This window comes from Thunnus maccoyii, chromosome 2, assembly GCF_910596095.1.
Source record: "Thunnus maccoyii chromosome 2, fThuMac1.1, whole genome shotgun sequence".
Taxonomy (NCBI): Eukaryota; Metazoa; Chordata; class Actinopteri; order Scombriformes; family Scombridae; genus Thunnus; species Thunnus maccoyii.
The window spans coordinates 17,065,171-17,125,252 of NC_056534.1; the positions used below are offsets into that span (position 1 = coordinate 17,065,171).

General features: G+C 37.9%; 4 protein-coding genes across 8 annotated transcripts in view; 1 reads left to right on the forward strand and 3 right to left on the reverse strand.

The window, feature by feature from the left end:
• Positions 1–1,535: 1,535 nt before the first annotated feature.
• LOC121911960 (coiled-coil domain-containing protein 149-like) lies at positions 1,536–10,922 on the reverse strand. 2 transcript variants are annotated; one of them, XM_042433944.1, is made up of 13 exons: positions 10,710–10,922; positions 8,903–9,064; positions 8,740–8,778; positions 7,440–7,547; positions 7,097–7,213; positions 5,881–6,053; positions 5,483–5,555; positions 4,712–4,796; positions 4,455–4,602; positions 3,700–3,776; positions 3,157–3,192; positions 2,908–2,973; positions 1,536–2,816 (listed from the first exon to the last, which is right to left on the reverse strand). In XM_042433944.1, the coding sequence occupies exons 1-13, from the start codon at positions 10,758–10,760 to the stop codon at positions 2,263–2,265; spliced, it is 1,689 nt and encodes a 562-aa protein (XP_042289878.1). In that variant the 5' UTR covers positions 10,761–10,922; the 3' UTR covers positions 1,536–2,262. The 2 variants fall into 2 exon arrangements, with proteins under 2 accessions (XP_042289878.1, XP_042289888.1); XM_042433954.1 differs by lacking the exon at positions 3,157–3,192 and having other exon boundaries at positions 10,710–10,921.
• Positions 10,923–12,334: 1,412 nt separating this feature from the next.
• LOC121911970 (leucine-rich repeat LGI family member 2-like) lies at positions 12,335–28,912 on the reverse strand. Of its 2 annotated transcripts, XM_042433974.1 has the most exons (9): positions 28,873–28,912; positions 19,157–19,238; positions 18,885–18,956; positions 18,609–18,680; positions 18,224–18,295; positions 17,987–18,058; positions 16,933–17,102; positions 15,685–15,849; positions 12,335–14,841 (listed from the first exon to the last, which is right to left on the reverse strand). In XM_042433974.1, exons 3-9 carry the CDS (start codon positions 18,914–18,916, stop codon positions 14,006–14,008), a joined length of 1,419 nt encoding a protein of 472 aa, XP_042289908.1. In that variant the 5' UTR covers positions 18,917–18,956; positions 19,157–19,238; positions 28,873–28,912; the 3' UTR covers positions 12,335–14,005. The 2 variants fall into 2 exon arrangements, with proteins under 2 accessions (XP_042289908.1, XP_042289900.1); XM_042433966.1 differs by lacking the exon at positions 28,873–28,912 and having other exon boundaries at positions 19,157–19,479.
• On the forward strand, positions 28,764–40,597 carry LOC121911951 (uncharacterized protein C4orf54-like). Its single transcript, XM_042433934.1, has 2 exons — positions 28,764–33,249; positions 37,888–40,597. Exon 1 carries the CDS (start codon positions 28,843–28,845, stop codon positions 33,223–33,225), a length of 4,383 nt encoding a protein of 1,460 aa, XP_042289868.1. The 5' UTR covers positions 28,764–28,842; the 3' UTR covers positions 33,226–33,249; positions 37,888–40,597.
• Positions 40,598–49,892: 9,295 nt separating this feature from the next.
• The window catches only part of LOC121888456 (microsomal triglyceride transfer protein), a 16,719-nt gene continuing 6,529 nt past the window's right edge, over positions 49,893–60,082 (reverse strand). For all 3 annotated transcript variants that reach the window (XM_042399984.1, XM_042399974.1, XM_042399964.1), the window contains 13 exons: positions 59,862–60,001; positions 59,629–59,779; positions 58,632–58,789; positions 58,317–58,485; positions 57,491–57,598; positions 57,063–57,275; positions 56,752–56,963; positions 56,503–56,600; positions 56,061–56,182; positions 55,692–55,919; positions 54,245–54,369; positions 50,964–51,134; positions 49,893–50,875 (listed from right to left, as the gene is read on the reverse strand). In XM_042399984.1, coding sequence (XP_042255918.1) covers positions 50,728–50,875; positions 50,964–51,134; positions 54,245–54,369; positions 55,692–55,919; positions 56,061–56,182; positions 56,503–56,600; positions 56,752–56,963; positions 57,063–57,275; positions 57,491–57,598; positions 58,317–58,485; positions 58,632–58,789; positions 59,629–59,779; positions 59,862–60,001 — 2,043 coding nt within the window. In that variant the 3' untranslated portion in view covers positions 49,893–50,727. The remainder of the gene's footprint in view (positions 50,876–50,963; positions 51,135–54,244; positions 54,370–55,691; positions 55,920–56,060; positions 56,183–56,502; positions 56,601–56,751; positions 56,964–57,062; positions 57,276–57,490; positions 57,599–58,316; positions 58,486–58,631; positions 58,790–59,628; positions 59,780–59,861; positions 60,002–60,082) is intronic.

A 60,082-nucleotide genomic window follows, 5' to 3' on the forward strand; every position in this document is an offset into this window, starting at 1 on the left:
CTGTCACCCTTGGCCAACTTAAAATATTTTATATTATTATTATTTTCTCAAACTAAAACAAATTAAATGTCATAATTATGATATTACATATTATTTGACAATGTTAAATGCCAACGTCAGTATGCTAAACGCATCCATGACACTGACATGCTGATCCTAAGCAGGTGTAATATTAACCACAAACACCAAGTTTTGCATCTTAGCATGCTAACATAATTAGCATTAAACACAAAGGGATCCCCAAGGTGCTTACAATTCATTCTGTGGGGAATATAAATAATACTCAAATTTGGCAATATGGCAATCCATCTCATAGTTTCACTTAAAATCACAAATGTCATGCTGCTGTTGGCGCTAGAGGAAAAGTCAGGTGATCATCAAAGTCAGTAGGATACATCAAATCCTGATGGACATGGTCTATTTTATCTAACATCTTGTACTTAAAACAGTCACAGCAAACCAGTTCATGAAAATGTATTTATTTTGCACAAATAAATCAATTTTATACACATTCAACATAGACAGTTTACACATATGGCTTTATGGAATTTCTACATATCTGGTGAATTAATATTTTTCACCACAAAAACAAGATCAGGACATCAGTGCTGGTAATCTAGATATTGCGGCTTCATTGTGTTACAAACTAAGAAGTTCAGTAGATATATTCTTTAACAGGTGTGCTGAGATCTCTGTGGATGGATTTAAAAAGAAAACACAATTATCTTGAATTAATTAATAGTACAGCAATTGTGTGCAGCTTTTGTTTTCATGATTAATCTGTTAGCAAAAACGGTGGAGGAGTAAATGTCCTCCAATATATCTTATGACAATAATAAGAACTGAAACTGTTTGGTGTGTTTATATTGTTTTAAGAACAAAATAAATTTGCTCAATTAGTTCAAACACTGTTCACAATCGTGTGATGTCTCTTTGTTGATTTAATGATCAATAAGAAATAGTAGGTTTCCTTTAACACCAAGGTGGAAGTGTGGACAGAGGTAGAAAGGTGAAAGAGAAGTTCTGACAAGCAATTTCATTTCTAGGCAACACCAACACGTCTCTGTAGATAGTCAACTGACAGCAGAGCCAAATGAATTCGAGGTTTTAATTGTGCTTTATCCCTCTTAGTTTTTCATCCGTTTTCCATGTGAGACAAAATCTGAATCATAATCGTATCAGCCACATAGCTGAAGACTTTCCATAGCCCTTGTTTGCTACTTTTTATCACCATATATCACAGTTTCTCTTTCTAAACCTTCAATACCTCAACTACACACAACTTGTTTGGAAATGGTCCTCTTCAGTTTCAACATGGCAACATCCCTGTGCACAAAGCCAGGTATATAAAGAAATGGTTATCATAGTTTGACTACAGCTAAGCAATATATCGATATTATATTGATATTGTGATATAAGACTAGATACCGTCTTAGATTTTGGATATCGTAATATTGTGATATGGAATAAGTGTTTTCTTTTCCTGGTTTTAAAGGCTGCCTTACAGTACAGTGATGTAATTTTCTGAACTCTATTATTACATCCAAATTACTGATGATTATTTATTAAAAATCTCATTGTAAATATTTTGTGAAAGCACCAATAGTCAGTCCTACAGTACTGTTGCAATATCGATATCGATATCAAGGTATTTGGTCATAAATATCATGATATTTGATTTTGTCTGTATCACCCAGCCCTAAGTTTGGCTGGATGGTAGCGAGACAGGCCTTCTCGCCCAACATCTGTGCCTGAAACCCTGTGAAAAGCCATTATAGCAGCATATTAATGTCCATGGTTTTGGAATCAGATGTTCAACAATCACATATGGTTGTAATGTTGGTGGTGTCCAGATACTTTTGGCCATGTAGTGAAAATGGTCATTCAAAAAAGTGGGACCAAGTCAAATAATCAGTTAACAATGACCGGTAACACTAAGATGTCTTCAGGTTTGTTATCAACCTTACCAATTTCTCAGGCGTGTATTTATTAAAAAATTGCCAAATAATTGGCACAAAATTTTTAAATACTTTTTTGGGATTCTCAGTAAGAAGCAGACTGTGTGATCATATAATCATGTAGTGATCATTACAATACGATATCACGCCATTTCTCAATCGTAACAGATACATTTTGTGTCTCCTGATATTTCTTAATTATTCATAAAAATAAATAAAGTAGCATTATATTATATCTCAGTTTTTTAGATTTTCTCCTGATGCTCTGCAACGTGTGAGAGGCATCTGGAAGACTTCATATTTCCTAACTAACACAAACATCTGTCCCGTCAGAAAGCTCCGTCTCCTGGTTTGACTGGACGTCCTCCTGCTCCTCAGCAGTGGGAGCGGAAGCAGCGGTGGTGGAAGACATACTACTGATGTTTTCCTCAATTATAACACACTCAGTTTCAACAGTTTCCACTCCCTCAGTGCATGTATCATCCTCTCTTCCTCCCGTGGGGACAGATTTCTCTGAAGCTTGCTCTGAGTGGCTGGTATTTGATGGACAGAGTGTGTTCTCATCGATCACCGTGGGAAGGGAAACGCTCAGACACCCCTCGTCTGTTGACTGGTGACTTGTTAAAGCCGTTAATTCCATTGTGATCGGTGACTGGTTGCTGTCATGACACTCTTCACCGTTTGGCGTTTCTGTTTGAGGCTGGGATGTGGGGTTCTGTTGGTACGTGTCTTCGCTGGACGGTGACTCCTCGTTAAGTTCCTCTTGACAAGCCGACACAGCCGGTGTTTCACTCTCTTGGTTTACAACTCCTGGGGAGCTCTGCTGATCAACAGGTATACTTTCAAACCCCTCTTTACCTGTAAGAAGATTCAACAAACGTAAACAGAGCAGCATACAAAACAATAGATAACGCACTTTGACAGGAGTAGAGCCAAACTGAATATTCACCTTCCTGTGCATCAGAACCTGGTGAGTCAGCCTGCTGAGAGCTCAGAATGATGGTGTCTTTTCCTCCTATTATGACAAAATGTTAGTAAAAGTAAGCAGTTTATAAAAGTGGTAAAAGTTCAGTTACTGTATCTCTATGCCATTACTTAATACTGTTGGATTGGACAGAGAGGAATAAATGTAATGTGGGGAGATATTAGAAGTAGAAAATGATGAAGTTCAAAGTTTGAAAGCAGAAGAGAAACATACTTCCATATATTCCCAAAGACACATTATAAGTCAGGCCTCCAGGTAGCAAGAAGCAAAAGGACAGAAGAAAAGATAAGAGGGGTAAATTATTGTCAGCGGTATGTTGAATAAAGGTTACAATGATTACACTTAATAATACATTTTATTTATAGAGTGCTTTTCAAAATACTCAAAATCGCTTTACACAACAAGTTAAAAGGATCCTAAACTACAAAAACACACTAAAAGCATTTCTAAAAAGGTGAGTTTTATTTTCATTGATTAATCTACCGATCATTTTTTCAATTAATTGTTTCAGTCTGAGGTAACTTCTTCAAATGTCTTATATTTTCCAAACCCAAAGATATTCAAATTACAATGATATAAAACAGAGAAAAGCAGCAAATCCTCACATCTGAGAAGCTGGAACCAACACATTTTTGGCATTTTTGCTTGAAAAATGACTGAAATGATTAATCGATTCTCAAAATGCTAATTAATTTTCTTTCAATCAATCACTAATCAACTGATCATTGCCACTCTAATTAAGATAGTTATATCCACCTGGCAGGCTCCATAATCCAGACATTTCTAGTGTTTTTAGTTTCTTCTCCAGTTCTCCTACTCGATTTCCAAGAATCCTAAAGACAAAAGACACATGTTTTGTAAACAATGTAAAATAATTCATAGGTTCTGCCCAGCATTAATGTCATTTATCTGTACAAATCTTAATTTTGCTCTTAGATCAGTGTAATTCAAGTTAGACCATTTCACAAAAACAAAGACTTGCTTATTTTAAGCCTAAAAACTTAGCTACCTGCCCCCAGTCTGACTCCGTGGTAACAACCAGACACCAAATGACAGAAATAGAGCAAAACATGGCTTATAATTTGTGGTTATAACAATGTTGTGGAGAAAGTCGTGAGAGGGGAAAGAGTTTTTACAGACTGCAGTAACCTGTTGGAAATCATGAGTCATTTCTGTTTTTTTTACCAAGGAAATTATCCTTACTGTAGGAGTGAAGCCACAGCATCAAAGCTCTACCACCGGTCTGCACTGCAGATTTTATGTTATTGGAAGCTTTTAACTTCATACACTCTTCACTGAATTTTCACAGTAAAAAGTCTTTGAAACTTTTGAATTTTTCCTGAAAGCAAACATTTTCTGCTGGAGTGAATGGAGCTGGGGGAGGTGTGTGTGTCTTAATTTACCCAGCACTCATGGATAATTAGTCCTAGCGTAGATGTCTATCTGAAGTCTGACTATTAGTTTGATCTAACCCACAGTGTTAAGACAGTGTTAAGGATGAGATTCAGTACTTGTTGATTTGGCGTTGGTGCTGAATCACCATGTTCTTCTCATGGATGGTTTCCAGCAGAGCAGTGGCCAGAGACTTGAGGTCTGAGATGGACTGAGGAGTCACTGGCAAGCTGCAGCCATTTTCTTCAGACAATAACAGTTCCTTCACTGCACACACATATCACCATATCTTCAATGTAATGGTTTACAAAAACACACATGCCTTTTCTTCACCATCATCATCATATGAGGGTTTTAAAAATATGATCTCTCTAACCTTGTTTAGCAGAGAGCACGCCGGTGAGTGCACTGCTGTTGGGTTTCCCACTGATCTTGGAGTTCTTCCTGCACTCCAGTGCACTCTGAAATCAGTTAAAAGCATTAGTAATGGGTCTCTGTTTCAGAGGGAACAAGAAACTGTTGTCTTTTTTAATAAATACATATCCTTTAACATGGATCTGGGATCTTTAATTGGCCCTGATTTCATGGTGCTGAGAAAATAAACTATCAAAAAATAATTTTATCGAAGAAACAGACATTAAAAAGAGGCACCTGCTACAGCTATGGAACCAGTGTAATAATTTACTGGCTACTGACATGAAAGGAGATTTTGTGCCAGTAGTCCACAGGCTGTGGGTCCGGACTGGTTTTCCGCGCTGATAGTAGTTTTTTCCATTGGTACATACATTGTTTCCAGAATTTATTGCCGGACCTCTTTTAGACCACTAATTGTGCAATTTTTACCATCACATCAGGCATTTAAACGTTAAAACGGGATATTTTTACTGCATTTTACTGTTTTAACCCAAACCATGATCTTACCCTAACCAAATGGTTTTTGTGCCTAAACCTAACCATTTCAACCCAAACCATGGGAAGGACTGGAATATCACCTGCAAGCAAAAACGTCCCTCCATTGTGAAACAATCTGAATTTGATCACGTGATCTTGCGCAATCAATACCAATACACATGTGTAATAAAAATAGACGGACTATTGATATGGAGGAATCGGTACCAATGGGCACTTCTTTAAAAAATGTAGTTACCTTGTACTTCAACAGATTTGTTTTCAGCAAGTTGACCTCTTCTTGAAGTTGACTGAGCCGTTCATGCAAATACCTAAAAAAACATTTTTGATCAAAAGCCCTGATTCAGAAATCATCAATCTGTTTACATGGAAAAGAAGCCTTCAACTTATGACTAAGTCAAATCCAAAAGTCATTATGTTACAATCTCTAATTTTACAGCTAAGTACACATGAATACATTAAAATTATAACAAGACATTCTGTCATTGAACTAGTAAAGTAGGATAACAGTGTTTCAAACAGAATGCTAAACTTAGAGATTCTTCCTTTAACTTTGGAAATTTCTGATATTCTGATATTTCTAACAGTGAGGCACAGAAGCACCAATAAAAATCATTTTAATAAACACAAACAAACCTGTTCTCCATGCAGAGTGCATCTATGTCTAAAATCCGAATCTCATCATTCCCCACAATGTGGTTCATTTCCATGTTGAGACGATGAGCCTTCTGCTGAAACACGTCCCGCTCCGCTCGCACGTCCTGAAGCTCGTCTGTGAGAGATTTCACACTGTGCTCCAGCACCTCGTTCTACAGCAGCACAAATCACACAAAGTAAATATATGAACTGTGACTGTGTTTTGGTTGTTAACAGGAATAATATTTAATCTGTTCATACTTCTCTATAATTTTGACTATTTTAAGAAAACAGCGGTTCCAGACACACTATGTGCAGCCTGTTTTATTCCTTTATGCAGAAAACATATATCTTCAGGCCATATTTGACATATTTTTCTATTATTAAGACATCTTATGCTGAATTATCATGGCCACAAATCTGTCATAAATACATGACATGGCGCTCTTGTGTGTCTGAAATTAAAATAAGAGAAGACAGAGTTAATATCACTGCTTGTCTTGCTAATCAAAAAATACATTTTAATTGTCGTCTTTTAACTACATTAACATTAACATTGTTACTATATTTCTGCTTAGAAATGCTAATTAGGGCCACTTAATGTAAAGTGTTACCATACCACAGATATGTTAAAGTTGTGTTGCCAATCAGCTGTAACAATGGGAGGTTTAATTAATTAAAGTTCAGCTCATGACATGCAACAGTTATCATTTAGGAAAGAATAAAATGGATCTCTCATGTCTCAAACACTAACATAAAGATGCAGAGTACATGTGTTTGTCATAGTAGCTGTAATGATGTCACATCTTGTACATGTAGTCAAGTTTCCAGTATGAATATGCATTCATACAATATTTTTGTACTGGTTGCGTGATATCCAGTACCTCAAATAACCGCCTGTATGAGGCACATGTTATCTTGTATTGGGAGGAAGTGGAAGCTCTTACTGTAAAGACACAGGATGTGTTGTTGTTGTGCATGAAGCGTGTTGTGAAAATGGCCATCCCCAATAAAGAAGTTGTCACGTAACTTGAAAAAATTGTCTTCTTGTCGAGTAACAGTCTGAGTGCTCCTAATCTGATTTTTAGTTAACAAGATCTAAAACGTCATACTGTTGTCCACTGACTACGAGCCATTAACTGGATGTCACCTGAACAGCCTGAATTATTGCATTTAAAGACAAAAGACAGAAACCTGAACAGCGGCCAGTCCTCACCTGTTCTCTGGCTCTTTCTAACTGTTTGACCAGATCCTCTCGCTCGTGTGCTGGAAAGTGTCGAGCACCAACCTCCTCGTCTCCCAGCCTCTGTTTGGTGATGGTCATTCGTAGGAGCTGTGGAAACACAGATCCGCCAGTAGTAAGGTAACTTTTTGGATAATTTCTGTTTGTATGTGTTAAATATATTGTTTTGATCCTGGTTTATTTAATGTTATAATCTATGATTTATAACTGGCAAACATTTGATGTGCTGGAGATATATTCAAGATGTAAAAGACATAAAGTGAAATAAACATACATCATAACCATATTTGATATTAAAGGAAGAATGACCTGGTACCTTGTTATCGCCCTGAGCTTCCACCAGTCGTTGTTTCAGCTCCTTCACCTCTTCAGAAAGTTGGTTACTTTTTTCTCTGGAGTCTGTCAGTAGCTGAGCTAAATTCACCTGAATAAGACATGAACTTGATGAGCCAGATCACATTGATTTAAGTCACTTTAGGGCTGTAAAGAACAACAAGGGTTTTATATAACAAGAACATCAGCATACTAACATGCTCACAATTATGCTAACATCATGATATTCAGCAGTTACAATATTGACCATGTTCACCATTTTAGATTAGCGTTTTAGCATGCTAACATTTGCTAATTAGCACTAAACACAAAGGACAGCTAAGGCTGATGGGAATGTCATTAGTTCAGCAGGTATTTGGTCATAAACCAAAGTATTTGGCACGGATGATGGCGCAAGAGGAAAAGACAGAGGATCACCAAGTTATTATAATTCACCCTGAGGGGGGCGTGAATATCCGTAGAAAATTTTTAGGCAATCCATCTAATAGTTATTGAAACAATTCTCCCAAAAACAAAAACACAAATGCCAGCTTCATGGTGGTGATGTGTGTTGTTGAGATATTTCTGTCTGGACCAAAGTGGTGGACTGACTGACACTGCATGACAACAAATTCCCCATCTTTTAACCTAAAATCATAAATGGGGCTGCAGTCGTGAGGAGCGTCCCATCAGCCCTGGTGAATTGTTACTGTTTGCCTAAATGAAACACAGAGTTGTTACAGACACTGGCAGGAACTGTCTACTGTCCACAACAAACAACAAACAGTACCACCCAGACACAGCTGGACTCACTGGCATAAGTATGCTGAGTGAGTCTTGTTTCATGATTTCTGGGTATTAAAGTCGAGATGAAAAGAAAAATGCTTTTTAAACCCTCTCAGATCACATCCCCGGTCATATTTTGCACCTATTTAATAATACATGCCAAAAACAATACAAAAAAACAATGTCTTTTTATTCTTATATCAAAATCCAATCATGTGTTCTTCCTGTAAAACAAAATATGACGTGTGCTTACGTGGGCTTAAACCAACTAATTTCAACCAATAATATCATGAAATCCACACATCAATCAATCTTCAAGTTTTAGTGGCACAGAGCTGAGATTCATTATGTAACGCCCTCTTTTCAAGGTTCAAATCAAATTCCTCCCAACATTATGTCCCACGGGTCAAACCCGTTTCACTTGGAAATACGTCAAGATACGGAAGTAAAATACACTCAAAATGTCATTTCATCTGGACTTTAAAGTAAAAGAACATCAGCAAGTGAAAGTCACTTACTTGATTTCGTTTCTCTGGAGGCAGAGACAGATCTCCATCCTATTGATTATTGAATAAAAACAAAGGAAATCACCATTAAACACAATATCTACAATATTCTCCATTTTGATGTTTATGTTGTATTTTCAGATCTGTAGACGTTCAGCACACACAGAGGTCTTACAATGAGCTCCCTGTACTTCTTCTTGAGTCCTTGGTGCCGCTCGCGAAGCTGGTTGGCCATCAGTTTGTACTGATCTCTCTCCTGCTGGCAGGTGTCCAGCTCTTTAGACAGAATCAGAAGAGCTTCTTTCTTGCTCTCCAACTTCCGCTTACAAATCAGGAACTGCACGTAGTAAAAAAAAAAAAAAAAATGTTTTGAATGATTGATAAAAGAAGATTATGAATATGAAAATATGAAAAACAAAAAATATCACAATAAGCAGATGAGACCTCTTCTGATGTTAATATATGACATCTGTTAAGGTAGGAAAATCTACCCATCTATCACCACCTTTAAATCCCGGCTGAAGACCCACCTTCAATTGCCTTTGAGTCCCCTTAATTTTAGTATCATGATATAGCTAATTGTTTTAATTTTGTCTGTTACACTTACTTACTTACTATTTATTTTTGTTTTGTTTAAATTATGTAACTATTCGATTGTCCAAATTAAAGTCTCCAAAGAAGCTGTGATTAAAAAAAGAAAATTAGTTTTTGTCGTATATATGAAAGTCTTGGTCTCAGGTAAGGCACAACACATTTCATTAATTTAAACATTAGCTTCATACATGACTATCATGCTTTACTGTACACATCAGAAGATATCTTTATTAATATTGTGATAGTGATTTCAAACATACTGCCCAGCCTTACATGATATTATGGGAGCTGCAACGAATGATTATTTTCATCATCATTTAAAGGTGCAGTGTGCAGAATTTAGTGGCATCTAGCAGAACGGACTTGGCAGAAATGGAATATAATATTCATAAGTACGTTATAATTAGTGTATAATCACCTGAAAATAATAATCGTGTTTTCGTTACCTTAGAATGAGCCCTTTATATGTACATAGGGAGCAAGTCCTCTTCCACGGAGCCTGCCATGTTACACCGCCATGTTTCTACAGTACCCCAGAACAGACAAACCAAATACTGACAGTTTTGTGGCCACCATAGGTTCTCCTACATGCTTGGACTGGGAGGGTGAAGTGTATTCATTTGGTTGCAATCTGCAACCTCACCACTAGATGCCACTAAATCTTACACACTGGTGCTTTAATCTGTTGATTATTTTCTTGATTAATCAATTAGTTATTTGGTCCATAAAATGTAAGAAAATGTTGAAAAATGTCAATTAGTGTTTCCAAGAGCCAAAGGTGACGTTCTCAAATATTTTGTTTTTGTCCTCAACCCAAAGATATTAAGTTTACTGTCAAATATTCACATTTGAGAAGCTGGACTCAGAGAACTTCGACATTTTTTCTTAAAATAAAACAATAAATCAATCAAAATAGTTGCTGATTAATTTAAGAGCTGGCAACCAAATGATTAATCGACTAATTATTGCAGCTCTACATATTATACTGGATCTGTGTAATACATGAATATGGGGGTGATCATAGACCTTGAAGTGTCATCTACAGTTATTGATTGTGACTGATTATCTGTAATAACCTGTGAAAACTAAAACACCTGCAGTGTGCAGCTTGCTGTTTTACATGTCAGTAACTTTGTAAGATAATGGGCTCTGCAGGTACAAGGAAAAGGACAGAAAAAAATCCACTTCCTCATCTACTCTACAAGCCCTGCAGGCTCTGAGACAACGCAGCTGATTTAATCCTGTTTACTCTCTTTAATCTGAACTGTCCGTGAGTCAAAACAGGAGGCGACAAACTGAATTCACAGACACATTTTACTGTTGAGATTATAGTGCAGTAGTTACTCCAACATCAGTGCAGGTTGGTGGGCATTTCAAAGCTCTCTCACCTCGCTGATCATCCCTTGCCAGTCACTCTCGCTCCTCCTGCTCGGATCCATCTCTCTCTGAGCTGCAGACAAAAGCTACTGACGCCGGCTGAGGTTCAAACAAGCATCACCGAGCTGTGTTGGTCCTGTTGGACACATTCAGAGACATTTTGCATCATCAAGACGGATTAGATGATCCAGGAACGCGAACTACATCATTTCCGTTCGTCAGACGTCAGAGTAGCGTCACGACGCGTTTGCAGACCCTCGTAAAACTGGGAACAGAGTTTAAGTTCATGATATGAACATAAATTTTGTTTTAGAAATACTACAGCTGATGGCTCAGCTGTAAATACTTTTGACAATAGACTATTCTTCTTAGACATAAATGTTATTAAGGAGAAATGCCTACATAAATATATAAGGAATATACATGGATCAGGATTCTACTTGTTCCTGGCCACCCTTTTAGGAACAACTGAACTGGCATGAAATATGGTTGACTGATGATAAATATTGTGCTAATAACAATTTAAAAGAGATAGTTTTTTTTTTTTTATTATTATTTTTTTTTTTTTAGGATTTTTTAATATCCATAGATAGTGAACGGTCGCAACAAAACGAAAAAAAAAAGAAAAAATCAGAGAGCCATCAGGACTGTGATCATCGAAAATGTCTTGAAAACCTGTTTTAACTCAAATATCTGTACTGTGTGTGCGGCTGCTCTTTTTTTTCTGTTTTCTTGTTTATCTTTCATGGTTTTGTAGGACTTTGTACAAACCAAATAACGTTGGAAAAATGGAAATCTCCTGATATAATACTGAGCTGCCAGAGGTGCTTTATGCTTAAAAGTTTATACCGTAAAAATTAGCTCAGCCGCATTTTTATGCATGATGTAATTTAGCGTGGATCCTTAAAAACATACTGCGCAAAGGATGTGAAGGTTGGTGCATTAAGAATGACTGCATAGACTTAACACAGTGATGAAAAATGTCACATCAAAAGGAGCCACATACTGACACATTTGGTAATTTCATTCATTGTGTTGATTTTGGACAGGGTTTACAATTATCATGTTTGTGCATGAGATACTGTGACCAGATTGATCAGTACATAGGCTACTATTAATAGTAATGGACAGGAGGCATCTGTACTTGGCAGCAGAGTGTTGTGCAAAATAGCTCCAGAAATTCTGCGGAGCAGGTGAGGAGAAATTTGTGTCTACCCCAAGAGGCTTTTTCCATTAGAATCAAATCCTGTCCCCAATCAACACTGAATGACAGTAGTAACAAATGATAATGTCATCTGACTGATTAAATACATCCTCAAATAGGCCATGTGATTTTGAACATTAGCATCTTCCTTGAGAGACTAAATAACAAATAAATGTACTTAAACAAATTGTAATAATAGGCCAGTAAAACACTTTTTAATTCCACCGTTCTTGTTCTCTAAAATAAACCAAGTGATGACATCATTTGTCCTCTGCTGCAACTGCAACAAAATGCTGTCTCAGACACCAGATGCTGTCAGCACTATCAGTTTCAAACATGCTGTCTGAAGTACTTTGCCTTTGCTATACGGCCATATTTCACTGTTTGTACCTCTGCCACAAATAGAGCACTGAGTGAAAAACAAATTAAGACCATTCATATGGTTAAATGTTCTTTAATGCATTTTCATTCTCATTCTTACATAAGACTTCAGATTGTAGATGTGAAGGTGTGTAAAAGATCAGTTTTTAATCAGTAAAGTGGAAAAAATTAAATTAAATTAAATTGTATTTAATTTAGCTTTTTCAAGAAATCTCAAAATGCTAACAAAACATATTGCTAATAGATCTTCTTAGCATTTTGTGGTTTTCATTTAATTAATTTCAAAGATTAACACAGGCCTTAATGTATTTAAAGACTGTGGCCTAATTTACACACCATTATTATGCATGTGAAAAAGATTTCTGCTCTAAATCAAATGGACTGTAATTAAATCTGTACAATACATGAAAAATATCAAAAGATCATTAAAGAGAAGGTCAAACATTTGTGTCTCCCAGAAAGCATTTCAAGTCAAACAGCAGGACACAATTTACCTTGTAATTGCAATTCAGAGCAACACTTAGTATTATACATTTTGCATAGGTATTAGGAATAAATTATATGATATTTTGTTTTGCTATTAATCAGGCACTCTCTTCATACAGTAGCTTGCTATAAATGTTGTGCAGTTAGTCTTAAGCTTGTGATATCTAGCGAATACATTCTGCTTTGTTTTTGGTGATTAAGAAAACCTCAGCGTCGTGCACATTAGAAATCAGCAGTCATGACAGTTACTGGGATGAGATGGCATCGGACTTCCTACTATAATTGGCTGCTCAGACAGACAAAATTGCCAAGAAAACAACATCAAGTAGAGTTATGCTTTAGGGTAACTTCAGTCACAGAGATCAGTGTCTGGTTCAGTTTTGTTCCCAGTAGAGTGACAGAATCACTATTTCAGGTTTCTGCTGAATGATCATCAGGTTTACAAGAACACCATTAAAATCATATGTAATGGGCTTTAAATTGTATGTAAACCTTAAAGGATTTTTTAAAAGTCTGTCTTAAAACAATATGCACTTTGAAACAGTTTTTGCTTGGTGTAATCATTCCCCCTGTTCATCCTGACTGTTGACAGCCCTTCTTTTAAAAAAGTGAACATACCCTCTAATAAATAGAAGTCTACCTGTGTCAGTGGTCAGTGGGTTTATGTTAACTACTGACCGCCAATAGCCTGGCTAACAATGGCTAGGCTGCCTGTTTTTCTAATGTTGAGCCAACAATTTTAATGTGAAACTGTTATAAACAAACTACTTGAATATTTATTTCCAACTTTCAGAGCAGAGATCACAGTTCACATCAACTCTTCCAGAATAATCTTCTAACTCACTACCATGGGCAAAAATCTAATGCCATGCTGTAGTTTATGGGACCATTGCCACCCTTTGGCTCAGCCATTGTTTACTTGATAGAATTATGGTAAAAGACACCATTTTAGATAATATCTAGCATGCCATTCTGTTCATGCTGTTTACACTTCAAAAGTTGACATTGCTTTACATTTCTATCAGCCTTCTGGTCAATCATTAATCGTACCTCAACAGCTGCTAAATATGCATATGAGTTGCAGAAACTTGCCAGACAAAAATGTCTCAAACCAGGAAAGATGAATCTAGTTGCATAAGGAAGCCATACAGCATTTGAGACTCCTTTGTAGCGTACACACAATATCAGTATTGGGAGACCAACACATAATGTTATTAGTGGTTATTTTGCTTAGAATTACAAGCTTAAATCTACAATAATATGCTCAAAAACCATTGATTTGCCCTTAAAGCTGGATGAGAAGATGAAATTCCTCCTGTCAGTGGTCATCGCAGTAAATGACCGTGGCGACTGCACATAAATGTCCTTGAACTTGTGAAAGGTTTTGGTCTCCACATCCCAGAGGTAGATTTGTGTGAAAGAGTAATCGCTGCCGAGGGCAAGGTAGTGTCTGTCTGTAAAGGTGAAAGGCTGGAGGATCATTGCTCCTCGAGAGGGCAGAGGTTGCACCTCAGTGAACTGCTTATTGGTCCACCTGAGGACTTTGGAGTCACCAATGTAGCAGGTCAAAGCTAGATACAGCTCATCTTCTAACCGGAAAGCTTTCACTGCCACCACGTCATCAGCATTTGGGATTTCCCCATGAAGTATGAACTTCTGGGTGCTCTTGTTCCAGAGGTAGATGACAGGTGACTGAGAGCGACTGGCTAAAATAATGTAGGACTTCCCATCTTCCTCGACAAACTCAGCATCTGTATCGCGGAACCATTCGTGGAGAAACTGATATGAAAAGAAACCAGTTTCGTTGTGGTCAGGTTGGTCGTTCCACTTGTACAGAGTAGACAGGCCTGCTTTGGAGCTGTCCACAATCATAAAGTACCACCCACCGTCCATTTGGAACACCTCAATGTCATTTGGCTTTGAGATGTTGAAGACCTCAATAGTTTGAAATTTTGTGAACTTGTTTTGTTGATCGTCAAACTTGTAAATGTGGGAACCACCAAATAGCTGGGTAACAATTATCAAGACATGGTTTTCAACCAGAACTGACCTGCACCCAACAACAGACTTCCCTGTGAAGAAAAAAAGTTGTCAGTGGTAATAAAACATGGAAAATTACATTTAAAGGAAAGGGCTGGTGATTTTCTATAATTTCTTATTGTCAACAAATCTCATGTCCAGAGCCAAACTAACGATGAACTGATCTGTACTGTAACACACCAATGAGCAACACTGTTGGATTGGTTGTTCATTGGTCAATTCATTGTTGATTTGGCTCTGCACATGAGATTTGTTGACAATAAGAAAATTATAGAAAATCGCTTTATCCTTTTAGTGGATCAATAACTGACACTAAAACAATAATTTCATTAGTTATGTAAACAAAAAAAGGCTGGTTACAAATTTAACTTTATTATGACAATACTCAAAATTTTTATTGTCAATATATCCTTTGAAAAGTCTAAAACTGTCAATGTATTGATCTGTCTAAATGTGGAAATCTTTAAAAACAGGTCACAAACAGATGATTACATTTTTCAAAAAGTGCAAATCAAACTGTAGTTTAACAAGGTTAGCAGTTACTCACACGAGTGAATAGTGTATTTGTTTCTGCTGCTGATGGTGCTCTATACTGAGTACTTCCAGCAGCAGGACGGTGTTTGTGGGATTGACTCAAAATAAACTACAATGCTCTTGTTCATTGTATTGACGGAGCATGTCACCCTGTGCAACAGTGTGGCTTACTGATGTGATTGTTGTTGTTTCTGAACAACAATTGAGCTCTGTGGCACCGAGGAATAAGATATATCAGGCTTTGGCTACAGAGATAATACTAGTAGTTGGTTCGGGTCTTTTCATGGGATTTGTTGACAATAAGAATATCACAGACTTATCCTTAAAAAAATATTTCAAACCTGTTATATTATCAAATTTTCTGAAATTCATTTCAATGTGATCCCACTCCATGACCACACAGCTGTTGGAGTTGGGTGCTGCCATGGCCACATAGATGTCCTCTTTAAAGGAGAAGATGTCCGCTGACATGGACTGAATGGGAATAGACTGATGACGCACAAAGTCTGTGAGATGCAGAAAAAAGTGAGAGAGTTAACATTTAGATCCTCACCGCTTAAATCACTTTTTTATCCTACCAATTCTGCCAAAGACTACAAGACAAGCACAAAAATGAAATTAATGTGATTTTTGTGACAATAACATTTAAAAACATATGCTGTAATATATTTTCTATGGATGTCCTTTTTTTAAACAAAACAGCTGAAAGTACTGAAAAAAATATTTTTGATAACTAATAGTTTAACAACATAGAGACATTAGGCATATAAATGGATGGATTGTGTATGAAAATCAATTTACATGTACAATATATAACAACTTAACCACAATATTATAGTTAAGACTTATTTTAACCTACATTAACTGAGTTTTTGGTTTTTGGTCACTTTGGGGCAGGACAACAAGCACAAAACACAACATTGACATCTTATCACCTTCTAATGGGCAACTTTATTATAAGTGTGTTTACACACCCTGCAGATGAGAAACAACATAACCATTCATTTGGAGTCATGTTTCTGGCCCCTTGATGGATGTAAGTGCAAAAGTCACTCTCCTATTTGTTTTGGCCTCCACCAACTCCTGATACTAAATGCTCCATTTACATGCTTAATGTCTCTGATGCACTATGCTCACCAGCTGGTTGCTAATTTTGTCTCTCCGCCATTTGGTGCTGGACAGTTTGTGCACAGTGGGTTTAACAGTGCTTTTTTGCTGAAAATAGCTGCCTGCTGCAGCCGAAAACAACGCTATGAGAGCAGTGAGAGTGAACCAACCGGTGATTTGTGCAGCTTCGAAAATATAGAAAATAGACTTTTTTTTTATTTTCATATTTGTTTATGTTTTTGATTATATGAGGACATGTGTGCATTGATGCTAGTGTGTTTGTGTGCATACATGCTGCATGCTGCTGGGAGTCTATTTGTTTTTAAGTACAGAATAGTGCACGGTTGTGTCCTGTTGAATTATTGAACAGTTTTATTGATTTCTTTCTCCCTTTCTTTTTTCCATTTCTTTTTATACATTACATCTTTAGCTGAGCCTGTACGTATTCATAAATGCTTATGATAATGCACTCATCACTTTACCTGTAGAGATGCACTCGCCCGGTGGAATAGGAAGGTCATTGAGCCGCTTGCCCTTCATGTCACTGGGGCCTGCACAGAAGACATCTGACACTGTGGCGTTTGTGTTTTTCAGCCATGTCATCAGCCACTTGTTCTCGCAACTGCACTGGAAAACGTTGCCTCGCAGATCCCTGATGTATGACAAGAGGAATCAACAAATTCTAAAAAATCAGCATTGACTGGCAGAAATATTAAGATTCAGTATATTTTATATTGATAAGAGGAAAGAGTTGAGAAAGTTGAGAAGCTACAAAGACTCAATACACTTTACATAATGTGCAATAGGTAACAAAACTACTGATGGCCTGGTAGTTATAAATGCATTACAATATCTTATATCTTCAAGATTGAACTTTGCAGAGGCAGTTTTAGCTTCATGATCAGGCAAATTTGATCTACCAGGTTTTTAAAAAGGTTTCATAAACACAGGTATTACAAAAGTTTCTGAACAGACACTATAGCTTGTTTGATTCTTTCACAATTTTAACGTGTTAAAACATGAAAAGTCAGCAATGATGCACTGCAATTGAGGAGGAGAGAGAGACAGACTTAATATTTGCACCGTCCGTATCATTTTTGTGGGATTTAATGCTGCCAAACACAAAGCACAGACTGAGTCAGCTTCACTTTGGAACACAGTGTGAAATAAAAGAGAACACACACACAGTGACACACACACACAAGTTTGTGCAGCTATCCTTGTTAGGACATTGCACTGACTTCCATTCATTGTGGACAACCTAACACAAACGCCCTTAGCTTAACCATAACCAATTCATGCCTAACTCTAACCTTAACCTAACCTCAATTCACACCTTACCCCTAAGAAAGGACATTTTGCCTCATTAGGACCAGGCTTTGGTCCCCATGAGGACTACTGGTCCCAACAAGGCCAGTGTTTATACCGGGAATGGTCTCAATGAGGTAACAAAAATGCACGCACATACACACACACACACACACACACACACACACACACACACACACACTGCTGACACCACAAGTGCTTACTCACAGTTCCAGCAATGAATCCAAGTCAAAAAAGAGATCTCTTGGCAGAAATCTCATCTTGTTATTGGCAAGTGAACTAAACCAAAGCCACAGGGAGACAAGAGAAAAATGCACATTTTTGTCATTTGCAAGTCTTTTGTTTGAGTTCTAACATCAGCTTTTTCATTGTAATAGTAAGATATGCTGCATACAGTAAGTCTGAAGTGGAACTCTTTTCTGATTTGTAGAGAGAGACACTTACAGATGAGTCAAATCTCGCAGACCACGTAAGGCATTTTTGGTGATGGTTTCAATTTTGTTTCCTTCAATGAATCTGTTCAGCAAATGACATAATAGTAGAAGTGTGTCAGTGTGGACAGGCAGAGAATATGAAATTATTTAATATATTATGTATTATATAATATATTATTATAGATGTTTGATAGGGGGGTATTTGGAGATTGGGATGAGTAAACTGGGGGATCTGCAGTTGTATTTACAGCATTATGTAATACAGTCCTCCAATTGTGCTTATGTGGTATGTTCAAGTTAACTGTGATCATACTCATGCCAAATTGTATTTAAAATCATTATTTAATGTAATATGTTACACTGAGGAAGCAGTGGGTTTGTTGAATAATACTTACAAATATTCTAGATGTGGAAGGCCAGAGAAAGCATCATCTTTGATTGTGGTCAAAGAATTTGCATTTAGAAGCCTGTTAAATTAAAAGAAAACAAGACAAATCAGTGAAGTGAAAATCAAAACTGTCACTTTGTCACTTTTGCTTCTTTTCTGACTCCAGGTGAACACAATAGACAGAAAATGTTTGCTTTGTTGATACTACATTTAGTCTTGTGTATGCTGCATTGTCTGTACAACTAAGCTCCTTTAAATGTCAATAATCAATAGAAGCACTTACAACAACTGAAGAGAAGGCATAAGTGCAAACATTCCCTCTGTGATTTCAGCAATGGATCCATTCACTATGCTCCTGTTGGAAAAACAAAAAAAACAAAAAACAAAGTCAAAGTCGGATTGGGGCGTTTTAACACTCTGTACCAGACACATCAAGTGCCAACCCTGCAGGGAAGCTCAGAATAACAAATTGCCTCATTGAATGCAGTATTGATTGTCCTCGAGGAGATAATCCTTCTCTTGTTATAGGCTAAAGAAAGACAATTTGTTACTTACAGCGAGTTAAACTCAGCCGGTATAGTCCGTGGGATCTGTGAGGTGCCGACGCAGATGATTGTCTCCTTGGAGCAGGAGCATCCTGAAGGACATTTGAAATTCCTTTTAGATTCAGCTGCTCCATAAATGCACAGTAGCGCAAAACCGACCAGCAGCCACCGCTTAGTAGACGTCATGTTGCCTCTTGAGCATTAATGATAATAATATCAGTAATAAATGAGACTGAGGTCGGTGCTAGCAGCAGCAGCTTTTATGCGCCTGGGCGACATCAAAGTGCAGCACTAGTGAAAAGCCCTGACACAGGCTGATACTGCTGCATCTGCGTCCCGGAAGGCTGCTTCAGTTTCGGACAGGGCAAAAAAAAAAAAAAAAAAAACGTCATCTGGCCAGTAATCACAATGGTAATTTGTTAAGGGGAAAATACACTAAAATTAGAGTTATAGGTATTAAGGAATTATTTGAATTAATGTGACAAAAGGTAATTGTAAAGTGTTATTCAAGGGGAGGAAATCAACACTCAAATGCCCCCAAAAGTGTTTAGTTCAGTACCACGGAGCGCGTTAAAATGTGTTAGCAGCACGTTTTAGTAATGCGAGTTTATCACGTGACACATCTGCACACCAGCACACTTTGACTTCATTAACACATAAAGAAGAAAATACACTAACAAGTAACACAGCAAACAGACTGCAGGTCATACAGTGTATTATCTCTCTTTTACATGTATCATAAACATCTCCAGGCTACAGTCACATGACTGCTGTTCACTTCAGTTTAGTTGGGATAGATGTTATTGATATTTTGATTTTCTATTAAGAAATAGAAATCAAATCTCTGCATTCAAATACTGGATCAAACAAGAGCACCATGTGCATGTCTTTACATGAATAAACCACTAGAGGGAAGCTCCTGATAAAGAAACTCCACAGTCTTTCAACACAGCAGGTCATTTTACTGCTCTGAGAACTCGAGAACATTTTCTGTTCACATTTTCACATGAATGTTTTTATGTGATTATACCATCATTCAAATTATTATTAAGTTTTGTTTGTAGAAAAAATGTTCAAAACTCTTCTTCTAATAGAAAAATTGTTCATTGTTAAATTATCAAATAATTAAAATTTATTATTAAGTTTTGTTTGTAGAAAGATAGTCAACTCTATTTCTAATTCTTATTGAAAAATTGGAAATAATTAAATAATTTAAAATTATTATAAAGATTTGATTGTAGATAAATAATCAAAACTAATTTTCTAATTTTTTTTAGAAAAAAATTAAATAATTATTAAATAATTTAAAAAAATATTTTTGTTTGTAGGGAAATGCTCTCTCAGAACTAATTTTCTAACTTTTGAAGAAAAATGAGAAAATGCTGAGAAAATAGGTGCAAAACATGCAGTGTTTTGATTTTAGTCTCATGTCACCTTGCTCAGATCCAGAGTCCTGTATTAGCAAATCCTTCACATGGAGGCTTTAAAAGATGTAATTTGGGAGCATTATATCTTGAGACATTAGATCACCTTAAAATTTGTTATTGCCCCTTTTGTTCCTTTCTTTCAAAACTACACAAACATACATTAACTTCTTCTCTAATTAAATATATGTGCTATATATAGTCTATAATATATAATCACTTCTTTCTTTCACTTTTGTATTCTACTGTATTTTTATAATTATTTTCAATTTTACCATTAGAATTTGCACTATTATATCTACAACTGTAAATACATGATGCATTGTGGGAGTTATGACACCAGCAATTAAATTAAATTAAAATTACAGTTTAGTAATCTAGTAAAGTGATGATGAAGTATTAAAAAACTGAATTAATAATAAAGTACTGAAAACTAAAAACATAGAAACAGATTATGAAGACAGCAGGATCCCTCAGTTCCGGCATCAGGTTGTGTGATTATTTTTTAATAAAAATGGCTGATGATACATTTTACATTTATTTGGCAGATGATTTTGTTTTTCATGTTTTTCCCACATAAACACCGGAGAAACTTGAGTTTTAGTGCTTGAGGAAAATTGAAGCGCTAACAGCTCTCACGCTTGAACTGAGCCCCGAAGTAGCTGAAATTATCTGTATTTTATCTAAACCATCATCATTTGTCTGTTAAATAATCCCATCTGTGTTATATTGGTCACATCCTGTAAGTCAGGTTTCCAGTCTGGTTAACAGCTTTCACAGTTACACTTTGTTTCACTTCATTCTTTCCATTTCCAAATCACAATCATGCACTTAAATCTATGAAATGAACTTATTTACTCTGCTTTAAATGCAACATATATCACATTCATAGAAAGACACATTATACAAACAATAGGGTTATTAGTTGTCCCAGCAGGCCCTAACAAGGTGCTGACCTTTGCTGGAGGACCAGTAGTCTATGAGCATGAGTGAAACCAAATACCCATTGCCAGAAGGGAGCAACCGTACATGTCTGCCATTGCTGGCATAATTCATGACAGCTCTGCATCTAGCATTGCTGTTTTTAGGCTAGAGTATCCCTGAAACACTCACGACACGTGCAAGCTGAAACCAGATGATGCCACAGAAAACATCTCTTTGCTATTTCTTTCTAGACAAACATCAAGATGAAATTAAGGATCAGGAAATACCTGCATGGAAAAAAAATTACACTTGTTTTCTGTAAAATGCTGTTAAGTCTTTTCATAAACATTGAAGAGATGTCTGTCACTCCTGACCTCTGACAGTGAATGTCATATTAGTACATTTTGCTCATGTCTTGGATGTCTGCACCACTTTATGAACACAATAAAAAAAGTGATTTGTTTACTTTTGGTTATTCACACCAACTCAAAATGCAACATCTGACAGTGATGGGCTGCCTCTGCAAATGGTGATGTCCAAAATAAAAACAAGAGACACTGAAAAAAAAAAAGTTGAGACACTGAAAACTGTGGAGTAAACCTACAAAAAGAGTCACTTATTTTTGCAGAATTAATACATTTAATGTTTTTAGTAGAAAAAAAATGTCAGAAGCTTCTTTTGTTCTTCTTGTTCATGTGTAATAAAACAAAGCTCCCAGTAATCGAATATATAATAATTGTAAGATCACTTGTATATTTACACTAAGCAAACTAAACTCATCCTAAAGTATCTCTGAGCATAACATTACTGGAAAGCATGAAATATTCTAAAGAGGCAAAGAATAATTTAGTAAGTGAATAGGCAGACAACCCGTACACTTAAATTTAGGAAGCTTGTATGTGGTGATTCTATCCAATGCTAATCAATAAATAGTAACTCAATTATATTCTATTAAAGCAACATGTGAAGATGTTTTGTCGCCTTTCAATGATTGTATGATGAATGACACTGAAATGCTGCACTTTTAACTCTTATGAAGAAAATTTAAACCATTTCTAATAAGGCACACTTTGTAGAAAATGGTGTAATTAATAGTTAATAAATAATTTACTGATGATTTATAGATCAGTCATAAGCTATTAATAAGAAAAACATTTGGATTGCAGGGTTGTGAAAATCCCTTTTTATAGTGTTAATCGTTTCTATTTGGCAGTACTGCAGCCATAGATATTTGTAATGCATTCATAAATACATGTTTTGTTTTGTTTTTTACTTTCCAATAAGCTGACAATTTTGTAGGTAAAATGTGAATAGGTTGTAGAGTTAGTGGTTGAATGGTCCACTGGAGTTGTTTTTTTTTTGTTTGTTTGTTTTTTTGTTTTGTTTTTTGTTAAATATAGGAGCTAGATTTAAAAAAAAGACAGTCATGCTGGAGGACTGTAAGATTTTTCACAACCCAAAAATTGTGAATGGCTTATTAATGATCTAAAAAGCACAACTGAAAGATTTACGAGCCATAAAGTTTTACAGTGACTCTCTACTGCAAACTCACATGTGACAGTTTGAAATTCAAACATAACTTTTCACACTTTTGACAGCTGGAACAAATCAAACATACTCAGAGGTTTAAGGTCAGATGGGTGTAAATGTTGTGCAGATTTCAAAGCTCTTTGAGACACATTTGAAATTTTTAGATTTATTTTGGACTATATAATTGGTAAAATACCAGATCTCAGCTGAGCACATAGAGACAGAAATACAAATTATCTACGTCATTCTCATATTAATTTTTTTTAACATCCTAAATACACACAGTTTCATTGTAGTCCACATAGCATCAGCCAAATGCCCTTTATACTCTGAGCAAACACAGATTCTCTGAACAAATGTTGAGCTTTTATTGCATATCATCAAACCAGAGTTGTAGAACAATGTGCACATCTTTTAACCAAGAACCAATTATTTGTTTATCCCAAGTAAATATCTGTCTTGTCAGCTTGCTTTCTTCCATATCAAGTAATCAATTCCATAACTGAGCTATACATATCTTCCAACAAGCCTCACATGATTCCCATTGCATGTATACATAAAAATGATTTTACTTAACATGAAACAATATGGCAGGTTCTCCTCAAACTTGTAAACAAATGTTTCTGCTGCATTTTGCTATGAATGTATTGCATCTTCACATCTGTGATATTTAAAACTTGATAAACCTGCTGAACCTTTCACCAGGAGGTCAGTAAAAGTGACCTAAATACTCACAGAGATCATTTATCCTCCTTAAGTGAATTGTCATTATCAGAGGTTTAGGGTAACGCTCTAATCCCTAACATCCACTAAACTAGCTCATATACACTTTCAAATCCAAAGACGACCTTTTACCCTTTGAACCATGAAGCCTTGAGGGTTTGGGGTGGGAGGAGGGTAACCTGGAGAAGAGCAGCGTCTGGCTGCTGGTGACTGCTCCACAGCAGGTGTTCAAGCGTTCAAACTTCTCCAGTTCCCACTCAGGAGCTGTATGAGGCTCAGCAGTCGGTATCAAGAAACTCCGGTGGATGCTAGATGGCACGATCTCCCAAGAAACATCAATATATTATACAGGTACTGTATGCTGCTTACAATGAACCAGTCTGCTAATCTACATTCAACTTCTGGGCAAATTCTCACATCTCAAACTGTTTGGGTTTTTTTCTCTTCATTATACAGCGATACAGTAAAAATTAATTTTAATTGACAAAAAAAATTTCCACTTAAGTGGCCTTAAGGTTTGAAAAATCTTTGACAATATCAGATATATTCTTAAACAGCTTGGTTGAGCTCTAATCGAAGTTATACGTTTACACTGACTGAAAGACTTGTTCATATATTTTGTGTATTTTGTACTGTAGTAAGTGTAATAACTTCTGTTTTTACTGTTTACTGTTTTACTGTTGTCAGTTTTAAACTATAATTTATTATTTTAAATTAAAGACCATATATATATATATATATATATATATATATATCTCAATTAATGACTTTTGTGGCTGCAATGTTACATTGTATGTAAATATTTTACATACCTAGAAATTTGGTATTTTTACCAACATATTCATCAACATTTTATTGAACATATTTGGTATCTTTAGAAACTTTCAGATCTCTACTAGATTTCAAAATTAAGTTTTGTGGGTTTGAACAATTTCTGGTTGCATAGTAAATGTGTGAGTTTGCAAGAGTTTGTAATGACTGACCAACCAACAGGTCAGTGAGTTTGAAAAGAAAAAAAATGCATAGAAATGATTCATGGATATTAGTCATTATAAAATGTATATTTATGTTGAACTTATCAAACTCAGAGATTACAAATTGCTCTCAGTTACATAAGTTAAATACAGTGGTGGAAAGCAACTAAGGACATTTACTGAAGTACTGTACTTAAGTACAGTTTTGAGGTACTTTTACTTTACATGAGTATTTCCATTTTACACTACCTTGTACTTCCACTCTACTACATTTCAGAGGGAAATATTATATGTTCTACTCCTATATTTATTTGACAGCTTTAGTTACTTTTCAGATCAATATTTTACATGTAAAACAGATGATGTATTTTATATTTTTTTTGTATTTGTAATTCATTTAGATCACTTTGTGGACATCTCTTTTCATCTTTACATTCAGATTGTTTATTTATTTTTATTTTGAACATGTTAAAATAACATTCATGTTAAAATAACATTCAAGTATTCAAGTATTTTTTTCTGTTGATCAGTGTAAAAAAAAAAAATCCATATTAAACCCTTTTTGATTCAATGTTTTAAAACAAAACATGACAAATCCAAGAGTGGTGAATACTTTTTACAGCCACTTTATATCTGTATACAGTATATATAATAAATAGAACACTGAGTGAGGACATTTTGCATAATGGGTTCCAAAATTTCATAATTTTACTTTAAATACTTTAAGTAAATTTTTGTATCTAATAATTTTATACTTTTTTATATATTTTTTAAGTGATATTTGTAATACAGGACTTGTAATGTCCTACATTTTTACTTGTAATGGAGTATTTCTATGCTGTGGTATTGTTACTTTTACTTAAGTAAATGATCAACAATACTCTAAACTAAATTGACATTTAATTACAACTGTAATCATTTTGATGTAATTTAATGGTGGAAATCCAGTTTCAGGAATCCAAAATGGTTTTGCATACATATATTACATATATGATGGTATGTATAATGTAATACATCAAGGTAAGGATTTCTTTTTACTTATAATAGTAATAATAATGTAATATATGTGTGTATACTGTATGCAGCTATCAGGGTTAATCAAACACTTTTCGAATAGACCCTTGTCAGCTCTGTGAGCAGACATACAACTGTCTGACCAACACATGTCAACTCTGAAAATCTGTCACTGTGAAATTAACACTTGTTAACACTGTAAGATTTGCTGTGTTACTGTTCGACTCATGCCACACACTCTAACAGTTATTTTTAGAGCAGGTACATATTGTGTATCAATTCTCAGTGGCGACCCTGTTCTGTATCAACATCTGATGTGTGAGCGAGGGTTGAAAAGGTCTTCACGTGGACTATTCATGGCGTTGATTAATGGTGCTCATGATTTAACACCTGCTGTTTTAATGTAGCCACTGTAAGAAACTGATCTCAACATGCTTGCGTGAGCGGTGTCCCCATTTTAAATAGCTACCTAAATTTATCATCTTTGTGGAGGTCAGTTGAACCTGTGTGTGTTCACATTTGGGCACAGATAGAGAAAATGTAATCTTTAATAGCTCAGCCCTTTAGAAAAGACGATATATGACAATATATTCAGTTGTATGAAGTGTAATGGAGGTGTTTCATTTTCATTTTAAAGTTTATTTTCAGTTGTTTTACCACAATCAACTAAGAGGTTTAACTGCAAACTGAAAGAAAGATTTTTATAGTATTTAAGCACTGTTATGTCATTCAATAGGAATTATAGGCTTGAGTCATGTCATTTAGTAGTTACTTCTGTTTGTATTTGCAAGACAGTAGAGGCACTCATACATGGCAGATATCAGGCTTCACCATTTGGATTAATACTTCAAAAACAGCTTATATCTAAGAGGCGACACCCCATTAATGACACAGAGGGTAAAGTGGGATTTGAGGGTGACAAAGGCTTTATACTGGTGGCCTTTGTCCTTGATATTGCTATCAATGTGCCCTCCACATGGAGCAACTGTTGGCCCAGCCCCTCCCTGCTGCATACCACCAATCTGGGGCCCTGTCCAGAAACCACACTTGTGTCTTCAACACTTAGACATGCATAGCTTTAATAACTGGATCATTATTATGCGCGAAAGAGCAAACATCATTATCAAACACACATAACCTCCATTTACTATTGTCCAGCCTTTGAATTAGCAGTTCAGGGTGCAAAGTTGGAATTAACTCTCGACAGAAAAGTCGTTCTCATTCTACATCTGCAGATGAATGGATGAACTTATAGTAAATTCTTTTCACTGACTGTCACCAGCTGCTGTTGAGTATTTTTCTCCATAAAGGGTAGGCAGCTGTTTCAATGAGAGGGCAGAGCACTGATGGCATTCTCATATCCGCAAATATTATCAGTGCCAATATCATATGTGCCGTTATTTCATCAATATTTTTCAGCTGTCTAGTTGTGGAGAGTTTCACACATTTCAAATAATGTACTTACAGAGTACAGAGGTAGAATTTACTCAAGTTCTATAGTTAAGTACAATTTTGAGTTACTTGTACTTAGGCATTTCCACTTTAAACTTCTACTCTACTATATTTCTGAGGGACATATTTCACTTTTTACTCCACTACATTTATCTGACAGTTATTACTTTCAGATTAAGATTTTACATTAAAACATACAGTATATAACAAGTTTATAAAATACAGTGCATTGTTAAAGATTAAACTACTGGATCCCAGCCTTTTTGGCCTGTGACCCCTTACAAAACAAGTGTCTGGTTGGGGCTCCTTGTTACATTTCAGATGTTTATGAGTATTTTGACATTTCCCCTCTAAACTTCTCAGATGGTTTTATTTAAATAACAGTTTGAGGCCCCATTAATCATCTCACGAACTCTCAGATTTATTTTGTGACCCTTAGAAAGGTACCAGACCTCTTGGTTGGGAAGACCAAACTACCGAACTTTATACAGCAATTAAAACTATATCTCCACCTCAACCAGCAGTTAAATGCATTAGTATTAGAAATCTATTAATGTTATATTTAATGATTGATCAGTCACAGAGGCTTTTTGTGAGTAAGTTTACTTTCAATAGTAAATGTTGCTAATAGCACTATTTGAATCCAGGACTTTTACTTGTATTTTTACATTAATGTATTGATACTTGTACCTTAATAAATGGTCCGAATTTGGACTGCAACAAACAGTTATTTTCATTATTGATTAATTTACTTTCAAGATTTATTGTTTAGTTGGTTTATCTATTAAATGTCAGAAAATAGTGAAAAATGCCAATTTCCCAAAGCCCAAACATATCCAGGTCACTATGTATGACAAAGTAAAGTAGGCTATAAAATAGATTCACATTTAAGAAGCTAGAGCAAGGAAATGTTTGACATTTTTACGTAAAAAATGACTAAAATGATTAATCGACCATCCAAATAATTGCCGATTCATTGTCTGTCTATCGATTAATTGACTGATCAACTAATAATTTCAATTCTAGTCTGAGTACATCTTCACTGAAAGAGTATAGGCTAAGTATTGTCAGTATTAGCAATCATCTGGTTTTACATTCTGCACTTTCTGCATTTTTACATTGATAATATTGAGTAACTTTTGCTCTGATCACATTTTAATTGTACCACTTTTTTAACGTTTGCTCAAGTAGATTGTAAAATTTAAACATTTTAAGTAAAATAACTGCTAATTCTACTTAATGAGGATATTATAGCTTTCTATCCACCACTACTTATGAGTGTAAAAGCCATTTTATTGGACTCATGGAGAGGAGCTGTTCTTCCAAGAAAGGTGCTGAATCTCGACTTTTTGGAGGTTAGTTTCATAGGACCACGTGCTTCTTGTAGCACAGCGTTACAAAAACTTTTTTACTTTGTAAAATTTGGAGAGACTGAGACTCACATTAGAGAGAAATCATCATGGGATTTTCCTCGGGACTCCCCCCCCCACCCCATATCTATATCCTCCCTCCCTCTCTCTCCCTCCCTCTCTCACTCACTCTCCCTCCTCTCTCTCTCTCTCTCCGTCCTCCCGTCTCTCCAGCCTGCAGAGTTTTCCGTCCAGTGTCAGGATAACATCGTAAACGAGGACCACCTGACGGTAAGACCGGACTAAATGGAAGCAGCGGAGGAAACTCTCACTTACCGAGATGACACCGGACTTCACAGGAAGCTGCTCCGAGAGGACAAGCATAAGGACAACACGGACAGTAAGGGACACGCCGAGACTAAAAGCGACGAGTCCAACTATGTGGATCTGGACATGAAACCGGACGGCACAAAAACAGTGAAAGTCACTTTCACTGGCGAGGGAAACCAGCTGTCAGTTATCAAATGCGACAGTGCGAGGCAGGGGGAGCATGGCACGGAGGGTAAAATCATTTCAGAGGACTTTGTTGAAGAGCAATCAGAGGACAAGCGGGCCACCGGCTGCGGCCCTCTTTCGGGTGAGTCTCTCTTGGAAACTCTGACCAAACTTCCCAACACTGATCCGGACTCAGAGAATGAGAAGCAGCGCCAGCAGGCCGAGCTCGACGCGAGTGACTGCAGTGAACATGTGTGCAGTGAGAGTGATGAGCTCCAGTACACGGACATGTATCTGAACAGCAAAACGGAGTCGGATGACGGTGCCAGCGCGGTGCTGTCCGACCACTGCGGCTCCGACACCTTGGAAGACGAATCTCACTATATCACAACGCACGAAATCCAGCTGACCGAGCTCGACCACGACGTAGATTACGACCTGGGGCGTGGGACCTGTTGGGATTTTGAAGACGATAACTTGGTTTATTCCTTTGTGGATTATGCCTCGTTTGAAAGCGATGAAACACAGGAGGGGACTTTGATACTGGAGGGCAGGAGCCAAGCGAAACTGCAGTCTAATCTTGGTGGAGCAGTTGTCAGCACTGAGCAGGAGGAGAGTGATCTTTGTGACTCGGACAAAGGCGCCAGCTCAGATGAAAGCGTATGTAAAAACGAAAGCGAAGACGCCGGTGCGGGGAAAATTCATTTATCAATAAAAACCTCCTCCAGGGCAGTGAACGAACCTGGCAATATCTTTGACAACAGCACGTGTGGATACACAAAACACTTTGGAGACGGGAGCCACTTCTCCTTTGTGAGCTCTGGCGCCAGAGCGGGGCCCTTGTGCGACAGAGCCCAGTATTTCATCCCTGCTCCGGGCCGTCAGCACCTTGCAACCAAACTAAGGCGGAAAGATATTAATGAGTATTCCAGTGGAGCGTCCAGCTCCATCAGTGAGCTGGATGACGCCGATAAAGAGGTGCGTAATTTAACCGCCAAGTCTTTCCGGAGCTTGGCATGTCCATACTTTGATGCCATTAATCTTAGCACCTCCAGTGAGTCCTCTATGTCGGAATATGGGCTAAACAAGTGGTCAGCCTATGTGGACTGGAATTATGGAAACATATCGCGGGGAAAAGAGCGAAGCGTAATTGCGCACAAGACTTCCAGCGCAACATTGGAAATGAATAAGACTGTGGACAGTAAGAGGCATGGTAAGACCATCGCCAGCTCGAAAGCATCACAAACTAAAACGTACGCGGCGAATAAGAGAACAAATTCTCAACAAGCTTCATCATCTAGCAAAAAGATTGAACTGAAAGATCCTGTTCATCCAAAGCAGCGCGGAGTCACGCTGAATTTCCGCTGTAATGTTGCACCTGAAGGAGCGAAGCGTCCAAAGTCCTCCAAGAACGCACGGTCCAGTGAGGTTACTGGGGCCGTGTTGGCCAGGTCAGGGTGTAAGATGCAATATCATCACACAGACAACACGGGGGATACACAGAAAAGAGCAAGTTTTGCATCAAGTCTACTGAAAAATGTGATTTCCAAAAAGATGCAATTTGAACAGGAGCGCAAAATGGAGAGGGGCGAAGTTTGCGACAGATACCCGATGAAAGACAGGAGTGTGGGAAGAGGCTTGCAAAGGCAAACCTCAGAATCAGGCTCAGGATTCACTGTGAATTCTGCTGATGATGAATATCTGGAGGGCAGCAGGGCTAGTTCCTGTGAGCCTGCAGAGGAGCAGAAAAGCAACAAAGCGCCGGATGATTCAGAAAAGGGACAATATGAGAAGAAGGAATCTTGTGATCCTCCAAAAGCACAGCTCAGCCACAGTCAAAGTAGTGCATTTAATTCATGGAAAGAGGATGAGCTAGATCTTGTAAAGGAGGCTGAAGTCTCCACAGCTGTAAGCGATACAAAGGAAACCACTGCAAAGGATGAATTAGATACCAGCAGCATGCTAACAAAACTCCTTTTTGTTCCAAGCTGCCAGCTTCTTTCAAAGGAGAAGGAATTTACACAAGACTTGTCAAGAAATACACCTGCCACAGGCATGCCTGCTGGCCCACAGAAATGTGAGAAAGTGTTCAAAACGGGCAATAATGGAAACATAGTAGGCAAAGAAGAAAACGAGCAGGGTGGGAAAACACCTGAGATAAAAATATGCCTGAGAAGTGTGAAAGAAAATAAAGGGTGCACACTGAATATTGCTAACCTGTTAACGCCTAAAATAAGTTACAACACTGTTAACACATTTAGAGCAGCAGGTGAAACCAAATGTCACATTTTGTCTGCGTCAGATAAGATCCCAAACTTTACTGTTAGAGACATAAGAGACACCAAATGCAAGTTTCAAACTCCAATATATCATGTCAGAGATGTGCGTAAATTAGTAAAAAGTTCATATCGCTTTGTTTCTTTGGATAATAGTTCCACTGGGCCTTCAGCAGCAGGGGATAAACTTGATGAAAAGGCCAAAAAGGAGCCTGTAAAGCATTCATTACCATCTCCTATTGTGATTAAATGCCACTCTGTAAAAACAAATGTCAAACCAGAGATAAACGAGGCATCACAGAAACAGACAGAGGGAGATGTCCCATCTGAAACACCTCAAAGTGAAAATACACCTTCACATTGCACAACTAACAGGGTGCCAACTGTTGTAGCCAAGCAGCTAAATCCTGACCAATCAGAAATTCAAACGAATACTGACAGCAAAGTGACAAAACAGAGGCAGGAAAAGTTTTCAGGTGAGACAGCTGAAAGGAGAAATGAGCCTAAAATACCAAAACAGGCGGCGTTAGAGAAACTTAAAGCTGCAGTAAAAACAATGGAGCAGCTTTATGTTTTTGACAGAAATGAATGGAAGCGCAAAACTCAAGCTCCACAACCCATCACCGACAGCCATGTGCTTTCACTTATTGCCCGTGAGGAGCAGGGAGCAGAGGAGCTGGAGGCAACAGCAGGGAGACTAACAGAGCCCGACACACACACTGACAGGATCCCTCAGTCTTTGATAAATGCCACAGAGACAGGCAAATCACAAGAAGTTAAAAGGTCTCTGAATATCATACACGTTCCATATAACGATGACACGTTTAAAACACAGCAAAGTAAAACATTCAGTAACAAAAGTGTCCTTCATTTTGGCAATGGTAATAAGGCACGTGTATGCATAACTTCAGTTAGTAACCCTGTTCCTCAAAGCTCTGTGCTGCAAACATCAGCGACTATGAAAAGCTCCAAGACACCGGTGGCTCCCCTGTCAGTGAAAATAGAGCCCCAGAAACACGGGCAGGTGGAGCAGAGAAAGGTCAAAATCAGCCCCACTAATCCCACAGTCACACAGGGCAGCTTGGACTCTGAGAACTATTTAACCATGCCCGGGCTGGGGTACACGAATGAAATCAAACTACTGAATCGAGAGCCGGTTTCCAAGGAGGCGAATTCAAACAGTAGCCAAACACACACAGGTGACAGCAAGAAGTCTCCATTAATCATGGAGTACCCAGCTTCAACCGTGTACCACCACCCAGCAGCAGCAGCAACAGCAGGCTCACAAACACAGCAGGTGTTGTGTTTTTCTCCCACTGTCACTACTGTGTCACCCACACCTTCAACTGGAGAGACAATTTCAACATCACAGCGCAAGATGCTTTTGGACCCAACTACAGGACATTATTACCTGGTGGACACTCCGATACAGCCAACCACAAAGCGACTGTTTGACCCCGAGACAGGCCATTATGTGGATGTACCCATGCCCCATTCACCTGCAGCACCTGTCACCCCTGTGCCTCTCCCTTTGTCCCCAGTGGCACTGAACCCAGGAGCATACGCCCCCACATACATGATCTACCCAGGGTTCATCCCCTCACCGACTCTGCCAGCTCAGGCGGTGTTGCCACAGTCAGCATGTCACTCTGAGGATGCAGGTGGGGAAAAGGTGAAAAACGCCAGAAGCACTAAGCATGAAGGTAACGCAACAGGCGGCGAGAGCGTTTATTACAGCGCAACAGGAGAGGCTCCACTGCAGCTACCTGTGAGTTTGGGACATGTGAGCGCCAGAGGAAGTACAGCGAGCACTGACAGGAAGCCAGTTATCAGCATCACAACACAACAAGGTCCAAGAATCATCGCCCCTCCTTCCTTTGATGGAACAACAATGAGCTTTGTAGTGGAGCATCGGTGACCAAGAAAACATCTCATTATACATGTAAGTTGATACATTTTTCACATGCTCAGTCAGAGTGGCAGCCCAGCCCTCCCCAAACCCCCGTCTAACCTGATGAAAGGATAGGTTCATTTTTTCAAGTCTGTCTTAAAACTATACGCATATTCCCGTGAGTTCCCATGCATGAAACAGTTTTTGCGTACTGTAATCATTCATCCTGTTCAAACTGGCCATGAAAAGATCTCATTTTAATGTGCTTCCAGTGTAAATTATAGAAGACAAAATCCTTAGTCCTCAATCTGTGCAAAAATATATTTCAACCTGAAGTTGCTGTTTTAAGACAGACTTGAAAAATTGTGAACCTACACTTTAATTACACCAGATAAAGTGTGTCTGTGAATTTGTGTGAATGTGCTTTCATCTGTTCAACATTTGCATACACACTATTAAAAGCAGATAACTAAAACTATCCATCCATTCAAAATTCAAGATGCATTCAAATGCACAAATAAGGTTTGCAGTTCAGTTTAGTTCAATTTAATTGTCTGACTTATTGTGAAACACTGGTGGAGTGAAAAGACTTAAATGTTACTCAAGCAGAAATAAGTAACTTTATTTGAAGATATGTCTTCTTCCTTTATTTTTCTGTGTATCACCATGAAAATATAATTGTTATTTAAGCGCCAATTCAGTATCTTAATATGATATTCAGTACCTAAACTTTAATGAAAACATACACACACATTTTTTTTTAATTATTTTTTATTGTTTATCAATAAATTGTTTTTCTGGCCTGGACAGGGTTAAGGTTAGGGTTAGTTAGTTAGTTGTTATTCTTATTCTCGTCTCTCCAAATATACATGTATCTTCAAATTTGTTCATTTAGAGTAATTCAGATAAACTAAATGATGAAATGCAAAGTCTTTGGATTATCTAAAAAAAAAAAAAAGGGGCCAAAGGATATACTGGATATAGATGAAAAAATAATTTACAATTACACGATTAAGAATAAATGTAATAGGCTTTTGTTAAGGAAGACATTTTGACTCAGTAGCAAAAGCACAGAGGTAAATAATAAAATTATTGTTCAATTTCAGCTTCCTGGTATTGTGGTCTTATTGGGACATGAATAGAACAGAGCTATCGTTAATGTTATTAGATACATCTGTGCTTTTCCTACCATAGTCCCATTTCATAAAAACATTACCCGCACACTGAAGAGTAGAGGAGGCTCTTGAGATGCAAAAGAACATTTCGTAAAAAGATTACCCATACACTGAAGAGCAGAAGAGGCTCTTGAGATGCAAAAGAACAAATTTATTTCATGTGCAAAAAGTGAACATTTCAGTCAAATGACCATCGTCAGCACACAACAGCATCTTCTACTCTTTTATTTGTTTGTGTTTGTTTTTGACTACATATACCTGACACTACCTTGTGAAAAGCCTGAGTTCAAGAGCACAAACCTTGATACTATTCTGAACTTTTGCTACAGTGACAAGTCAGAATGTCTGCTGTGAAAAAGGAGTGTTTGTCACTTTCCTTGAAATTAATAGTTTATGTTCCCAGTGGACGTCAGGCATCATTTACACAGTTAAATATTGAGAATATTGTTGCTAAAGCATGTGGTCTCTGGGTACAGTTGCATAACATGTACAGAGAGACATGTGAACCTGTGTGGAGGTCTTGATGGGACCTACACGACTTTTTACATCATTTTTGTGTCATAAATGTTGCTAAAGCAGCAGTCCAGCTTGGCTGCCTTAGCACTGGCATGTCAGTGTTAATAGACATGCAGTAGCTTCATGACAGGTAACCCAACTCCACTGAGCTCTGGCTGGGATTGCTGGGAGATTGGATTTTCAGCCACAGTCCTGGAGCGAGTCGGTTGAGTTCCCTTTTCTCTGCATTACACATCGTCGGGCTATTTTGATAGTGTGAGACGAGTTTGTTTACATGGTTTATTCTCAGGGTTGGAAAGTGTCACAGGAAACTATTTCTCGATGGAAGGTGTCCAGTCAGTGACACCTTCCATCGAGTTATTCTTAATCAGTGTTATAAATGCTTTAATTACTCGGATAACATTACAGTTCATTAATGTGTTCGTTCCTTGTTCGTGACATTTCATGAAACTTTCTCCCTGCTGAATGAGTTGGAGCAGTCCTTCCTGTACTACATACAGGTTGATGATTTTAGACTACTTAACTATGCATTCACACCAAAATAATCAAATAAAACAATGAGATTCCTAATGAAAAAGAAGCTAAATATCAACACCTCTTTCAAAGAACAAAGTCGTGTACAGAACAAAACTAGAAATAGTAAATCTGTCCAAAGTGAAACCTGTGGACCATCCTGGGTAATTGTTTTTGAAAAGTGACACCGCTATTGTGTTTTTCAGATGAATTTGAAATACTTTAAGCAGTGGTGAAAGAAGTATTTATAGTAGATCCATTACTTAAATACAAGTCCTAATACAACAATATAAAAGTACTTCTTTACGAATCCTGCATTTAAAATTTTACATATGCAAAGGTATGCATAAAGTATGAATTATCAGTAAAATATAAAGTATAAGTACTCACTAGGTGGATTATCCCCTTTAAAAAGATTGACATTATTACTATTACTAACACAATAATGTGTAAGCAGCATTATAATATTGCAGCTTGTTGACTACTATACAATTGGGTAGTTTAACTGATAATAATGCTTCATAAATTTATATGTCTTTGAAGATAACTAGTAATTATAGGCTAGTTGTTGAACACATATTGTGAAGTAAAGAATTACCTCCTGCTAAAATGAAAGTAGAAGTACTTCAGAATTGTACATTTACCTTGGTATGTTTACTTGCTCTCCGCCGCTGGCTTTGGGGACCACAAGTCAAATGCAATTCAGCTTCTTTGCTTTTGTTTGGTGGCATACGTAAGTGTCAGTGGCAGCGATCTCAAAACCTCAGTAAATATAACGTACAGTGGCCATTTTAGGACATCTTAGACTAAGCTTGTCAAGCTCAGCTCTATGTTTTTACACTTAGCTCATGTTTTCTTGGTCTAAGATGCACTTTGTCAGATTAGTTGCGCTTTGTGAGTGTAAGCTTGAGCATGAAGCAATTATTCTAGCATTCTAATGCTTAATCTTGTTGTTTTTTCCATAACTCTAGCATGCTGTGAAGGCGGAACCAGTCTAACAGACGTTATATTTATCACTATCAAAAACATGCATTATTTGCATGAAAAGTACTGTTTTAAAGGTACATATTCAAATGCCCTGCAGAGCCACACCAGTGCTTCACTTGTGACTGATGAGACCTCTGCTCAGGTTGAAGTTGGGCTGTATACTGGGGATAACATGACATCACTAAACTCCATATACTAACAAGAAATATTTAAGTGTAGATTTTTCTGCCTACACTTTGTTAACTATTTAAGGTAATTAAATTATGTATATATCCACACAGTCCTGAAAAGTCTTTGCAGGCAAAAATGTTACATCACCAGTGTGGATGGACCACGTCATGGCTCACATGGATTCGTGTGTAGGAACTTTAATACTAACTCAGAACGTCAAGTGAAGTGGAATTCGCACAAATTTTGAAACCAGAACTTGGTTTATTCTTTTCTCTTTAGCTATCACCTCTTAACTCTTTGCTGTCACAAGGAAAACTAAGTGTTATTTTCCAGTTTTCAATGTCAGGTTTACAAATGTATTCACTTGTATTCACACTTTATTAATTTTTAAATCAAACTCTCATCACTGAAATTATTCTTTTAAGACATTGAGTGATTTTGTTAACTAGCAGCCACACTTGAAAACCTGTGAAACTACTCGAAAATCAGTGTAAATCTGCTGATTTTTGTCAGATTTCTATCCTCTCATTTGATTCCATCTCTCTTTATTCTGTAACATCCACTTTCATATAGAGTTGTCTATAAAATTTGTCTATAAAGTTCTTAAATTAATTTAATCTTTCTCATACACTAGATACACACTTACAACCAGTCACAGTCCATTCTCAGCTAATGTGTCAGAGTAATAATACAACTCCATGAGCATGAGGGATACATGTCAGCTGGGTGCGTGGCAGGCAGGGGCCTAGCATGGGGTTGAGTAGTGGTGTGAAGGGGAACACAGGATGTGTGTGTGTGTGTGTGTGTGTGTGTGTGTGTGTGTGTGTGTATGTGTGTGTGTACGTGTGTGTAGCTGATGGTGTTGGTGGCAGCGGGGGTGTTTGGGGCGGAGGGACGCAGGGGCATGGCTGGGATAGTGATGCAGGAGGAAAAGGTCAGGCAATGTAAAGTATTTGTTGTGCTGATGCAGGGAGAGGACAGCTGCTCGGAGAGATCAGATGCTGCTGCTGCTCCAGCTTGGAAGCGAGTCTGCGGGGCTGAGATGGGGTCAACTTTTTATAGCCCCCTCCCCCTCTGCTTTTTCCTAAACAGGGAGAAGGAGGTGGAGAGCGGTGCCGACCTCCAGCACTCCTACGTAAACAAATCAAGTAGCGTGCCCCCGGTAGTGATCTGACTGAATCTGGTCAGCTGGTTCAGAACCAGGAACTGCAGCCTGAAAAGTCAATGGCTTATAACAGTTGCTTAAAATCTCATTTTGTGTGTATGGCATTCATCTTTGTTGAACACTTTTATTTCTCATTTTTCATTTCGTCTTTTTCACTTCTAGAAATCCCCACTGAGGAATCTGCCTTCATCCACTGTAAGTGCAGTTTTCATCCCCATCACCCCACCCTGTGATCTACTCCCCCGGACAACTTCCACCATCAACAACTTCTCCCCCATTCTGTTGTGTTGTTTACCCTTGCAGCAGACATTACTGTATTTTGTATGCATTGCAGCACTTTGTAGGGTAAACGCATATAGCCACGTCCGCTGGCTGATGCTCTGCCATGTCGACGCCTTAGAATTATGAGGTTCTATCTGCATTCCGAGTGGTTTTGAGTGATTGAGGTTCAAAGTTTGACATCCTAGTTAGCAAAACTGATATACAGTAGAGTTCTAGTTTATTTGTCAAAATAACAGACACCCTTAATGTTCTCTAAATACAGTGTTGTGCATGAACGCGCTAAAAGAGCGTGTTGATTGATGTTTTTGGTGAATGGTGAACTAAACATATCCGTTTGCAACTAATGAACGTGAACGTGAGCATGAGCATCATTAACTCTTGTGGGAGTTAACGACGCTCACGCACGCACTGTGTTGTACGGCACCCGGGGATTTATGGCTCCCGGCATGGCTAGTGCAACTGGCAATTCAGACGCAGCTACAGTACCAGTACTGCTGAAGCCAGTTCATGTGAATATTTGAAGGAGTTTTATGAATAAATCCGTACAGAGTCCAAATGAAAAAATGTCACATTTTCATGCAAATTTTGCCCTCCGAGAATGAAAAAACAAGAGCCTGGTCTTTTTTGCCATTATTGCTTTCTCTAAATTGTGTGTTCTGCAGAACTGAAATCATAGCGCATCTTTCAGCTCGCGACTGTAATGAAGCCAGTGGTGGCTCGCTTGGAAGCATATGAATCTATTTTTTTGTTCTTGAACTGCTGCATAATTTGGTTCATGCAGGCTAAATAAAATTTCCATTGCATCTACAGTATACCTTTACTGCACCTCTTTTTTGACTTTCTGCATAATATGACACATTGTTTAACTGGTAAAACATATATTCACATTGGTTTTTCTTGGCTTTTAAAAGTAATCTCTGTCTGTGATTCTATAGTAGTATACAGTAATTCATTTAGATTGGGAAGTGGGCAGTGGTAGTGATTGGGGCTGGGGATGGATGAGCAGGAGGAGGTTCTATTGAAAAAGAATAGCTCGAAGCAGTTTGTTTAAAAAAAAACTGAAGAAATGAATGTGAACTAATCTGTGTGATCTGAACTTTGAGCTAGCTCTTGTGAAGTGTGAACTTGCACAACACTGTCTAAACATATGATGTCAAAATCCTATCACATTTTTAAATGGGGTTTTTATGTTCAGGTGTTTTTCAGATAGAACCTTCTAACTCTGAGAACTCACTTTTCATGTGGGATTATAAACTTCTATCTGCTTAGGCTTCACAGAAAGCTGTAATTTTGATGAAAAAAGTAAACAGATTAGTCTTATTTTGTTTTAATACACACGATCAATGTATGAACTGAAGGGAGTTATGATTTAAGATAATTGGGCACAGACAACAATTCACCTGCATGTTTTAAATTTAGACATAACTACACTCTCACTGATAATACAGTTCATAAAGTTTTTCCACCAACAAAATTCAAGACAATTAGAAAAAACATTTTTAAATTTGCTGATATTTTCTTTCCTTGCTCTGCTTTGTTTTGTTGGATTTTTGCTGCTCTCCCTTTCATAACTCTTCTTGTCTGTTTGTGCTCCCAAAGTTACTTTTTTTGCTTCTTTCTTGACAGACTGGGATCTCTGTCAGTGTCTGAGCTCTGAATGTTCCTCTGTCATCACTGTCTGCTGCAGGGCTCAAGTTATAATGTTAAAGACACACAAACCCAGTTAGCAACAGGCAGCATTAGCATTAGCATCAGCAACTAGCAGCCTGAAATTATCTCATATTCTTACATATTAACATTTTGGCTTTTATTAGTAGTCAGATTAATTTAAGTCACTAATAATAACATTAATAATTGATAGCAAGTGTGCTAACTGGGTAATTAAACTCAGCAAACCAGCTGACTATCATGCTAGATAAAAGTAAAAATTAAAAAAGACTAAAAACTGACTTTCAGCTCAGTTGGTTTTTGTATTAGTGTCATACATAATTATTTTTGAAAAAATAATCAATTAAGAGGTTTCAAAACTTAAGATTGAGCATTTCATGATCTTTCAGCTCCTTTAACCACAGTCACAGAGCAGTGAGGTCACATGGTAAAGAGGTGGAACCTGATTGGTCCTCCTGTCTACATTCCCAGCACTGATTGGTGCTTTGCAGATGGAACCTTATAGCACAAAGTTTGAGATTGTTTTATGAGATAGAACCCTTTTTTCAGATTTTAAGGGCCAATAATGCAGAAATCAAAAAATAAACCTACACAAAATGTCAGTAACTTGCAAAGAATAGTTTCATGTGAATAACTAATTTTTGACAAAAATGTGAGATAGAACCTTATTAATTCTAAAGTCACAGTGTTGCTTTATGAATCTGCTTTGTAATGCTTTCAATTCAGCTGCTGTCTTGATCTCTGTTGAAATGCTGTTTCACTGCAACTCTATTCAAAAGGAAACAAGGCAGGTTTTCTATTAAGAGTTCTGTGTAAGTCATTATTGGCAATGACTTGTTTTATTAATACGAATTTAATTTTATCATACATTTTATCATACATTTAAAGCAAAACTATGTAACTTCTGAAAGAGATAACACAACCCTCAGTTATCCACAATACACTTTGCTGCTACAACCTTTCTTGTTCTGGTATGACCATGTTAGCTAATGTTAGTAAACTTCAGATAGATCTTAGTGTGTAAATGACTTGATAGAGTCAGTTTACTGACATTATGACTATCATCTACATGTGCTACTGTTGCGTTCCTGCTTCTGGTCCCGCTACTCTTAGATACATCACAGCGAGTTGGGCTTGCAGCCAGTTTATCTCATTGGCCAAACGTGGTACAGCAGCAAAAAAAAAAAATCCCCCCAAAGAAGAGTATTCCAACAAACAAGATTATAAAAGAAGAAGATTTTTTCCAGCATCCCGAGGGAGGATGGGGACATGGAATCCATGTGAACATGTTCAAGGCCTCCATTGCAGAAACAACTGCTTGGAGTTGTGGCCAGAAGGTTTCTGTGCTTGTCATATGCGGCAATTAAAGAATACACTGGTGTACACCAGCAGTGAAGGAGGCCTTCAAGCTGGAAAAGGAGTCCTTTCAGGCTTGCTTGGCCCAGGGGACTCCTGAAGCAGCAGAAAGGTATCAGGAGGCCAGAGGGACTGCAGCTTCTGTGGTTGTGGAAGCAAAACTCAAAGGAGGACTGCTGACCAGGGGCTTCATTTATAAAACAGTTTGTAAGATCCAAACCAAAAGTGTACATGCACACAAAAAGCCAAAAATAGCGTGCGCCAAATAATAATTGGATTTATAAAACTTTGTGCATGCACAAATGCACATATTTTTCCCTTTATAAATCACAATTAACTTCAAAATGTGCACACGAGGAAGAACCTCATATCCCACCCCTTTCACTCCCACAATTAACCATAAATGCAATCAATGTCAATGTCAATGCAAAAACCCTCATGAATATTGATAAACATGCTGTTCCTGTGGAGAACAGCAGCAGTATAGCCAGGCATATTTGCGAATTAGTCTTTCAGACCAAAAGACATACAACCAATCAGAGCAAAAAAAAACGTGCGATGTGTGACCTTTCAGATCTGGACCGGTGATGCTCCTCTGTACAGTCAGCGTATCAAACCCACCCCATATTAGATAAATGGTTGTGATTGACCCGACCGGGGCCAGATCGACTGGAAATCTGTCTGAACTGGAGGGTGGCCAGATGTATCTGCCAGAGCAAATAAAACATGAGCTCGCAGATTTGTCTGGCTCCCAGGCTGGCAGCAGTACTAAAAACAGAAGAAAGTTTGAGAGGCTGATGGCTGCAACAGCTGATAATGTAGTCGGTGCAACAAACAAAACAATTCGTGAAATTGAACAAAGTGGTCAGACATGGAGGTGCCAAGAGGCACATTGCTGCACACTGTCAGGGTATGGACTAGTGGAGGCACAGGGACACCGAAGCTCACCTCCTGGTGTTTGTTAAGCATCTACTGTATATAGACACATGCATGACTGATGAGACCACGCACTCAACATCTAAAATACAATAAACACTGCATCCATTTATATTTACTCCAAAATCCAGAAAAAAAATCCATACAGGTGTTTCTCTAATTTACACAATCCATGTATGAGTGCAGATGGTGAAGATGTGAGATGAGGTGACTGGAGAAGGCAAAATGTGTGTGGCAGCCACTGCAGTGTCTTCAGTGCACTCTGTGTGCCTGACAACACGGTCACGTGTTCACTGCTGCGATTTTACACATAAAACACTATATGAAAACTAAAATCGTACTTGGTGATTTATGCACAGTATTAGAAGATATTATTAGAAAGCTATCAGTGCTCCGTTCTGCAATTCTTTACAGTTATTTGACGTCATCTTGGATTTCTATAACAGATGATGATAATTTAATCACTTAGTTAACGTGATTGAGGTGAGGATCAATATATTTACGCTTAATATCGGGGAAAGGCAAGTCAGACTTTCCTGAATCTTGCCACCTGCCACATTCTGGCATCATCATGGCATTTCAGCAGCGTTGTGCTGCTCCACAACTGGCCAGGGTTGTGAGCAACATACAGCCCTCTCCTCTGCACTCTGGGGGTTGGGAATGTGATGGTAAGACCGCATTGAGCTCAATGTTTCAGTGATAGTTCAACAATAAATTACAGATGTAATTGGTTATCATTTGAGTTGGCTTGCGTCTGTCAAAGTTGAAAGGTGCTCATGGAATAGTTATGACTCACTAGCACAAGCAGAAGTAACATTGCTGGCTTGAATGTTTATGATAAAGCAGATCTACAATTAACATTTGGTATTAAGTGAAATTAAATGTGTGAGAGGAATCATTATACAAATTTTCAATTCACCACTTCACCATCTGCGTTGCCAATTTCACCTGTCTCCAAAATGTTCGTATGCATGGGTCAGAGTTTCCGTACAGGTGCGCATATTCTCCCATCAAGTTTATTTTTATAAATCTCAACTTTTTCGTGGGAAATGACATACGTATCTTTCAGGCCCCGTTTTGTGCAACACAACAGTTATAAATGAGGCCCCTGGACTAAGAATGTTGTTGGACAGTGGAAGGAAAACTTTGAGGAACTCCTGAACCTGACTGACATGTCCTCCATAGAGGAGGTGGAACTGGAGGGTTTGGGGTAACCAAGTCCGTTTCTCTAGTGGAGGTCACCGAGGTAGTCCAAAAGCTCTGCAAAAGCCAGATGAATGAGATTCACCCTGAGATGTGGAGGTCTTTGGACATTGTGGCGTTGGTTTGGTCAGCATGCTTCCTCAGTGTTCTGTGGAGGTTGGGGACAGTGCCTGTGGACTGAAAGACCTTGGTGGTGGTTTCAACTTTTAAAAAAGTGGACCAAAGGGTGTGATTCAATTATCAGGGGTGACACCCTTAGCCTCCTTGAGAAAGCTCATTTCAGGTGCTGGACAAGAGACTTTATTCAATTGACCGACCTAGGATTCAAGAGGAGTAACGCGGATTCCATCCTGGTTGTGGAACAGTGAACAGCGGAGAGGTCACAGCCCATCAACTGTTTTGTGGACTTGGAGAAGGCTTATGACTTCTGTTGGATAGTGCAGGAGTTTGGGGTACTGGAAGCCAATCGATCCTTGTATAACCAAAGTAAAAGCTGTGTTTGCATTCTCGGCAGGAGGTCAAGTGCATTCTTAGTGGGCGTTGAGCTCCACCAGGGTAGTGCCTTGTCACCAGTTATGTTTGTGATTTTCATGGACAGAATCTCAAGGTGCAGCCAAGGTATGGTGAGTGACCGGTATGGTGGCCTCAGGATTACTTCTGTTTTTTTATGGATGATGTGGTTCTGCTGGCTTCATCACACTGTGACTACCAGTGTTTACTGGGACAGTTTGTGGTCAAGTATGAAGGGCAGGAAGAAGGGTCAGCACTTCCAAGTATGAGAACAAGGTAATCTGTAATGTAATGGTAGATTGCTGACCTCGGGCTATGAGTGAATCACTGCCTCCAAGTATCTTGTGGTGTAGAGAGCGTGAGATTGACAGGTGGATTGGTGCTTTGTCAGCAGTAATGTGGACACTGTACCAGACTGTTGTGGTGAAGAGGCAGCTGAGCCTGAAGGCGAAGATTTACCAGTTGACCTCTGCTCCAACCCTCATCTATAGTCATTAGGTTTGGATAATACAGAAAGAATAAGATCACAGACACAAGCTGCTGAGGTTAGTTTCCTTTCCAGGGTGGCTGGTCTCCCGAGGAGCTCAAATGTTCAATAAGGCTGAGTTGGAGTTGAACAGATGCTCCTTTGTGTCGAAATGCATCAGTTGACGAGGTTTTGGCATCTCATTTGGACACCTCCCTTTGGAGGTATTCTAGCACATCCACTTGGGAGGAGACCACAAGGCGGACCCAGAACATGCTGGAGGGATTACATATCCCATTTTGACTGGAAATGCTTTGGGATCCCAATAGGAGGGGCTGGAGAACATAGCTAGGGAGAAGGATGTATGGGCTACCTTGCTTAGCATGATGAAACAGTGACCTGGATGCAGATAAATGAAGGAAAACGAATGGATGGGTGGATATCTGTAAAACAATTAACAGGGCACCACAAAGTCTAAACAAAAGGAGTCAATTCATCTTTGTATTATAAATGTTTAACCCATGCAGGCATCACTTTTGTAAAACTTTCAGAGAGCCAAAAGAAGCTGTTTTAAAGGTCTATATGGGGTGGGCCCGCACAGTAAGAGAAAGAAATGATTATGTTCATGTGTTATGGGCTTCACAATGCAGATACAAACCAAAAAGAGAGAAGCCTTTTTTTCCCACAGTATGCACTGGATTAGCAGCTTTCACTGAAAGAATGGCTAGCAGCTTGGAGTCCAATATGTAATTCTCATGATAAATCTATGGCTCTGAGTCAGATTGCTAATGTCTTTAAGGAGCCTTGTAATTATCACTTATTGCCAAAATGGCCGCTGTTCAGCAAAAGTTACATAGTCTTGCTTTAACTCACACAATGAGGTAATAACTTACAACAAATAAAACCTATATTATACACAGATTCATAAGGACAGGGACCATTTGTATGCACTGAATTTCAAAAACTCACAGATTCACAGATGATGAGGTAATGTTAATTCACCTCATCCATTTCTTCAGTAAGCTCTGTCAGAAGAGAAATTAAAATTACAGTATGTATTTTTAAATAATATGTTTCAGAGCTGTCCCAATTTACAGTAATTAAAAATATTGACATTGACATTGCTGTATATCGTATTACTACCCTCCAACACTATTTGTCCACCTTCACAACATCTTTTCCATATTTTTACAAGTCTCATGTTCTACTTGAAGTATATACATCCTGCATGTCATGAGTCACAAAATGCTGCTAATACCTGCATAACTGATGTGCTGTATGTCGTGGTGTATTTTTATATTTTGAAAGCACGCACCTTGACTGTTATATTGAGAAGAAAAGAGAAACACTCACAAGAGTGTTGCTCAGATGAAGCAGAGCTGGGACTCTGGTTCAACAGTGTACTTAGGTCAGTGTTTCCTAAGTAGTGTTGGGCCTAATGAGTCAGTACCAGCTGGGATGTTTAGGGGATAACTTCCTCTATCAGTGTTTATTTTACACTTTTGTGTAATGAGATGGGAGTTGCGTGTGCATCTGAATGTGTCTGTGTCTGTGGCTGTAAGTTATGCACGGCATTTCGGGATTTTGTGAGCGTACAACAAGGAGTCATGTTACTTCACAGTAGACAGGAGCAGACAATACATGTGTTGGGTGTGTCTTTACTCTTTACAACGCAGCAGTGTCAGTTTCTCTTGTTAAAACACCATTTTTTCTGCTTAAATGTGTATTAATTGAAGCTTGTATAAAAATTCTATATTAACTGATCACATCCAGACTTGGATTGGTTCATTACTGCCTTTTGTGTAGTGAAGTTCTAGTGTTATTCACTTTTCTCTGTCCTGTCTCTTGTTTCCTTTTGGATATGCAGTGAGGCACCATGGGTCGTTGTGCTTTACCTGGCTCAGTAATACCAGCATCTTATGTAGAAGTTATGCAGATAATAGGCTGCTGTTTTAGCATGTTTCAAAACTAAACACAATATTAAAGGTATTTGGAGCTGCTGGTCAGTCTATGTACCTTCATTCTGTAAAATATGTGTTATTGTGCCTCTTTATGATGATTTAGACTTTATGTAAATTGCCCTATGAGTTGATTTCATTATAAATGATGTGAATTCATGCAGTGATTTGGAAGATTTGTTTTTGACTGTGCAGTATATTGGACATGGTTTGCTCTTTAGAGCAACTTGATGTTGCATCATTTAATGCATTTTGAGGTGAAATGTAAGATAAAATTTGTACATGTAATTCACGACACATTGTATTTCTTAAAATTAGCATTTTAATTCATAATTTTAAGGTAATTTGCCCTTGAGGCATTTGAGAGCAGAGCAAGTAAAACAATTATTTATTTAAAAATTTCAAAATCTGTTGAAAAGAAATTACTTTTCAGACATTTTTGGAAAAAAATGTTTAGCATCTAAATATTAAATATCAAACTAGTTACTGAGAAACTTAGTAACTACTGATAGGTCCAAATTATGAGCTGTAATATGCTACCTCCTGCCATAGAATATTAAAATATGAAGTGTTATGGTTCAAGAGCCCCAAAACATTACTCACCAGAAGTGAAATCTCCCCACAGCTTTTCCTTTTTCTCTTTGGTTCTGGTGAAAATGGGGCAAGTGTGTGTTTGACCAGCAAGTTGTGCAAAGGACGCACGTAATAAAACACAGATCCATTTCTATCTTAATTTCAGATTATTTATATTAGCACATAGATTATTTAGTCTACCTATCATTTTTAAACCCTGTGAAGAATAATATAAATCACAACTCTACTTCAGTTTGTATGCTCCAGTAAAACTGCTATTCTAATGTTGTCACAAACATGATGCTCATAAATACCATTTTATCCTACATGCATATTTTCAGTCTCTTGTATCACTTTTATCTGTGAATAATTATGTACTTAATGCACTTGGATCGTCATTATTTGGTCACCAACACTGACAGCAATGAATGGCTGTAAACATTGATTGGTGATAGCAGGAGCACTATGTGGACTTGTTAATTGTAAATTTAAATAACTGTAATTGTTCTGGTGAATTTTGCCCAAAAATGCAATGTTACATAGATAATATCATTTATTGAAAAACATTCTTCAAGATGTCCCTCAACAAACCTGCTGACTTTGAGGTTAAATATGATAAACTGACTGTATCAATGCTTGCTTTTGTATAAAGAAAGAGTGTCAGCTGAAGGTGAGATGGTTTGAGATAAGTGCAAATGTGAATGTTCAAAGAAAAAGGGCGTCTATTGTTTTTGAATGAAATGCCTAATGGTCGTGAAAAAAGTCAAAAGTCAAATAATGGCACTGTATATGTTTTATGCATAATGTCAACTGTGTTACGTGGCTGCCCCAGAAAAAGACAGAGGTCAGGATGACAGCGGAGAGATACTTTGAAAGGAGAAGTAAGTGCTGTGTTATCACTTACAAGCTTGAAAGTAATGAACATGATGAATGAGTGTAATGTAGACTGACAAGCCTACATATGTTTGCAATAAATTCAAAATGCAAGCTACTGAATATGTTTGTGTCTATTTGCATCAGTTTAAGGTCTAGTTATGTTTGAATGAAACACTTTTACTGCTGTCCATATCAAATGTGACTCCTCAGAACAGGTGGGCCTTTCATTAAAGACATTAAAAAGTATCTGTATCATCAAGATACAGAAAAGTAATCAAAATATAATGGAATATCAGACTTGTGCAGCCACCTCCTGGTGCAGAATAGCAAAAACTGTTATATTTTCTAATAAATAATTTATCAAAAAGTGATACCAAAAAATAAATAAATAAATAGATATCATTTACTCTTTGAAAATCAATTCAATTTAAAACAGCACTACACATTGAGGTGTCCCCCAGTGAAGCTAAAATAACAACCTGTGACCAATCATGCAATTGATGTGTCCATACCATAGGCTACTAACTGTGCATTTGCTGGTTTTCCTCATCTAACATTTTTCTACACATTGATTATGACTATTTGATAGATTGTTTCTGAACATTGAGGACCTTCTTTTGATACTTTGATTCTGTGCTGCCCATATTTGCATCTTATTCAAGTCTATCTCCCTGTCCTGATTATTTCAGCAATCTGCAGTCTGACACGTGGCTGATAAAGTTTCACCACTGAAAACATACAAAAAAGAAATGACAAGGGTCAAAGGGAATCAAACAGATTTATGCCAACAGAAGTACACATTTGGCATCTGCCAGCATGCAAGGTTAGCTTTCTGGTGACACTGAAACATCACCCGGGCTGAGGCTTAAGTTTAACCTGACAGTTTGCTGCTGTGTTTACTTGGTTGCCGTGGATGCAGCAAGACTGGCAGACACTGGTTTGCCCCCAGCTGCTCTCAGTGGTTTCTAAAGAATCTACATTAAGGCCCAGTTGTTGTGTTTGGATGCCAGTAGGGGCTCTGATGTCACAGCTGTGACACAAGAAAAGTCAAGATTTATTGCCTCACCTGGATCAACAAGTGCGCATTGCATTTAGGACACTACAGTACATTTTTGTCTCCTCACACATACTTGCACATACAACAAACTAATGAGGGCTATGGGTTAATTAAACTGTGCAGCTAACAAAAAAACATGTTAATGTGAACACAAACTACATAGTATGGAGTGGAAAGAAAACCTTATCTTACAAAATCCACTCTGGTAGATAAAGATTCAAACTTAGGAGAACACTAATGGCTCTATGAGGCAATTAGATACAGTGGTGCTTTGAGGAGAAACGCTAAACACAGCATGCTAGCATGCTCATCATGACATGCTAACATGCTGATGGTTAGCAGGTATAATGTTTAATCTGCACTGTCTTAGCTTAGTGTGTTATCATGCTAACATTTGGTAATTCGCTTTAAACACAAAGTCAAACTGAGGTTGCTGGGAAAGTATTTGGTCATAAAGCAAGTACTCTGACAAAAAAATGAAATATTGACCTGATGATGGTAAGGTGATCACCAAAGTTATTGAGATACATCTTCAAGAAATGTTCATGAAAGTCTGTGCACAGTTTCATGGCAATCCATCCAACAGTTGTTGAAATATTTTAGTTTGGACCAAAGCGGTGGGCCGACCAACAGACTTACATCGCCATCCCCAGAGCCATGGCGCCAGCATGGCTAAAACGGAACAAATACTGAAGTTGCAATTTTTTTTTTCTCTGCTGGTTAATATGCCAACAGACATACCGCAGTATGGATATTCAGCTATTGTTTTCCAAAGAGTTGTCAAAATGAAGTATGTTTGAGATCATTTTCCCATTTCCCACCATCTTTATATCAAGGTTGCGTTACCAACTGGGAACTGACCAGGCCTTCGGGATCCCTGAAAACCTCAAGCTCATTGTATGCCACTTAGTTTGTGGTTATTTGATTAATTGCTAGTTAGGAACATGCACAACCAAAGCACATAAACTGAGATGGGAAGGGCCTGAAGGTACCACACTTTTTTTCAGCTAATTATGAAGCCCTGACTTGTGGTATTTATGTTAATAGTGGTGCAAATTACTAAATCAATTTATACTTAATCAAATTACCACAAACTAATTGACATACAGCAAACCTGCTGCAGATTAGTATTCCAGTATAGGAAAAGTATGGCTCTGGGCAAAATATTATCATCACACAGCTTAATTTTGCCCAGTGGCCTCCAGAGGGTTGATCATATTGTACAATTGTTTTGATGAATCTGAATCCACAAACTAAGTCAAAAGGCAAAGTGTTTCCAGTGCACATTTATTGCCAGTCAATTACATATCCAACAAAAAATGATCTGTAAATATGGAAACACGAGTTCAGAGTCTTGAAACTCCCCAAACATTTTCAGACATACAGAGCAATTATGGCCAGTACAAAAAAATATATTCAAGTGTTGATGGTTTCACTTTTGTAGATTTGATTGTCACCTCAAATCTTGCAAGTACAAAGTAAAAAGACAATGCACACGCATCGTTTCTGTAGGAACAATTTAAAAATTACCAATATTATCATGAAAAATGGAACTGATCAATATCATTACTCTGGTACATAAGTTATTTCAAGTGTGTGACCAGTGATACAATGACATACAGTTAAAAAAATGCTCCTCTTAAGAAAACATATTTAATTAAACAACAAAGGGATTTTGAAAGAAAAGAGCGTTTATATTCATGGGAAAAGTTAATTCACGCTCTCCAGTGTGATATTTACATGTACATCTTTACTGCAACTGTGTTGGGGGAAAATTACAGAGATACTACTCATGTTGAGTATTACCCATCAAACAAAACATCCATACTGTATGTGCCCACCATAAATACATTTTCAAAGAAATCCATAAAAAGATAATGCAAGAATTCCCAATTGCAAACAAAATGTCAAATTGAAATGACTTAAATACTCACAGGAATGTAAACATTGCATGTGTTGTTAAAAAAAAAAATACATTCGCTACTTTCCTCTCTTGCAGTCTTTCACTGCTTAATGCTGAGATTTGATAGCTGGTCCCTGAATGCAATGAACATTGAGTGACAATAACCTGCCCAAAAGAATGAAGACTTCCTCCTGGAAGTTCATGACGTCTCCTTTTACCAACTGGAGTCAAAAACCTTCTTGCACATGTTTGAATTCTCCTGGTGAAGAGGGAATTCAGAGCCGGGGACGAGCTGCTTCCTGCTCTTTTGCAACCTAACACTCTTCCCTGATGACAGGCTCTCATACTTCCTCAGGTATTCACTGAAAGCAGAACATAAGGAATAGAAAATTAGGTTTTTGTATAAGCTGATTCAACAATACAATCCAAAAGTCAGGGGTCTCACAGTACCTAACAGGGAAGGTAGTTTTGTCCATCTGCATGCACACCAGGAAGGGATAATTGGAGAACTGGACAGTGGTGATGAAGTCCAGTGAGGCCTCTGTTTCGAAGCTGACCTCCACACCCGTTCTCATAAAGTCCAGATCCACAGTAACATTACCAGTGACCACTAACGCTCCCCTGTAAACGACAACAAAGAGAAAACCAAGTGAAAATGTGTTTAACAGACAAAGCTCAATACACCTGATTTCATCTAAGAAAATAAAAAGCATGGGCGGCCTCGTAGCCAAATGTTTAAGGTGCATACTACATAACCACAACATCCTCAGTTTGATTCATGTACAATTCTCTCTCTATCCTCATGTTTCCTGTCTATCTCCACACTGTCAACTATCAAATGAGGGAGAGAAATTTGATAATAGAATAGTCCTTGTAGTCATTTTGTAAGTAAAAATGACAAAAAATTAGCTGGTTGAAGCTTCTCAAATGTGATTTTTTTTTTGTGTCATACATGATTGTAAACTGAATATCTGGATTTTGAACAGTTGACTGGACAAAACATGACATCAAAGACGTCACCTTGGGCTCTAAGAAATTATAATGGACATTTCTCACTATTTTCTGACATTTTATAGACAAAACGATTATTAATTGAGAAAATAATCATCAGATTAATCGATAATGAAAATAATCATTAGTTGCAGCCCTAATGTGAAATTTATGTTTTCACATATGAAGTATGATGTCCCAGAATGTGAATACGTTACATGCAAAAAGCAATTTCACATCTTATCACATGTAATATCATGTGACACGTGATACTACAGGTGATTTTTTTTTCACATATGAAATATCTGAAAATAACAGGTGCATTTATCATTGTAATTAATAATGTTAAAAACCTTATGTGTCTACAATTAAATATCGAACATTTTTAATCATGTTCCACATGTCATAAACATTTTTGTAAGGCCAATGTGGATGTCAAGACTGTCCATTATTATTATTATTTTAAGAGTCCCTTATTTTCTATAAGGCCATGTATCAGAGTTCAGTTGCTATTTCTATTTCTCTTTCTATATCTATTACCAGAGCCACCAAAAAAAAAGGAATACCATTCATAAAAAATGTGTAGTTGCTTTAACGCACAATTATTCAAGGTCTTAAGTTAACAATTACAGGTGTGGCAGTCATTGCTGGCAATGAAATGCTTGGAAAAAACAAAAGTTAGATTCATCAATAAACTGTTAGCATACAACCATTTACAACCATTGCTATGGTTACCAAAGTTTAGTATACATGTGTCAGAGACATCCAAGCTTGGTAACGACTGCAGCATAATATGGGGCTTGTTTTTAACCATGTATTTGCCAGTTTGTTAGTGGCTCTAACGACAGGTAAAGCCCAGCCACTAACGTGGAGTTTAACTACTGTATAACCACTTCCCCTTATGATTCAAAGTGTGTGCCAACCAGCTGAAAATCTGACGTCTGTAACTTTGCCCGTGGAGACATGCCTTGGCAAAGATGCCAGTGTGGTTTGTTCTGCGGCTATAGATAGCCTGCCAGTCTATTATCAGAGTGGAAGAGGTACAGCTATGCTGATCCATTCACCTGCCTCTGCCATTCCCCTGCACTCGCAGGTCAAATCATCCATTTACGATGTTACTCTTAACAGTGGTCTATCAAAATCAGAAATAAAGCAGTTCTCAGATTTAAACAGTATTCTTTCTTCAGAATCATGTGTTTTTTGCACCCCAATCTAAATCCCCATGAATTCCTGTTTTGATCTTTTCTGAGTCGCTCTGAGAGGAGCTGGACTGTGCATCAGTATGTTACTAATGTGAGCTTAAGTATATGACATTTAGGCTGGTAACTGTTTAAAAAGTGACAGTATGAGAAATTTTTGTATCGATACCAAAACTATACTTTTTTTGGAAACTTACTTTGCTATCTAAAGTATAAAGACTGTTTTCTTGCAGAACTTTTTTTTTCCTTCATAAAATGTTTCTTCCAGAAGCAAACCAATCAGAACAGAGTGGGCTCATCAGGATGATGGGCCTTAAAGAGACCAGAGCTAAAACGGCCTGTTTCAGACAGAGGCTGAACTGAGGGGCCTCATAAAAAGCCAGTATAAGATAAATAAGTTTTATGAGTTTTTGGAACTGTAAGGCCCCGATCAGACAGAGCACTTTTTAGCGGCCTGAGCCGTCTTTTTGTAATTGTTTTCAATGAGAGTGAAGCTTTTTGCTCGCTGCTTTTGCGTTGCTGAGTGCCTTGCATTTTTGCTCGAGCGCCCTGAACGCCTTGAATTGAAAAAACTTCAACTCTGAGCGGAAAAGCGCCCGACATCATTAGCATGTTCCCCATTGTCCAGTCAGATGAATTGAGAGGAGGGCCTTCTGTGGTGGTGACGACAACAAGTGGAAATAACAATCATGGAGGACAAACTAGTGGTGGCTGTTGTGGCTCGCGTTTTGCAACCTGCAAAAAGCGCTCTGTCTGATCAGGGCCTAAATCATGTAAAGATATTCCAGTAGAGCCCCAGAATATAAATATAGACCTGGAAAAGTGCATGATACGTCCCCTTTAAGGTTTGATATCGAGCCTGTCTTGCACAGGAAAGTTTCGTCATATTTCAATCTTAAAATTCTGTGGCATTGCTCTTGAAATCCTGTTTCATCACCACATGCCACAGGATATCTGATTCCAGCATGATGATGTGCTCCATGTTCAGCAGCTACTGTTGTCTATGGACTGTAATGATTTAAAATAGAGAACCAGACAGAACTGATGTCATATTCACATAAAGCTATAAATGAGATAGGTGTAAAGCACAATACTGGAGCATGTCCAAAATGCCTGTGGAACAAATGAATCAGACAACACTTATAGACCATTTAAAGTTCACATGAATCCAACATCAACATGGATCTATTTGCAGTGAGGTGACACGGCTGGAACTTCTGAAACAACTTCCCTTTCTGTCACAAAGGTTGTTTTCTAAGAATCGTCTGTCTATTATGGAAGCCCTTGCCCTGTGAGTGGGTTACATCATATTGCTGTACAGTAGGGTCCAAAAGTCTGAGACCACTTTAATGGGAAAGTGGTCTCAGACTTTTGGACCCTACTGTACATACAGTACTCAGTGAGATAATATATCATTCAATGATTGTTTTTGAGGCTGTGACCTATATACATTAAGTAGCACATATTATTATGTAAAATATTTGCTGCTGGTCTGGCTTAGCTGAAAGACAGTTGTTTTATTGTATTGTCTCTTGACTGTACCTGTTGTTGACGCTGGTCTTGGACTCCCTGTACCACAGACTGATCTCCATGCCTCCAGAGATGTCGATGGCTAACCCTCCTTGGAACTCAGCACTCGCCTTCAGACCAGACTGCAGCTGAATGACCTGGAAGACCAAAGATGAGCAGGAAAGAAAATGAACAAACACGCAATAGAGAGTAATGTCTTACTACAGTTTTTGACATGAATGATTAAGATTCCTTTTACCAATGACTGTACGCTTAAAAGCAGTGCTTAAAAGGCATCAGTAGCTGTAGTATGAGCAATCAGAAATCCTTTTATCAGCTGTACACATTTAGAGCCTGTCCACATTCACATGACTGCATTCAACAACTGTTATTAACTATTAATAACGTGAGTCATTTAACTATCTGTGCCTGCACACACATACTGTATGCGTCTGAGAAAGTCAAGAAGGCCTCATGGCTTCATGACACACACAGCTGTGAGTCAGTTTCTTACAAAATTGCTCATATGAGCATTTTCTGATCTCTTTTATGGTTAAGGTATTATTAAGTTTAGGCAACTAAATCTACTTGGTTACAGTTCCATATCCACATCCTCCTTATTAGCTCGCTTTCATGACAGCATAATAACTAGTTTGCTGCTGAATATAAATGTTGGTGATTTTAGCTGTTTGAACAAACAACAAATACTGCCATTTTTCTTGAGATGACAACCTTGACCAAACTGGCAGATTATTAGACAATGAGCCCCTGGGCGGAGATGTGTATAAGCTCCCCCTCTTAATTACAAGAGCTTCCTTCTGCCATCACTCGTGATTTTTCAACTTTTTCTGTGGAAGTTTGCAGATTAATCTTAACTCTAAAGTTCAGTTGGTTAAAAGTATTTTGTTCATGCTGGTGATGACATCTTGTCCAAACCTTCCTGTCACACCAGATCTCCACTGACAATCCTCTCAACAGATATCACAGAAATCAAAATACTATAGCATAAAATACAACATATTGTAGGAAATCATCAAAGGAAACCTGTGATGCAGGTTATATTTTCTTCAAGCACAGCTATTCCACTGTGAAACATATTTAAATGAAATTGCTTCACTAATTTTAATGTAGGCTAACTGTTGCTAAGCATTCACTGTGCAGCTAATTTAGGCAAAATTAACAAAAATGTAATAAAAATACATATCATATCAGACTCAGAGGACACACAAATACTCAAGATTAAAAAAATATGATCAGGACATCCTTTCTTTTGACTAAGCCCTATGACTTTCAAATGAGAAATCCTAATAATACAACAGCTGTCTCTGGCTTTGAGGCCCCCGGTCACCATTACTGACTGTTTCAAGCAGGACTCATCACTATTGTTTGTCACTCTCATTCACAACCTTTCTGAATGTGAACTTTAATGATGAGGTTCGACCACCACATTTAGCTCAAGTGTGAATGATGTGTTGCTTACCTCAGAATGATCTGTCAGCAGGATGAGACCCTTCACTACATTCATGGGCTCCCCGGTCATGGAGAACATTTTGGACATGAGGTCACTGTAGCCCTTGAAGAAGGTGACCGGCCTCAGTTGGACATCGAACAACAGAGCTGACATCCCAGCGAACGAATCCAGGTCTTGCTCTCCCTCATCAGGTGTGGCAGCAATTAGCGACTCCAGACCCTGTGCCTCAATCGCCACCTGGACGACATGAAGAATATCCAGATTAGCCTTTTGATCTTTACTGATATTTCACTTACCCACCTTGAACATTTCAAATTATCTAAATTTCTGTTCCTGCAAAAGGCCTTTTTTTTTCCTGCAAAAGGCGATTTTCCTCACCTGTAGTCCATGTAGCATTGCTCCTTTATTAGCACCATAAATATTCATGTTGCTTCTCCTCAGGATCCCAGAGCCTGAATACAGGATGTCCAAACTGTATGTGGAGGTGACATCCATAGATTCTGTAGGAACGTGATTATTTTTAGTTATTTGTTCATGAACTCAGGCTTGTCATTAAAAATACTCAACTAGCTTGCATGTAACTGTTGATTTTAGTGATCTTATTGCTGAGGAATAACATTAAAATGGTGAATTCGAAGAGCCACATGGGTACCAAAAAAGCTGCCAAATGTCAAAAATGATTGTTTTCTTGACTGGTTGTGGCAGCCACAGCAATACATTTAAATAGTTTTTCCACATTTTATCTCAGATTGTAAATGTTTCAACAAAACTGCAAAATTCTTCCTTATTTTAGATTTGGAGATTGGGGTTGATTACTTACGTGCCATAAATCCTGAGTATGCAGATGATGACCCAACTTTTGCAAAGCGGTTATAGTTGTGGGAAATCATGTCCTTCATAGCTTGTCTCAAAACTTTGCTGAAAAAGAAAAATACAATATTATAGCACAAAATTGTAATTGTAAATAACTTCTCTTTCTATGTCCTGTCGGCTCAGTAATTCATTTTGTCAGTTTTGTCTGTCCCTTTTTAAAAAAAAAAAAAAATATTTGTGTTTGTCCATAACACACCTGGCGGGCATCTGGAAGCGCAGGATGTCCTGAATCTTAGACAGCATGTACTTGTTCATTTCATGGGGAAGGTTTCCAACGGACAGAAGTAGATTCTTGACCTCTATGTATGAGGGGTTGCTACTGAGGATGACGTCAGCAGCAGCGGCTCTCACGTTTTTCTCATAGATCCGTCGATTCTGGTGGTAAACCCTGTTCACTGTCCGTTTTACCTGAAACAGCAGAAAAATATTTGGTTTCAATTTCAACTAATGCTAATGAGATTGACATGTTGTTTACATCAACATCAAGTTTTGTACATTATGGTTTACCTCATCAGTCATGAGATCAACATTGTATCTCTGCAGGGCGGTGAGGGAAATGGTGTTGTAAGCTCCCACCTCTGACTCTGCATATCTGGTAAAGATAGGAATGGCCTCGGGGAGCAGAGAGTTTTTCAGAGCCAGAAGGTACATCTGGACTTCGGACTCTACCTGTGTGCTGTCAGGACCTTCTAAAATCATCTTCTTCACCTGCATCACTGTCTGAGAGGTAAACAAACATCAGAAGATCATCAGTCAGCTGCTGCATTCATTTAAGCTTGATTCAGTTTCCCAAGTACTTAATATAAAAAAAAACACTTTCACATCTGTGAACTGCCAATTCTAAATAGTTTACATCCTGACATAATACTAAGACATGTTTTATAATAGAAAAAGCATTTTCAGTAACTTTTGTTTTCAATGTTATCTTGGCTCACCGGTAAATTGCACCCTCCTTTCTGACACAGCTTGTGGACCAGTGCTCCCATAATGATCACCACTGACTCCTTGATTTCAGTGCTGCCAATCTTTCCTTTAGAAATGTCCTGAAAAAGAAAACAGTTCTCATTACAATTTACTGAAAACATCCCCTGCTGGCAAATTTAAGCAAAATATGAGCTGGTTTTGATGAGTAAAAGACTACATTTCTAACTAAATTTTTTTTGAGGATAAGCAATATATAAAATACTGTATATACTATATATAATACAGCAATTTGTAAAGTAAGTATAAGTAATGTGTTTGTTTCCCCAAAACAAAAATGTAGCACTCCAATATAGAGCTGCAACCATTAGTGGATTGATTGATCAACAGTAAATTAATTGGCAGCTATTTTGATAATCGAATAATCTTTTTATTCATTTTTTTAAGCAAAAATGTTAAAAATTTGCTTGTGGCAGCTTCTTAGTTGTAAGGATTTGAAGCTTTTGTGTGTCATACATGATAGTAAACCACGTTGATCATACAAAACAAGACATCTGAAGATGTCACCATAAGCTCTAAGAAATTATAACAGGCATTTATCACTATTTCTGACATTTCATAGACAAATCAAAATCAAGAAAATAACTGGCAGATTAATCGATAATGAAAATAATCATTAGTTAAAGCTGCACTCCAGCTTTTTGAGGACCCAAACTGCATTTCAGTCCTCTTATGAACCACTCAAATATTTTAGATGACAACAGGTCTTATATTCTACTTTAATAAACAAGGAAAACTGCCAATTCTGTTATTAACTTTTGACCACAACCAGGTACACACCAGCAGGGCCTGGAGCATCCTCTCATTGGGATGTGAGGAAAATCCACATGCATAGAGAAACCTCTCCTGCAGAACCAAACCTTTGGCATCGGTGAAGTTAAGGAATTCAAGCATGGCATCCAAAGATGCAGAGGTCTGGGCGGAGGTCACAGCATCCACCACCTGAGGTCTGGGACAAGAAGTAAAACCAAGCAGTAGTGAGTTGAGCTCACTGGATCTGAACATCCTCAATTTTCAAAGTTATACTAATTCAATAAAATGAGTGATGGAGTCAGTAAGAGGAAAATAAGATGTAGGAAGGAAGAGTCTGCTTACAGAGATGGCTTGCTGGCACTCTTCAGCACCTTGAGGATCTCGTCCTTGGATGCCTTCCTAATGCTCTGGATGAGAGCCAGGAAGCTGCGAGGAGCCGTGGCCTTGGACAGGCTCGCTGGCTCCAGCTGCTTCTGTTGAGCCTGCCAATGTTCAAAAAGCTGAGAGGGACAACACAGGGAGAGGGGATTAGAAGACAGATGACCTTCTTCACTCAATAATTACAGAACAAAAATAAATCTGTTTGCTAATACAGTGTTATTTAAGAGTCAGTTTGTATTAATGACTTGTACAACTCGACTCAGACTTTAAAAAGGTCTGTAGGGATTGAAATATTAGTAGTACTGACTCAATAAATGTCTTAAAAGCAAGAGCAAGAGCAGTGTGCAGGAACCTTGATGCACCTGCATAAGAAATACTGGATGTGCAAGTTTTTTTCTTTACCTGCTCATAATAATAAATCATAAAACTTCATAAATACTAGTAAGCAAACAGTCTCTTTCTGACATCCATTAGAGTTTAAAGACCGACTTCCTGGTTGAACTTTGACCTACTGTGTTTGCCATAGTCATGCAGGTTTCCTGTGCTTTCACTTTTGTGACCAAATGAAGTGGTTTTAATCATTTGATATAACTGTGTCTCATCTGATCACTAATGCCCGTTTCCCTTTCAAACTTCACTGTTGCAGTGTCACCATGTTTCCAGATCTTAATAATTACTTTGGTGGTTACAACAGAAACAATTGCCAAAACTATGAAAATAAAACTGAGGTTGTTATAAACTGGAATTATCATTTAATATGCATCATTTTAATAACTCTTACAGGAAGGCAGCTCTAAAATCTATAAAATTGAAAATAATATCATCTTCTATATGAGGTAATCTGTGGTGTAAAGATGAGTTTTTTTGTTTTATGAAGCATGTGTCTATAGAAATACAGATGCCACCTTTTAGTTGAACGAATGTAAAAATGGACATTTGATGTGTGGAAATGACTCACTGATGGACAGCCTTTGCACTGGGGTTTGACCTTCTCAGCCACGACACCAACAGCAGCCAGTTTGGCATCGATGGACTTGACAACCCCTGTGACATCTTTCCCTGCGGCCTCCAGCGGTCCAGCCTCTGTCCCTACTAACGTGAAGGTTTGCCTGCGAAGCAAGAAAATATAAATTTTTAGTGTGCTCATAGACGACATGGCACCACAGATTAATTTAATCTTAAGGCATTTACCTGGACACAACTTTAGCTGCAGTGGACCTGCGGGAGTTAACAGCCAGTGAGTGAGTTTCTTCAGCCACGGCTGACTGTATGAAACCGTCTTCGAGTGTGAACACTGTAACAGAACTGGACTTCTTGCTCACACCCAAGACCTGAAGTAGGGACATATTGAGGCGGGATGTGTTAACGAGTCAATTACATTTATATTTTAGCGTTGCGAGTTGTTCTGGACG

Excerpts from the sequence above, each read along its gene's own strand:
- LOC121911960 (XM_042433944.1), bottom strand. The coding sequence starts at position 10,760 with ATGGATCCGAGCAGGAGGAGCGAGAGTGACTGGCAAGGGATGATCAGC. Across the intron at positions 4,797-5,482 it reads CAAATCTGTTGAAGTACAAG|AGTGCACTGGAGTGCAGGAA; the intron begins GTAACTACATTT and ends AACTGATTTCAG. Across the intron at positions 3,777-4,454 it reads CACCAACGCCAAATCAACAA|GATTCTTGGAAATCGAGTAG; the intron begins GTACTGAATCTC and ends TTTTGTCTTTAG.
- LOC121911970 (XM_042433966.1), bottom strand. The coding sequence starts at position 19,332 with ATGACGTCTACTAAGCGGTGGCTGCTGGTCGGTTTTGCGCTACTGTGC. Across the intron at positions 18,681-18,884 it reads ATGCCTTCTCTTCAGTTGTT|GCTTCTAAATGCAAATTCTT; the intron begins GTAAGTGCTTCT and ends TTAATTTAACAG. Across the intron at positions 18,059-18,223 it reads CTGCGAGATTTGACTCATCT|TTCACTTGCCAATAACAAGA; the intron begins GTAAGTGTCTCT and ends GCTTTGGTTTAG.
- LOC121911951 (XM_042433934.1), top strand. The coding sequence starts at position 28,843 with ATGGAAGCAGCGGAGGAAACTCTCACTTACCGAGATGACACCGGACTT.